The 72,089-nt window shown below is 38.8% G+C and overlaps 1 long non-coding RNA gene across 1 annotated transcript; it reads right to left on the bottom strand.

The window, feature by feature from the left end:
- Nucleotides 1–60,734: 60,734 nt before the first annotated feature.
- Nucleotides 60,735–64,999, bottom strand: LOC148053376 (uncharacterized). The gene is made up of 4 exons (XR_015708031.1): nucleotides 64,833–64,999; nucleotides 64,542–64,598; nucleotides 63,705–63,760; nucleotides 60,735–60,854 (listed from the first exon to the last, which is right to left on the bottom strand). It is a non-coding gene; the product is annotated as an uncharacterized LOC148053376 (long non-coding RNA).
- Nucleotides 65,000–72,089: the final 7,090 nt, after the last annotated feature.

Raw genomic sequence — 72,089 nt, 5'->3', positions numbered from 1 at the left:
TGATTTCTTCTGCCATCTGAAATAACCATTCCCACTAATTCTCGTCAAATTCCTTCCAGGAGTCATCTGCTCAGTGGGCAGAGCTTCTCCAACTGCCTAAAAAAGTGCATATCCCATTGCATGAACTTCCCAGTTTTCCAGTACTCAATCATTCTCCTGAAACTTGGCCATTGTTTCCATCTTCACCCCTGCCCTGCAACATCTACAGATGCTTCCTGTAAAGCTGAGCAGTTTAGTTGCACCATTCAGGAATGTGTAGATAAACTGGCTTTGAAGAATTTCATGATATGTTTGCATGAAAGATGATGTATAAAAATAAAGTGTTTCATTACATGAACAGCCCAATCTGATCTAGCCTCTTCACTTGTTATCGCTTGAGTAGACAAAAGTGTCGTATTAGTGATAGTTATTCAGAAATATGTATACACACACCTACATATATTTGTGTGTATGTATGTGTTTATGTGTGTGAGCTGAGAATTACTGTATCTGAATAACATACTGGCTACTTTTCTGACAAATCAGAGAGAACCCAGGACTTATGTTGCTTCAGTGATGTTCTTTTCTCTGGGGTAAAAAAAAAAAACCAAAACTAAACAACCAAAAAAAAGAGAATATTATAAAAAGAAGGGAAAAGTATGACTATACTATTAGCATTACCCCTTTTCGACAGCTATAGAGTTTCTCAGAATGTGTTGGAATTTCAAAATGGGAGGTAAACATGGATAATGTTCGGAAAATGTCATGATTCTCTTCAGCACTCCTTCATATTTTTCTGGGTTCCTCACTGATCTTAGACTTCTGTTCATATGAATTCACCAAAGAATGATGCAAGTATGTTGAATAGCAGAGAAGAGTTGATGACATTTTAGAAACATGCCGAGTAACCATTTATTTTCCCATGTACAATATTTAACAACTGCTTTTTAATACGAAGTATTGACTGTTCTGTCAGCTTCAGGAATGTCTCCAACAAACAGAAGAACCATTGTTAAGAAACAATTGAGTGAAAGAATGAAGAAATAGATCATCTGAACTCTTAGACTGCCTTCATTGCAATAGCAGGTCCCAGGCCTTGCAGCTTTCTTTCTAAACAAACACATTTCAGCAATGGTTTTTCACTTTTACAGCAGACCACAGTTTTCCTTGTCACATTTTACTGCAAAAGTAATATCAGGCAAGTCTACATTTCATCAAAACAATAATTTTAAGGAGGAGGAATATTCTTATCTATCTAACACAAACAAAATACTTACGAAGTAAGAACGATTTTGTACTGGAAAGAAAAAGAAAAACAGACTTCTGACAGTACATCAAAGTGACAGTGAGATGAGTTTTCTACTCAGTGAAGTAGCTACTGCACTGTAAAAGCACTTATACTGGGGTTAAATAAGTTTATGGAATGCAGACTTCTCTCCTGGTTGATACAGGGAAGGTTTGAATTTAATAATTCCCTGCCATCAGTGATATGATATTATTATGGATACACCCACAGCACCTGCATAAGATCTAGCACAGCAGGATACCCTCTCACAGTGACCTTTTCATAATACTACACTGTATTTGCAGCCATTAACCATGTTAGTGTTGTTATGCAGCTGCTACGCTGCTATCTTGCGTGGGTGGCTCTCAAATGCTGGCTTTTTTAAGGGTCCTTGAAATCACAACAGGATAAATCTTCTTCAGGGAGAAAGTTCAACCACATTCTTTCAGCAAAAGCAAAGCCTTTCCTATCATGCAGTCCTTGAACTCACAATTCCCTGTCCTTCTCCCTCTGCCCTAGCTGACCCACAATGAGTACAAAAAGTGAAATCTCAGGTTTTCAGAACATTTCCTATTGTAACAGGAAGGGTTTTAAACTCCCTTCCACATTACCTAGTTTCATCACTGCTGCAAGAAGAGGAGCCGGTCCAGTGCAGCATTGAGCAAACAGACATGCCGAGCCAAGCTGAAGATGCTGGTTTTATCTTGTGTGAACGGCCTGTGTGGCCAACAGGAATTTTACACCTGAAAAAACATCTGTGACACCACCGCTCCACAGATCTGGACTGGAGACAGGCCCGTGACTCCTTCACAATAACAGGAAACACTGTCGTCAACAGGGAGCAGGCTGTGCCGGAGCGATCTTTTCTATACATGCTTGACAGTGAATGTAAAGAACATTCCCTTGTAAAGTTTATTTGGACAGAAAAGGGTGTGGGAGGGCTGCACTAGACTCTCATGAGAAGCAAGGTGTTTTCAAAGATTGCTATTAAAGGCTGAAATTCTTTCTGTCTCTTTTAAAATGCTTGGGCAAAAAGAAGGAAAAAAAGAATGAAGTGCTTTGAGGTTTGTTTAGCATCACATCCCTGCTTGTTATGAAGCTGTGCTGGCTCATTAGAAAGACTGTGCCACCCCTCCCTTTCAATGGAGCTTTTATTTTCACTTCTCTTCTTCCCCCATCCAACTGCCATAGCATACTGGCTTTGCAGATCAGAGTAAAGTGGCTGTGCAACAACCCAGCCTTTCCCCAGACGATCTCTTCCAGCTTGTCCTTCAGGACAAGAGGTGGCACAAGCCGTCCCCCAGCATGCAGCGTGTAGGGACCCCCCAGCTCCCAGAGCAACTGCGCAAGTGCCAGGAGAACTGCCTGTCCTGGGACATCAGAGTCTGTGTGGCCACAAAAATCTCAATAGATGTCTTTTCACAGGTGACACAGCTCAAGGTATTCAAGGCAGTCTTCTCATAATGGAAAAATCAAATAAAGATATTGCTACAAAATATTGACAGCTTTATTGTCTCTCTTCAATCCCTGTCAGTGCATCCACATTCTTTAATCTTATCAAAGGACAAAAAATGTAAGGATCTCTCTTCATGGAGATTAAACACATTTTCGTTTGGGTAATCCTTTTTTTTTTTTTTTTTATTAAGGGACTTTCTTCAATTATCTACATTTATTCATGTCACTATGAAATATGAATTAAAATTTATTTCATGTCTTTTTATGAAAGAAGTAGTCTGTCTGTCTTTTGTACGTGTATTTGTGTTGGCAGCTAGAGGAAAATTATCAATGTGCTAAACAGCCTTGCTTAATATTTAGCATTGTTTAACAGAGCTGCTGTAGGGAGCTGTGGAAGAGCCTAACTATATACATAGTAGACATGTGATACTGAAGTCTGGACTAACCTTTTATACAGGAGTTTTGGACAGGCCAAATTATTTGGCCGTAGAAATTCTTACCATGAGATAACAGTGAAATGAAATAGGAAAAAAGAAAGTTTCTTCTTCCACAGTCCTTGAAGTTTTATGTCATTGTTTTGCTTACAGATCATTACAAAACATACTTTTGAAGTATTCCTGCATAAGTGGCATCCATAATTGCTATGCCCTCTACATTAGTCCTCAGTAGTGATAGCTTTTTCTATGAAGAGCTCTCTACTGTCCAAGCAAACTCAGATATCTTTTGAACCACAACACAGAAGTCTATGAGCAAAGAAGAGGTCAGGAATTGCTGGAGTGCAACTTCTGTCTCGTTATACCTATTTCCTACTGGGATCATGCTATTTGTCCCCTATGTGTGGGGGCAGCAAAGGGTGCCTGGACTTCCTCAGGCTGGCTGTGGATTTCTCCTTGCCGTAGGAGTAAACACATGAGCTAGTTATCTGGTTTTGTACTCTAGGTGTGCATACAAGTTTAAGTGCGCCTTCTCTAAAGGTAAGCACTTAAGTAAGCACTTAAACTTCTGGGTAAGCTTCTCTGTGGAAACTGAATGTCACCAACCAGACAAAACCAGTTACTTTCTCTGAATCTGAGGTACTCAAGTACCTGAAAAGTCACTGCCTGCAGGTAGCAGCGTGGCAGCGCTTTTTTGCATTCCTCTGAGCAGAGGATGACCAGGATGCAGACCTGCTCAGGCCTTGAGCCACAACTCCTTTCTTATGTCCACTCAGGAACAGAAGCACTGATGGAGCACCAAAATTCATTCTGTGAAGTCTGATTTTGAGAGATCTAGAAATATTCATATGCCAAAACAAGGCAGTTTAAGGTGCTTTTTAGAGTTGAAAACATCATGCTATGCTCTTTGGTAGGCTACATACTATTGAGAAGCAGACAATTGGAAGACACTGATCTCTTTTCTCTTTAAGTTCTCCCAGGCCCTCCTTGAGCTTCTAATGCTGGGCATGACAACACCATGATCACAAAAATTACTTTGGGATAATTCAGAGGCTCCTGTGTTAGATCGTCAGCCTGGGGACCAGAGGCAGTCTAGACACAGAAGCATGAAGCCCAGCACTGCCTGGTTTACCTTCAAGCACAGGCATACGCTTGCACACATAAAATGCATGCTGTTTTGAACTCACACACTAGGAAGCAATAAGAAAGTAATTTTTAAAAAAGTGTTTAAATTAACTTGTTGACAGTCAGTAGTCACTCCAGTCTGAGTGTTGACTCAACAAAATTGGGTAAGAAATGCTAGCTATAAGACAATGAAAAGGCCAAATGGGTTATTCTTTTTGTGTGCTAGCCAGAAGACATAAAGCTGAGTGCGTAATTTCTGTTGGCTACCCTTAGCCTTTCTGAAAACTGTGCACTTACAGTTCAGCTGTGGTTCTGAGCCCAAGCCTTTGAGATCAGTTTGAAATTGCACTGATCCAGTGAGTTCAGCTCCATGTCTGTAAAAATTTTTAGGGAGTTTTGACAAGTAGTAAAGCATACCATTAAATGGTGCCAAATGCCTCCTCTGCTATGCTGGGTGAACACCAAGAGCATTGTATGGAGGGGATAACCACTGGGACATAAAGGAAAAGAAAAATCTGTCTGTTCTAGTCCATCATAGTCTCCCGTGTTCAAGACTGGAACAGATGTACAGCTGGGATACCATCAGGTGAGGGAAGAGCTTATGTTATGAGAAATGGCAAAGGCAGCAAAGTTTAGCTAGTCTAATAAAATGGGAAGCCACACTCAGATAAGGGGAAATTGTTCTTGAGTTACATATAAGACTGGGCAAACAGCAGTCCTGGAAACAATTAAAACCAACAGATGATATTAAGCCAAGGCCAAATGGGTATAAATTAGCTATGAATGAAGTTAATCTGGAAATTAGGTTAAAAAATTAGTTGTTACAGTCACCAGAATTGCAGACCCAGATGGCCTTTTCCTACCTGGTGATCATCACATCCTCTCCGCTTTCCATTCTCCACCACAATCTCTCCTCTCCATTCACATTCACCAAAACTGAGCAGCAATTAACTGACTAACCTAAAGTCACGTTTCCATTTGGGAACAGTACAGTGCTTTGCTTAGCTCAAAATAGTTCATGTCAACATTTCCAAACATTTTCTTTTTTTTTTCTTTCTTTTTTCCTTACATTAAATATTTCAACATTTACTGCAATTTGGGGCAAAGCAAATGCCAAAATTACAACCTGTCCCTGTGGGCGGAGGCAGTGAGGGGTCTTGTTCTCCTTAGAACAGCTGTGATCCTGAGGAGATTTGTATGCTGTAATGCTTCAGGGATATAATTCTTTAAAATGTTGCAGGACATAATGAGAGATGTACACCTTATGGTTTTTGTGAACAAAAAGCCAAGGATGGTGTGGCTTAATGCTAGAGACTAAAGCTGAACTTCATCTTCATGACACACTAATGAATGCTTTTATAGCCTAGCTATCTTGGTTGCTTCGTTCAATATCAACTGTACAAAGTGCATTTCAAATTAAAAATACAAAGAGCTGTTAAAAAGTCAGGGGATTTCCACATATTAATTCTGTTTGGATTTTACCCTTCAATAATGAGGAATGGTTTGTAGTTTTATTGTCATTCCCAACTGACTGCATCTGAAATGCTTAGCACAGAAGTAAGTTCAGCTCTTCTGTAATAAGTTTCTAGAGCCAGCAAAATATGGGCGTTATTCCCATGCCTACTTCTGCATATTTCCTCTTTGGCAACAATGGCATATTTTAACCCATCTTGATTGCTAACATGTCTCAAATGAATTCATCTTAGTTAATGATGAATTAATTTCCTCTGTTTGACTCATCCCTGCAGTTAGCGCATATCCATCAGACTGTTGGAATACCTAGTCAGATAAACCACAAGACAGGAAAACCCTCTGGTGTGTAGAATTTTAGCCATACTTCTTGGATTTGGGAAATCATACTAGAAATTTCTTAAAAAGAGTTTGTAGTGAAATGTCCTGTGCTTCCAACTTCTGCATAATAAAGAAAAATATCTAAAAGACATTTTATGATTACTGTCCTGTCTTCTTTTGTTTTTTGTTGTTTTGTGTTTTGGTCTTCAGTTATTTAGCTCTGAGGAGTGTAGAGCCATGTAAAGGAAAAAAATAATCTCCATTTAATTTTTTTTTATGCCACTTTGTGTAATTTTCTAACACACATCCCCATTAGAATTAGGAGTACACGTAAAATTTGGACCTTTTTAAATCTAAATAGATAAATGCCCATGGAACTTATTTGTGCATGTAGAAAGTTTTTGTTAATTTTCAATTTTCCATGCTAAGAGTTGCGACTTATGCTGGCAGCTCACCACGGGCAAGGATACTTTCTGTTTCAGAAAGTGAACACCTCCTTCCATTTAAATTTTACTTCCCTGATAGTACTTACCCAAAGGAAAATGTGAGCATTTATATTGCTGTGTTAGGGCATCTACCAAGCAAAGAGATATTGATTCCAGGAAACAGGTATTTTTAACAGCATTCCTGATGTTCTCTGAAACTGTCTGAACAATGTTTTTCATTCCACTTTATCCACTTGTCCAGTTCTCCTCAAATGAGGTTAAAAAGTTGCTTGACTGTTCTCACACCAGCCTAAAGCAAAGCTTCTGGGACAGAGTGGCAGTAGCAAGCCCATAGAAGATTGGCAAGAAACTACGTTACCAATGCCAAAATTTCTCTATCCATTCAGTCTTTATCAGTTGCCTTTCAGTCAGACCACCAGCTTTTTCTATATCCTACACCAGTCCCGGGCTAATCAGTGAGTTTATGAGGTTAACACTGTGATGTACAAGGCCTGAGTGCATCATATCATTTCAACATCATCAGAGTGGAACTTCAGAGCTAGATAATGCAGCAGTTGCTCATGAAACTACCTGTTAGCTGGGGAAGGAGGCCAAATGATTTAAGCAGCTCACTCCTAGGAGTAAGTATCCCTTAGCATTAGCTGAATCTGACCCCCAGGCCAATCATAAGAAGGACTCTAATGCCTATCCACTTCTGACTGAGTTTTGTAGATTCTTAGATCTATACTTGAAATGAAATTCTAATAGAAGTCTTTCCTGGAGACATTTTATAAACAGAACAAATTTGTTCTTATGTTTTTGAAAGCAACACAAAATACAGCAACTAAGAAGCATAAAGGAAATAAAGCATAATGGACAGATGGATGGATGCATGAATAGACAGATAGATAAGGTATTTTTGTATTTAAATGGATTGGCAAATCAATTATTACAAAGAAGAACATATTAAATTTCCTGGGATTTTGAATACTCATGAAAAATGGGTGAATGATTCATCATTAGTAAGGGAGAGGAAAGTAATATTGCTGCTATTCAAGTATGACAAATATAAGATATTAAAATGCTGCCTTTTTCTATTGCTTACATTTTCACAGAGAGAAAGTATAGTATGCTCATAACCAGGGTGGAGAATGAGTTTTACTGTGTTTTTTTCTGTCACAATAAAGTTACATTTTAATTGTATATACCAGAAAATATACCAGTATATACTTAGCTGCTAAGATACACATATAGTAGGAGAAAACTATGCATACCACATAATCTTTACGTTTCATACAAGATTTCATAATCTACTTATAATAACACTAGATCAAGGAAATAACTTTTGGATCCAAGACCCGTGATATACCTCAGGAATGTAGACAAGAGCAAAACCATGGACATTATCAGAAAAAATTAAAGCTTTCTTGCCTTAAGACACCTACAATTCTTAATCTGATCTTTTATTATATACTTAATATGTGAGAGTTAACTGTGAAAAATATAAAGATCTTTGTTACTTAATTGAGTTAAAAACAAAATCTGGGTGCTTTTTATTTTGCTTTCTTTTTGAGAAAGTATCAATTTTGGACAACATGAAGTTTTCCTTTTCTCAGACTGAACTCTGAATGTTGTATAAACTCTTGTTTCTCAGAAACACAGAGGATATAAGGAATAGGGGAGGGAGCAGGACCCATATCCAGTGGAATAAATGGGCTTTCAAAGCTGGGAAAAGCTTTGTCTTTGCTTTCTGATTACTTTATCTCATTGTTTACAAACCCCAGATATCTTAGAAAGACCTCAACTGTTGCCACATACTTTCTTTCCTGATGCATCATTCCACTCATTTTTAAACCAAGACAAATGCCAGTTCTCTTTTATTCTGAGGTTACCTTTCAGTAAGCACAGTTTAATGTGCTGCTGTACTTCAGATGAAAGCTGTTGGGAACTTGGGAATCTACTAAATACATATTTTTAAAAAATGAAGGGCAAAAACGTTGCACTGACTTAATATTAACAACTTGAGAACTCAGTGTCTCTCACATCTCTTTCCCTTTCCACTGCACAAGCTGTTAACAGAGCCATTTTGGAGACACCGACAAAAACTCCAAGGTTTACAGCAGCTTGTATGTTTGGAGACAGTACCTTGGTACCATCTGTGACTCTCCAGTTCCAGCCAAATTAGTCTCCTGCCCAGTTGCAGAGTGGAAAAGAGGAGCTGAGAGTGACAGGGAGCCGGGGCAGGTGGGGAGCAGGGCTCCGAGGGTGGCAGTGGAGCCAGATCCATGCCAAGGGTTTCGGCTTCACTGTGCCCCAGCTGCTCTGACAGACAGGTAATCTCTTCAAATGACCTGATGGTTAGCTCACACAAAAACCTGCACTCTCAGACTATGCTTTGTCTGCAAATATACTAGCAATCAAAGAGATCAGGGGAATGGTCTGCTGGCCCATAGGGTTGGTGGCATGGCACTGTTGCCCGACCTCAGATTATGCTCTCTCCCCTGCATCCCACTGTCCATTGGGAACATCCCTAGATCTATCTCCTGATCATTCCTGAGCACTGCCTGTAGGAGTGCTGCTTGATACAGATCAAAACTGCTAAGGAGCGTGCTGACAATTAAACAGTACAGGCAATCAAGCCCATTGCTTAGCCCTGTATCTCTACATCTTTTATGCCCACACATGGCCCATAGCCAGTATTATTTGGAGGTAAAGACAAACAATCTAAGCAATACCTTGGTGAGGTGAAACATTTTATTGATGGGAAAATTTGTCAAAGAGGTTCTTGCTTTACCCAAAATCTTCCAGTGATACTTTGGTAGCAATGTGAGGAGAGCCTCTGCTTCTTGCCATTAGCACTCTGAGCCAACCAAGCACTTGAGTGTGTGTGTAACTGTAAGAATGTGGAGAGTCTTGAGATGCTCCATGGAGCTAGAAACATGCTTAAAGCTGAACACATGAATAAGTATTATCTGCAAGAGAGCCACCTTCTTTTACCCCTTTTCTGCTGTCTGCTTTTCCTTCCCACAACCTCTTCTCATAAATTGGGATGTCTTACTTTTTCTGTAAGCTGTCTGTCACAGTTGTGGGCTGTTTTAAGTGAAATCTTGTCTATTTACAAGTCGTATTGATTGCTACTGCTTATAAATCATATAAATCATAAAGCCTAACTTTGCTTTTCTTTATATGGAGCTGCTTTAATTCTCTTGGTTTGGCATATTTCTTATGTAACCTGTAATTTGTGTTGATAAATGCTAACAAGCAGGTGACAGTTTGATTTGAACGATAACTGTGATAAACATTTTGATTTGAATAGAAAAGTAGTTCACCTGCCATCCTGAGTTCCTATGAGCATGCAAAGATATAGTGAAAAGAGTGGACCTGCAATATAGGTTCCTAGCAGAGCTATCCCTGTGGTGACATCTTTATAGACGAGGAGGTCTACAAATGTCTGTATTGCCCATTGATTTCTGCTTGATCTTCCCTTTCTAATGAGAGCCCAAAGTGAATTGATGTAACAGGTGTGGGGACAGTAGCTCTGATTCTATAAAAGCATATTATTTCTGTTGTGGTAACACCAAATAGACTTATTAGAACTGAGATTACAGTCCTGTCTCAAAGAGCTTCAGTTTACAATATCAGGCAAGAATAAAGAGTGGAAAAAAAGGACGGGGAAGGGAGGACTCTGATAATGGTATAATCCGACTAGTTAGAAGGTTGATGAAACTGCAGGGGACATGTACAGGACTTTTACATTGCTTTGACTTGGCTTTACATGAAACCTCGTGTATGCATTTGGTTTCTCCCAAATTATTTCTTTTCTTTTTTAACAGTGATGTAATCTGTTTAGACCACTATCACATAAACTGGTGATTATAATTTAGTTCATTTCTGTTAGCATCATTGCTATTTGGGTGACTTCTAACTTGTGGTGAGTTTGGCAGCTACACTGTAGGTAGCTAATGAAGTCATGTTTGAGTGCAAATAATGATTTATGGTAGGTATGTAATGGCTTCCTTGCTCTCTGAGGAAAGCAGCTTAAGGCTTTGGAGATCCTAAGCTACTTCTCACCTGAGTTCTCATGCTTTTAGGGCTAGGATCATGGCTAATACTGAATGGGTCAACAGATCAACACCTTCTGTAGTGATGAGATGATTCTTTCACAAGGCTCAGTAAACTGGGCTAGGGAGTTCAAAGTAACGTGTATCTACTTTCATTGAAAAAGTACAAGCATGACCATTCGTGTAGTGTTTTCAATATAGTTTTCCAAGCTAAACCTATTTTTTCAAGATATAAGAGATTAAATTCTATAATGCACACAATATTTTAGAAGACTAATGAAAAGAGACACTAATAAAAAGTCCTACCAATATAGGTATCCTTTGAGACTGCTATATATGACTCTCAAGACACAAAAGATCTCTTATCTGTGATAAAAGAGACTGAAGGTTAGTAGAAGGGCAATTTAGGGCCATCGATACTAGAAATGTGATGGTAAAATAAAATATCATTGACATAAAAGGGTGTAGGTACAAATTATGAATGTGCCTACAGCCATTTGGACAGAGTCACTGAGGTTCCTGTAGCTTTTAATTACTTCTACGACTTGCAGTAGAGAAATTACCTACTGAAAGTGTATGTGTGCTTGTGTGCATGTGTGGTTTGTGGGAGCAGTTGAATAACGGACTGAGAGATGCAGTCATTAACAGAAAAATATTAGAGAACTGCTAGAAATCCTGTAGGAAGCAAGGAGAGTACCAGCTTTGTTTATATTCATGGGATGAGAAACTGTACAATATTCATGCTAACAGAGTGATTAAAGTAAAAAAAGACACAAACAAAAGGAGAGGAGGCAGTTTTGCTCCTCTTACTGTGTCGCTTTGTTTAAGGAAAACTCAAAAACAGTTCCTCTCTGCTGAAGTAAACTCTGAAGACTCCCCACTGAGCCAAAAGAGGGAGTTTTACAGTCCCATTCACTTTTCTTCTGCTTTCCCAGCATTGTGTCAACCTTTGCACTGTGTCACACATCCGCAGTGCAAGGCACAATACAGCTGCAGTGCTCAGATCGGAGACAGGAGAGAAGAATTGAGTAGTTTTTCTTAAAAAACTGTGGCCTGGATTTGTGCTGCTGCACATCTCTCATTTGGCTCTGCTATCCAGATGCTCTTTGCTGCTAATGCCTGAAGATGGAACTTATTTTGTTTAAAGGCTTCTACATTTTAAATGAGAATCTGGTATGGTAATTAACTGTTCCAAAAATGAATACATTCAGAGAAACACAGCAGGCTAAAGGAAAAGGGATCACAGACCAGGGACAGAATGAGGCAATTTATGTTTTAAGTCTAATAGGGGTTTTTTTCACATTTATATGCAATTTCAGTAGCTGTTCCTGAGCCAGTGTTGCTAACTCCTGTCAATAAAAAATAACAGGAGGAGGAAGAAATTAATAGATATAAAACAAACAATGGAAAAAGAAATGCTGGAGTTTAATATTTGTTTTTCACCAGTGAAATAAGTTTAGAGTAGTTCAAGAAAAAAACATGTGACTTTTCTGAATATTTTGTTATTTAAGAACACCCGACATAATTTCTTAGCATAAGTAAAAAAAAATGCTAATTGAATATGAGTCTAATCACAGATGATTTTCCAAATGATGTCAAAAAGACACCATCCTGTATTGCTCTCCAAAGAGAATATGTGGCACTCTATGAGTGGAAATCACTGTAAATGTTGAAAAAAAGGAGAAAAAAAAATCCACAAGCTTTTTCCCTTTGTGACTTGCAGGTCAGACAACATGGGACCTGCCTGAAATATATTTTTATTCAAAAGTAATTGTAATTAAAAATGTCATATACAAAAAGAAGATTATTTTTTAATAGAGAACCCAGGAGCAGAGAGTGTATTTAAATGAAAGCTCATATGTTTACTAAAATCTGGACATGTTTATATGTACTCTGCAATCTGAACATGTTTATTAAAAATATTTATTGAAAAAACAAATATCATAATTTAAAAAGTTAAAAATTTAAGCAATTGTTAGTAAATAAACATATCTGCAGTATAATTTAATTAAGAGAAAATATGACATCTTGAAATTTTTGGAATAAAAATAGCTTTTACTCTCTCAAGATACTAAGTCATCATCAAAATAGTCAGTAACCATAGTAGCTTGATAAAAAATATGCTATCTGAAGAAATTCTGTTATCTTATAGACAGTTTACTGATGAGAAAATCTCCAAAGAAAAGTAAATTGAATGAATTGAGCAAAGTTAAAATGAGTCAATTATCAAAATCAAAGCAATATAGCAAAATTGTTAATGCATGCTTTCAAATTTATCTTAATACCTTTTCCATCTTTTGTGATAGGAACATGAGGAACAAGTAATGACATCTACAATTAAGACAACGAAGTCTGCTGTAAGCCTTATGCAATCCATTGGGACTGAGAATTCTTATGCCGGGTACAGCCCTGTTCAGCCAGCTCTACCGCATACACCTGTATTCTCCTGTTTCCATTTTCCTTTCTTATTCTCTCCTCCCAACTTTGCAAAGTCCTCTGAATAGGAACATTCAAGAGGCAGTTCGAGTCCAGGCAGGTGTTATCCTTCAGCAGAAGGGAAGAAGGAACTCAGTGATGCCAGGGCTGGAGCAGCTTGTGCTGCTTGGGCACCTCATGGGCTGTGTGTGAGGGGCAGGGAGGTGCTCCCTGAGGTGCCCTCTCCTCCTGGCCTCAGACCTGGGTCCATGGCTCTCAGATATCCTTCTTGGGGAGGACATGGGTCCTGGCATGCAGTCAGGATGCAGTCAGGATGCAGTCAGGATGCAGTCAGCATGCTCCCAGGTCTCACAGTTCAACTGCGGCCAAAGAATTTCATATCTGCTGCCTCAAGTCATAAAATGGACTTGGGCTTGACTGTGGACAGTTCAGTGAAGATCTTTGCTCTATCAATAGTGACAGTCAGCTAAATATGCAGAGCATTAGGATTTACAAAGCACAGAAATGAGAAAAACGAGAAAAAAAACAAAGATGCTGCTGCATTAAAATGTGGTGCTACTTCACTTGGACTTAACTCTGCAAAGTTCTGGTCTCCTCACTCCAGAAATATTACTGCAGCTGTAGACAAGTCATGATCAGTGTTAGGGTATACAAAAAATTAACACTCAAAAGATGTGAAGGTCAGGACTCACTGAGAAGAAATAAAAAGACAAATCCTGATGAGAGCAGACAGAGGCTGAGGCAGTGGAGAGCAGAAAGGCGATCAGATTTTTCCTCTCCTTAACACATACAGTGCGTGTGCCCTTGCACTGAGCAGTGAAACATTTGTAACTAATAAATAGTGAGCCAAGCGTGGATGCTCTTGATAAATTTTTGTGTAATGTTGAGGCAAATAATTGTCAATAGGAAAGAATATTTATTGCATAGAAAACTAGAATATCTAGAATTACAGTAGTGAACAGTAATATATAAATAAAATTGCAGAAAAGATTTTTCCAAGTACAGTGAGTAAAGAGGAACTTTCTTCTGGAAACAGGTTACTCTCTGATTGTTCATGTAAATTGTCTTTTCTCTTTTTTGGCTGTGGCTAGTATTAGCCACTCACTGCTGGAGGAAGAATACTTGGAATACAGAAATGTGAGTGTCTCACTTTGGTGTAGTACAGCAATAACTAGCCCCCGCCCCCCGCTTACCAGGAAAAAAAAAAAAAAAAAAGGAGGAAAAAAACCAACCAACCAACCAAAAACCAAACTATTAACTCCTGAAAGATTCACTTCTCTTCTCTATTCTTGGACAAGAACTACAGGTTATACAGAAATGGATAGGTGTCCTCTAAGGGAGGAGGCAAGGAAGATCTGTTACATAGAGACTGATCACCTGCTCATGTTACTGAACTGACTCCTAGATACCCTTTCACATCCACAAGTCTCATCCACCAATGCACTAATTTGTTGTGTTGGAGCGGTCACTGCTGTAACAAAGGTGCCAAAACAATTTCTGTTACAGCTCTCCATTTTCAGTTCTTGAAAACTGGCAATTTCATGATTAAGTTCTAATACACTGCTTCATCTTGTCTTATTCAACTGCATCTCGGATGCCCTCTGAACTACGCTTTCTCAAATGACAAAGCCTGCTGCTTTCTGCTCTTCTCATCATACCTTTTAAAACAGCCTGTCCTTTCACACTGAAGTCACTGTCTAGCATGTTGATAAATATCTCTGTTTTCTGGAAACTACAGGCAGGAAAGAAGCTCCTCATGCCAAAAATCCCATGCACTTATATTTAGTAGAAACAAAAAAGTTAGGGGTTTAGGGGTTTTTTTTTGGGGGGGGGTTTAGGGGGTTCTTTTTAGGTCCATTGTTTCTTTCTTTGTTCAGTTTTTGCTTTATGGGAAACTGGATCAAAAACATTTTGTTGGGACTAATGTCTCATATTTTCATGTTGTGACCTGTGTGTTTTCCATATAGTTTTCCAAGCAAACTGGTGGATTAGTCTATGCTGAGTTTTTGGCGCATGATTAGAGCACTCCCAAGAACTGAGCTAGCTGGTCTGAAGCTATGTAGAAACACAAGATTGGCCATTCAAGCTCATACTAAAACTTTGTTAAACCTCTCTGTGTTCTGCCTTTAACTGTGATCAACAATGAATGCCCATGGAAGTGAATAACAATGGGGCAAGCATGTGGCTACAGCCCCCAGAAACTACCACAGCTTCCTAGCTCAAGGACTTCCTAGCTCATTCCCAGCTCAGGGATTTCCTCAGCTGGAAGCCATTTCGTAGACCTTGCTGGGCTTTTTTCCTCCATATATTAATTTGACTGATTCTTGAGCTCATGAAAACTGTTTTATTCACAACAGCCTATGGGAAGAAACTCCACAGAACCTGTAGATGTGTTGTGGAGAGAAACTCAGCTTGTTTGGTTTGAGCCAACCACCTGCTCATTTGGTGTGCGGCACTGTCAGGGTCAGTTCAGCTACTTCTCCACCACAATGCAAGGAATTCTTGCACATTTACACTTATTTGGTCTTGTGCCAGCACTGTCATTTACCTTAAATTGTTCTTTTTCCCTCATTGTGTTTTACCGACTTTGACCTACTGATGGGAAGATTTCATTTAGTGAAGCCATGTTATTTTAGACTTTGACTGTAACATGGGTATTCCACTTGCCTGATAAATTATCTCCTCTTTGCACCCATTCCCTTTTCAATTCATCGTGCTGGAACTTGGCTGAATAAAACTGTGTACAATATTTAGATGAAGACCTCCCCAGGATCCTGCACAGTGCAGTCGCATTTTCTTACCTCTGATGGAAAAGCTTTCTCAAGTTTTTGTTCTAGGATTGCCTTTGCTTCTTTCCCAGTGCTATTTTATAGCCATCCTGTAGCTGACTCATGCACCCAGTTTCTCCTCTTCCCTTATTTACCACTGATGATGTACCAGAGCCTTAGCAGTCCTTTAGTGCATGACCCCGTCTACCATAATGCTAATTTCCATCCCACTTTCTATCCAGGTCATCCAACTTTTCTTGCATGGTATTCCTACCTCCCCATTATTGAGAATGTTTCCAGGCTTTGAAGCAGCATCTGAAATGCCTAACTGCACATCCTTTGAAAAGTAGCTCTTTCACAAACCTACGCCTTTAACCTAACCCTCCCTGAAGCCTCTCTTCTGGAAGGCGTTTTGCCATAGCAGCTCAATTTGAAGCAAAGAGATAGAGGTAAGTTTCCTTGAGGGCAGCACATCGCACACTTAGAATTACAGAAACGAAAGTGTTTGAAGGAAATGCAGTCTATTTAGCACAGTAAGCCACATGACAGCTTCTTATGAGGCTGAGCTATATTAAGGAACAAATGTCAAGACATATTACGCTTCTGACAGGCACAGTGCCTCTCATGGGCACGGGGAGGAGTGGAATGCTGAAACAGGCTTGCTACACCTATGAGGGGAAGGGGCAAATGGAGTCAGGCTTCTTATAATCTGCCCACGAAGGTTAACAATGGGTCCAGGGAGTGCTGGAAACACAGCTACAAGGGCTTCTTCTCCAGACTTCTCTCTTTTGTGGGGACGTGAGCACATCTAGACTGCATGGGAACTTCACTTTATGTGCAAAGGTTACTTGAAATATGCATACATACTCAGACACCCACAATGAGACATTAACTAGGCTAATACTAGCTGACTGAATGCTGTCAATAAAAATTCCCTAATCTGACATCTTTCATTAAAAAAGATACTTCAGTAAAAATCCTTCTGGAAAATGGAAGTTGTTTTTCTGTATATCATCACTACCAATGTAAGATGACTGAATAGTACCTGGGAAGTGACTAATGGCAAATAACTTCAAAATACATAAAATTTAACTCAAAAGTCTATGTTGTGATTAGTGCACTACAGCTGTCCCTGGTGCCCAGGTAAACCAGTCACCAGAGAAAAAAAGTTACCATAAGATAAGACAAAATACTTTGGAAAAAGTTCAAAGGAAAATTTGCAAGGTGTTTCCTAAGACCTGCCTTCCCATTCATGGGAGCTACACAGGCCAAAGACACACCTTGTTAAAGTAGGGCTAGTGCTGTGTTTACATTCTCTGTTCAAGGTTACTTTGTGGTTTAGGGCAGACTCCAGGTAACATTAAGAGACACAGCAGTCAATTCTCTCTTACCAGAGAGAGAGAATAGCTTTCCTGAAAAGTGGAAAGGCCCAGTGAGGAGTCACTTTAACTTAAGCTAGGCAAATCACTTAAGGATGTATTCAGTATCAAATGCTATTCAAGGAGAGGTACAAACCCAGAATTTGCCCACTTTTAGTAATAGCTTTCTGTATTTGGTTGGCATACAAGTAAGTGAAAACTCCCAAGAACCTCCTGCTCCATCCCAGAAAGTTTTCAATAAACCCCTGCAAATACTTTGCAGTTGAAAGTTTGCTTGCAAGTCTGGCAGTCTGGTTACTGGTTCCTTTCTGCTTCCAGCCTCCCAGAGTCAACCACACTAATTGGTTATGGCACTTACATACAACTACCTATTAAATAACTCCTTATCATCTTAATTGAGTTCCATGTATTTAGCATCTGCCATCCAGTCCAAATCCCATTAAAATCAATTAAAAATAAAATAAACCTGCTGACTTCAGTAGAGGCTGAGTTAGCTGTGGCCATGTTCTCACAGTTCTCTTCATTTTTTTTTAGCGTTTGTTTCTTTCTTTTCATGTTCCGTTATTGTATTTTTATTTTTGTTTTATTTTATATGATCATCTCTAGCTTTGGTGCTACAAATTAGTTGCCATTCTCCACAGAGCTGCTCGCCTAGTCTCCCCACCTGCTTGCAATCAGAGTAATGGATCACCTCAAATCTGAAATTGCTCCTGTCTTGGCTGCATGACAGGTTCAGTGCCAGGGACTGTGAAAAGATGTCAATATATGTTAAAGCAGATGATCAGTAAAATCTGACAACAGGTTTCTTCCAACAGTGTCCCCCATTCCAATCTGTAGAACAAGCTGGGATTGTATTTTGTACTGTATTTAATAGTGGCCCTCTTCCAAAGCCTCTTTCTCCAAAGGACAGATCATTAAAAGGTAGTGACAAAATTCAAAGCTTCCATTCCTAAAAGAGATGTGTAATGGCTGTTTTTTTTAGGTTCCAGAAATAGATATAAGAGGTAGGAAATAATCCACAGGGAACTTTTCTGTTGCAACATGTGTACTGGAGAGATCAATTACAAAAATGTGAAACTTTGTCATTAGAATAGTGTTATTCAGAGCTGTGAAAATGCTGGGAGAAAAAGGGTCTGCAAATATTAATTTGAATTTTAAAAATTAATTGGCTTCTTTATGCCCATGCCTGTTTTCCCAGACACTCTGCTTTGTATGAACATTCACAGGAAACGTGTTTTATCTCACATGCTCTGTGAACAATGTCAATATTATAATATTGTTGTGAGGAATCAGAGCTAATTTCATAGATTCCCATTTTAGTCTTAGCAACAGCCATACCGCATTTGATGGCAAAGAATTTTTTATCCACCAGCACTGCAAACTCAAGCAGGGACCTGAGACTCAAGCTGGTTTCTTTCTGATACTTACTGTTATCGCCTCCAACAGCAACACACTTGCTGGTGATACCTCTGCAGTATGACAGTGTGCAAGGTCAGAAAAAGGTCTGCACACTTTTTCTTAAATGTTTCCTAATACTGATGTTAACGTAACTTGATTTTTGTCAAGAAGGTGCACAAAACGACTCGACAATTGTTTTTACTTACTGATGGCAAGCCTGTGAAAAACTATTGAAATGGTGAAATGTGCTCAGACCTTGCAAATATTTACCTTGCAAATTCTATTTCCTTCCATTAAAAAATTAACTTGACTTCAATGGCACAGAGAACTGGGCCAAAACAGAGCAGTGGGATTTCTATTTTCTCTACTTTGCCTTTTCACCCGTCCAGTCCTAGGAAGACAAAGTGAAAAACTGAAGCGTCTGAGTTTGTAGGATCAGCTACAGTTTTCAATAGTCACTGCCAATTGACTGCAGGAGCAAATTTCCACATTCCTGTCCTGGAATAAGGCCTTTAGAATTAAGTCTGTGCCAAAAGGTGCTTTCAAGAAAACATCATGATGGCCCTCATCCAGTAGAGCATTTAAACACATGCTTAACATTGAGTGGTTGAAAATTCCTACCTGAAGAGAAATATTTTCATTCCTAAAGCTAAACACATGCCCACGTTTTTATTATATGAAGTACCACATGAAGAGAACATCGAGTCCTGTGAAAACACAGATATGAGGCTGTATCTTTGGACACAGTTCTGTTGTTAGTTAGCCCTCCTTTCTGTTTTTTCTTTTTTTTTCCCGTTTATAATAGGCTACTGTTCCACAGAATATTATGCCAATGAAAGTTAGATACACACATGCAAAATGGACATCAGCACATAACTTGCAGCCTGTATCTCCATCTGAATGTTTGGAAAAGAACAAGCTAAATTCACCCGAGCAATAAATCCTCCCAAAACAGTTACTTTTACTGATGAGAATTTTAAATACCAGTCCAAGATGCCTACAGACATAGTACATTTGATACATAAAATAGAAATATACAGACCAAAGGGGAGAAAGTGAATATGGTTTTATTTCCATTAAGCCAGAAGATACAATTATCTAATCAGGACATTTTTAAGTCTTTCAAACTAACTTTTCTAGGTCAATAGACACATTTTGGCTAGAAAACTTTCATTAAAAAATGGAACAGAATAGTATTTCCAGCCACATTGCTTGTAAAAAAGGTTACAATGCATTTTTGTGACCTTCTGCCTCTTTGCCCTGGTATCCAAGGTACAGTGACACACAGGGTCTCAGATAACTCACAGAGAAGGGTGCAAAGCCAAAGTGCTTTCAACCTTTAGCAATCATGCCAGAGCACCCATGAGTACCTCTCTCACTCTTTACCTTTCACCTGGTCCAGGAGGTATAGCATTGCTATTTTTAAAGCAAAGCATAAAGCATGTTTTAATATGTCACATTCAGTTTCACGGGGGAGGGGGAGGAGGGGGGGGGATGGTGTCTGCTTTTTTTTCATTGTTTTTATGGTGGTTTGGTTTGTACAGTTTGCACTGTGTTACACAAGAAAACTGCTTTCTTGTGTCATGGTAATATTATTTTAATAATTCTTACCATTATGAACACCATCCCTTTGTATCAACAGTTGACCTCTCAACTTCTCATGTGAGCAGAGTGGATTTCCTCTTCTGGACAGGGATGCTGCTGTCTTAAAGAGGATCTGATCCTGTTTTTTTAATGTTAGTGTCTTATCTTCCCCCATATGACAGAATGCCTGATGGCAGTCTCTCTCACAAAGTAAACGGAGACCAACTAATATAAGTTAACATGCGAATAAGATAGTTTTACTTCTCCTTTTCTCTTCATTATTCTTTCATCACTTTTTGCTAAACAGAAATGCTTCTCATTTTTGTTATTTCCCTGCAGGATGGCTTTTCCCTTCCCTCTCCCCTTCACACATGTTGTCTCTTCCCCTTAGGCCAGCAAAATTCCTTTTAAAATTAAATTAAGCAGGGCATCTTCCATTTCCAGGAGAAAGCTGTTCTTTCTGTCAGCTATACTGTAACATGTTTTTTATGTACTGGTTTGGACTGAGTGCCAAGCACTTAAAGGAGGAACCTTACAGAGTTAAGAGACAACCATTGTGAGTAGGCTGGATCAGAAACAAAAACCTCAATTCTACCGGACTAGGAAAAGGACTTTGTAAGATCAAGATGGTGTGGTGCTTTATGGTTTTACTGAACAGAATCCACTGAAAAAAATATGTCTTATAAATGCAGTATTATTTTTCCGTTTTGCCATAATTTTTAACATAATTTAATATAATAACTTACCCTCTTAAAATTAAAATCCAGTTTTCTTCTGCTACTAATTATTTCTTTCTGGGAGTAGAAAGACCCTACTGGACTCAGTTCTGGTAGCATTCTCTTGCTGCAGGTTATTCTGGTCACTGACAGAGAAACTCTGCCCTTAACAGTAGGACAGAATGAGACAGTACTTACTATGAGTAAAAGAGGCAAAGTCAGATATATAGTTCATTACTACCATGAAGAAGCTACATTTTGTACTTTTACAGATCACATGAAAGAAAATAAGCAATGGATTGAACACCCCATTCCCCTTATTTATTTTCAAAAGGATCTTCTCACTTTCCTCCCTTTCTGACTCATGTTTCCAGCCCATTTCAGAAGACAAGCAAAAAGTCTCTTACACAGAACATCCTCCAAACTGAAGTTTGATTTCTCTTAATTCTTTTGGCATTATTTGAGCCTTGCATAGAGAATATAAAAGCATAAACGAACAGCTGCATTTTTGGTGCAGAGTCAGATTTCTTGTGCTGAGTCTAGATTCTGTGATTTAGAAGCATCTGAATGTTTTTCATTTTTAATGTTTCAGTGAGTAGGCAGAAGCTGGGTTGAGAGAAACATTCTGCCTTCTGTAGACCCTAACTGAAGTAGAAAACATCTATAGTATGAATTATATGTATATACCAACAACCTTTAATAAAGAACAAGGAAAACCACCAGTCACTTTGTCTAGTTTCAGTCCTTACTAAAGCTGTATAGACCAGTTATCATGACCAGTTGGCCTGATCTCCATTTAAAGAATTAAATTATCAGATACATGATATAAATATGTAACCAGTTTAATTAAGAAATCATTTAAAAGTAATTTAGCTGACTGAATGCAATAAGAAATTGATCTCCATTGACTGAAAATGGCACATTACAAGCAAAATAGAAGTGTGTGCATACTGCAGTGGTACTGATTCCACTAAATGTATACCTATGTCAGGTTAGCTGAATCAGCACAATTTTCTCACCTCAGACACAGTTGCTGTTTTGAAATGCTAAAAGCATTTCCACACTGGGTGGAAAACTATGCTCTTAACTCAGTCTGGATGTGGTTCAATCATAGACTCAGTCTGGCTTTAGGACTCCCCGTACCACATCAAAAACATCATAACCACATGATACAAATCACTGTCTAGTGTCAGCTTACTCTTCTGGGTCAAACTTGTCCAAAGTATTTGTGATTGGCTTTGCAGTACTAGGATCTGGAAATGTCCATACAAGTGAATTAAAAGAGCAAAAGACCATTTTCTCGCACTGAGGCCAAATAGCACAGAGCAGTGTGCATCCATAATGTGAAACCCTCTTTCTTACCCACCAAAATACAGTGGTAACATCCAAACACTTATAGGAATTGCTTTCGGCTACTACTAATTGCCAAGTTATGCCCAAGTTTTATTTAGGGAATGTTAGCAGGTGTGAGCCAAAACCATACCTTGGGTTGTGGCAAGATTTTAGCAATATAGAAGACTGAGTTTCAGTGCCCAGGAACATTCTCTGACAGTCTTTGATCTGTTTCACTAGAAGGTATCAAAGAGCAGTCATCTAGTTCTGTCTGAGACACGATATGGTATTTCAAAGATGGATTGACATAAGCGGCATGCATCCTGCAAGGAAACCATATGCTTTTGGGCCAAGAGATAGAAGCTAAGAAGAATATAATTGCCTGCAGCCTTGAGCATCTCCAGTGACAGTAGGTACCTTTCTTTGTCTGGGGACCTGAACTGAGACTTTTATGTTCATATCCAGTTACCATAAACCAGACTTGGCATGGCCTGTTTTACCATATCCATCACACTTACATGAAAATGATACCAAGTCCACATTGTTTCATAAGGTCTGTTTAACTCAGTAGAAATGTAATCTACTCCCATGGAATAAAGAACAAGTCTGTGATTAAAATGTTTGGTGATATGACAGTGTCCACATTTGCTGTTACTGATGGAGGAGCAATAACCTTCTATTAAATTGCAGTGAAATATTTTGGGCACTCTGTTTTAACTTTAATTATCAGTTTAAGTCCAAACCTGTGGGGGAACCACAGGCAGAGGAACAGACAATAACTCATCTCTCTTTGTAAATAAATAAGCAATTTTTTTTTTTTTTTCATATTTAGGTCAGAATCCTTCACAAATCCCCAATCATCACTTCTGCTTTTGTGTTTCAGAAATGTATTTGGGGAAATCACTAAGAGACATGAGAAAAGGAAGAGAGAAAAAGTGGAATTTCCACAAGCTGTGGTTCAAACCATGACTTTTTTGAAGGAAAAAACCTAAAATATTTTAAAGTTAATCATCAGTGTCAAAGCTTTTTGCACTTCCAGTTTTCTTCTGGTGTAATTCTTTTAAACTGAATTCTGTAATATCTTCAAAAATCTGACATCAAACTGACTGCCCAAGCTGACCCTGCTTGAGCAGGGGGTTGGACCAGATGACATCCAGAGGTCCCTCCCAATCTCAACCATTCTGGGGTTCTGTGACTGCAGAACTCAGAAGCCCCTTCACTCCTCATCAATCTCCCACCTACACTGGGAAAAGGACCAACTGAGTCTTTCAGCAACACCTGTCACCTTGGTATCCAAAATGGAAGAAAAGAGGGAATGGAACAACTGAAAAGAAGAGAAATTAAATGAGTAGAAAAGATAAATAGAATAAGGGGAAAAGCAGCTATCAGCATGTTAACTTAGCTATACTGCACAGGACACAGATTAACTCACCTTCTCTGCTGTTCCAGTTTTCCAACAGCTACTTGGCTGAATATCTTTCACCCTAAAAATGATAATACAGCATATGTTTTACCTTAAGTAGTGACTTCTGGCTATGTACAGCTTGAAAATTCAGTTTGACATGGAAATTCTTTAGGATCAAGAAACAGTGATACCTCCCAAAACCTGTTTTGTATGGGAAAGGTGGATTTTTTTATCCCCATTATTCCTCACCTCTATATTAAAATAACCTTCACTAGAACTGACAAAGGAAATACTTACACCTATGAGAGGATTAACAAGAGTGGGTTGCCAAAGTCTGATGAACATCCATTCAGTGGAGAATACCTGCAAATAGAATGCAGGCTACCACCTGGGATTTTTTAATTTAAGTCTGAAGTTAGGGAGATGGAATTAAGCAACAGGTCCTAGGTGAAGAAGCAAAGAGTGTGAATCTTATGATGAAGCTAGTCAGGAATAATTGATAAAGGGTGTGAATGGATGGGCTTGAAGGAAAAAGTTTATCCCCAGTCATTAATAAGAGGCTGCAGAGGGACTAGAAGAGAGGTGTCAGGAAGACGGAGAGCCCAATGCAGGAGGAGGAACATTGAACAGCTAAAGAGACTTTCCTTAAGTTCAAAGACAGCTTGAGAGTAATCAGAAAAATGACTGAGGGAAATGGGGGAAGTTTTTATGGGTTGACTACATCTACATAGTTTTTGTGTTAAAAAAATAAAATTAAACATTATCCTGTAAACTTTATAAAATGTACATGTTTGTTCACTTCCACTACTTTGCAGACCAAAAGACATCTTAAGTGGAAAGGAGACATTGGAGAGGGTGTCTCATTTGATTGAGGCATGTGAGGAACCCTGGATCATGGGAGCCCTGGGCCCTGTGCTTTTAGAGCACTGTGTGATCACCTTTCCATGGAAGACTAACAGACTGGAATGAACTTGTATCCAGAACAACAAAGACACAATCATACAAACGAGCAAAAAAGTGTATGTTGGTACCTATTCACAGGACTCATAAGAAAGCTTAAGAGCATATCAGTAAGAGAAGAATAAATATTTAAATAAACTGGTTAAATTTGAGAAAAAAATCTGCAGTGTGAATCATCCTTCCTTGATAATGGAACCTTGTTATTCACAGCACTGTTCTTTATAATTTCAGCCTTCCTTTTCAACTCTTTCTTTTCTCTTTTCACCTGGATTCTGCGTAAGTGGGCCTGAAGTTTTCAAAAGCATTTATCAATGAATCTGAACCTAATCCTACCCTGGCTTTGATTTAGGAGGCTAGAACTCATTCACTGAGAGTTTATTCATTTATTTATAAATACAATAGTTAACCTGAGCTTTGTAAAACAAGTGACTTACTTAGGAAAATTATCTAGACCAATACTTTTCAACAACTGGCATATCATTCTGAATCTCATAGATATTATTACTGTTAGTCATCTGAGAGAGAAACATGATGAAGTTGAGGTTTTTTTGTAGTACTGTTCTCGTAATATAGCATTCTGTTGGAAACCCATGATAATAAAGTCACAGTATTACTTCAAACAGAGACTATATCATCATGTTCATTAGCAAAATTTTTTCCCTGGTATGAAGATTTTTTAAAAGTTTGTCAGATATTTATTTATAAAATAATTTCTTGAAAATCTGTGATACCACCATGGAAAAAGCAAATCTTTAGAAACAAGAATAGCAAGACCACCTGCAATCACCAGTTCAATGTATTACATTGTGATGGTTTGTAAACTAAGTAGTACAGAAATAGTGACATTACAAAGCAAATAGAAAGGGTGATCTTTTAATTTCCTCTTAAACTTATTTTGTATTTTGTATCACTTCTCACTTTAGAGATTTCTGATTCGTTTTCTTCCAAAGCCAGACTTGACTTGAACTTATATTCTTCCTGCAGTCAATAATAGGAAAACTTACACTACCCCGTGCTGTAGGCTATTTCATGCCTGGCATCATCATTTTACATGACACTGCATAGTTTGCTGCTTCAGTCCATCTTTGTGGGAAAAGCACAATCTCCAAAATAGTAATTTGCTGTTCTGCAAACAACTGGGTTTGATATTTCATATCTCCATTTGCTCAGATGACAAACTCTTTTTTGGACCAACAGATAAGTAAGTACATGTAACCTGTAATTAAGCATTGATTTCACATGACATCAGCCCCTTGTAGGCCTAATCCTGCTTACACTATTTATATGCGAAGTCTCTTTTGAGACTGTAACCAGTCATGAGGAAGCTAGCAGCATTTGGCTGCTAAACCTGTTCGTTTCTGTCTCCCATTTATGTTGTTCACCCCACAGTATGATCATTACCTGCACATCTACTATAGATGTGGGTTTGTGTGGAAAAAAAATGTAGAGTGAAAATTGGAGTAATGAAATCCTGGCACTAACTATAGACTGAGTTAACTCTGCCTGAGTTAAAACAAACCCCTTCCTTTGACAAGCTGCCATCAGATACCTTTCTGAAGAGTGAGTCTCTGCCGTTATTTCTGCAGACATAGTGAATATGTACCGATCCTCTTCTGCTGCAGCTTTTGTTTCCAGGTCCTTCGTTTTCAATGGTTGCCATAGAATCTACCCATTATCATATGAAAAGCCTCACACAAAACCCCCCCCAAAGCCTGTTGCTAAAGCCATGAACACTTTTCAACTTTCATGTAAAAGGAAAAAAATCTCTGGAAGTGAAATGGTCGCTGAGGGAGAAGTTGTCTTTCTCCTTAGAGATGACTTGATTCTTCTTTCTCTTTTAACTACATAAACTCCTTACTGGATCTTCCTCCTGACTTCCATAACGATTACAGGCTATTTATCCACCAAAGTAGTTTTAATTTCCTCATAAGTCAAGGGATAGCCATGTATTTTTCTTGTCTAATTTGTTATGTAGGCTGTTCTGTTATAGCATGAGGTTGACTCTTTGATGAAGATTTCCATGCCCAATCCCCGGAGTCTGGCTTCAAAAAGAGATGAAGCACTACTAAAAACTGAAGAAGAAACACACACTCTTTGGTATATAAGCTTCTTATTCTTACAGGACTGCTAATTTGGTGTAAATACAGGAAGTGTTTGTTATTGGGGCTGAGACGCCCTGAAAAAGACAATTTTTTCCTTATAGCTATTTTAACAACGAAGCCCAGCCCCATTTGCACAGGCGTTATTTTATGCTGGAGAAATCACACTCCAATTAGTGGAGCTACAAGAGTTAACTCCTGCAGTTTCCCTGTTTACTTAAGCATAAAAGAGGTAAAGAAAAAAGGTTTTTGAATCTCAGGGCTTTGATATGAAACAGAAGCTTTGCTTTGAAAGACCAGCCGTGATGTATACAATGTTTATAAGAATACCTCCAAAACCTGATAAGGCAACATAATATAGATACCTCACTGAATCATGTAAATGAGTGAATTTCTAATTCCTTGAAGTCTACTAACTTCAGGAAGGTCAGGATTTTTCACAGGGAACTGGAATGGTTCCCCATGTCCCTGCAACTTGTTTGAGCATATACAATAGTCATGTGTATACAGCATGGATGTGACACACTCCCCTCCTCAGAGCTGTTGTAAGAAAATTTTTGCACCCCGTTCCCTACTTTCTTCCCAGGGAATGGTGACAAAAATTTAGCATAAGAAAAAACTGTTCAGAAAATTCTCACTTTCGTGACAGAAGTACTCTGATGAACAGCTATTTAATAACATAGAGGTGTCTCACATTCAATATATATTTAACCTTCCTGGAATCACCTTCAGAGAGACACCCAAAATACATAATCTTATTCCCTAAACTTTATTAAATCCCCATTTCTTCTAGTGCAGCCATATTTTATGCCTATATTGCATTCCTTTTGCACTACTTCAGATAATTCCACAGGTATAAAACAACAAACAAATAAACTTTATTTTCTAGCTAAAAATGGAAAGGAAAGTTACATTACATCCTAGTTGTGTACACATCAGGTTTTTGTAGCTTCTGATGATTATTGGTTGGTAGGATAATTGGGGTTTTTTTTCTTCTTCTCCACTGACAATTTTAATGTCTTACCTGTCTGTTGCTCTCTGAAAAAGACATGAAAAGAGAGTAATGTCTTGGCCTGTGTGCACCTCCAGCATCCAAAGTCAGAAGCTCTTTGCAACCTCCAACTACCATTGCCTGTGCCTGCAGTAATAAAGAGCTGGAGACAAAACGGTTCATAAGAAATATAAAGTGACACTGTGAAAACCAGGAACCACAAACAGAGAAATTATCTAAAAAGACAAAACTTTATACTGAAGCTGATTATCTTAGGGAGTGTTCCTGCACTTGGCTTTTTTCTTTAAAATCCATATTCAGATTACAGAAATCATTTCTACATCTGAGTTTGAACTGTCCAAGGGCTTGTATAAAATACAAAACAAGAAAAAAATTAATCCTCTCAGAGAGGTAATGATACCCTTAAATATCAAATTTTGTTTATAACTTGCATTTCCTTCAGCATCACTAGTTCTTTTGGCATATGGTTTTTATTAGGATGCTTTAGGCTGCTTTTACTGGCTGCCATAGATAGTCACTTCATTGGTGGGAGGTGTTTTGTGGTCAAATCATTGAGCTGCCTGGTAAAAGGTCTGAGAGTGGAAATTACCAGACTATGCAGCACAAGGAAGGATGAGCAGGAGATCAACAGGCTCTTTGCTGAAACCTTGCAAGGTCAAAATGCTAGGTCCTGCATTTTACAGAAGAAGAGACAGCCAGGCTAGAGGGGGGTGGAGATCTGGGACTCCATGATGGTGAATTTTGGAAGCTTATGCTTCTAACAAGAGGAAGGAGGCTCTTTCTCCACTTGCAGGTGCACAGTTGCAGAAGAGGTGCATGGCCCTGATGGCAGGTGAGAAGGAACAAGTTCTGTCGGTGAAGGTGTTTGTGCTGGATCAGCCTGATTCATTTATTAAAGGCAGTGTGCCATGAAGAGCCAGCAGTGAATAACAGTAGTAAGAGACTCCCTTCTGCAGGGTATGGAGGCACCCATGTTGGCTTATGCAGGCAAGGCTTTCACTTAAGCAACCACAGGATCCTCTCTGAGGAAACAAAGCTACTGCAGAAATACAGGATTCATCTGACAAAGTAAGGCAAGACCATCTTTGCTAACAGTCTTGCCAACTTAGTGAAACAGGCTTTAAACTAGTTTTGTTAGAAGATGAAAACCATAGTTTGAAGAGAAGTGGAGGAATAAGAGGCAGGAAGGAAGCACCTGGGGAAGAGCATCTCACTGTTCCTTGAGAAAACAGTGCAACTCGGAGCCCATGTCAAGTGCGTGTTCATGGAGCACAGGAAACAAAGCAAGAATGAGAAGTCGAGGCCCAGTCACAGATGTATGACCTCACTGGGATCGCAGAGACATGATGGAATAGTTCACATGATTGGAGTGCTGCAATGTCCTTAGGAAGGACAAGCAGGTGAAATAAGGATGGAAGGGATCACTACACAGAGGAACAGCTTGCCTGCATGGAGATTTGCTATGGAATGGCTGAGGGACAGCAGGTGAGCTTATGAGTTGGGATCAGAGGCGAGGTCAACAACTGGATGTGATGGTGGGCATCTGATGTAGACTGCTCAGTCAAGACAAGGAAATGGGAAAAGACTTCTTTAAGCTACTGGAGGAAGGCTTATGATTGCACGGGTTTGTTCTCATGGAAGACAGTTGAAGTTAGCTCTGCTTTGAACAGGGTCTAGTCCAGATGGCCTTCTGATATCCACTCAAACTTAATTTATTCTAGGATTTCTTTTCTATGAAGTGGAAAAATAAAAACATCCTTTTATATCCCTTTCTGTGCTAAGAACAATTTTAGATGACTCACTGGCAACCAAACCTCATTAAACTGCAGTCATCTCTAGAGACCAGACCTCTAACCTCAGAATAATTATAATGAAGAACATACCAGAATACTGTAAATAACACCAGATTATTCAGAGCATGGCACATCTTCACCTTTAGAAGGCATGCCTAGCTCGCTTCAAACTACAACCATCAATACTATTATTTGGAGCTTACATGCTCTGCATGCATGACAGCTTTCTTATGCCTACAATGGGATGGAAGTTTCTTACCTGAGCTTTAAGAATAATTGACAAAAACTGAACTTCTTGGCCTCTTGCATCACATGAAATAGATTTGCTGATGCTCAGTAAAACAGGATGCATCTACATTAGCACGTTACTGCATTTTTAAAAGGAATCTGCTTGTGCATCCTTAGTTACAATGAATGGTTTTGTTTGTATCACAGAGCAGTCTCAGAGCATCTGAACTAGATTTGGTTTTGGATGAAGGTAGGACAAAAGGTGTTCTTCAGGATTTCCTCTCCTGCTTTCTAAATCATAATTAAAATTGATTCACAGGACTAGACAAGAGCTAATTCCAAGTAACCCCCACTGCAAAAATGCATGGTTCAGACACCCGGTGCTCAGCTTTCTGTTTGTTCTACACACCCATTCTGACAGGGCTGCACACTTGTTAATGTGAACATAAGCCTTAGTAAAAACTGAATGTCTACTTATTAGTGAACAACTTCATGCATTTGCAAGCACCACAATTTTATATGCTTGAGCTTAGAAAGTCTAAAGATGGACTGATGGGGAAAAATGCTCATAGCTGTTAAGTAATATTATCATAAATGTTGGCATCTTTCACTGTAGGCATATGAAAACAATTTGTACAACTATATTTTTGTATTTCTGCCACATTTTAATATTTTACTTTTCCTGCAAATATTTCTGCTACTAGAAAGCACTGGACAGAACTATAACTATCAAACTGAAATTTTCTTGACTGTTCTGTTAACACAGCTCTGTCTGATTTACAGGGGTCCAATACCTCCAATATTGGTCTTTTTTGACCAGACCATTTATTATGCTACATGTACAGAATTATTAAAAGTGAAAGCTATCTATATCTTTGCTGTTTCTGTACAAAAATTTACATACAAGGGTCACATCATAAGCTCTGAAAAGCTTTAAATAGTATCATATCGTTCACCTGTAAAATCAGAAACATTAATTTGACCATAGATAATTTCCTGTAACACAAAAGGTGATGTGTAAAGCCCATTATGTTGGTAGCTTACAACCGTATGAATAATATGGTGTAACTCTGGGAAAATGGGAATCTTCTTTCTAATAGGATGTCAAGTCTCATTTTTCACAGGTATTCAGTCTTTAGCAGTACACTGAGTGGTGTTGTGTCTGGAAAAGTATGCATCCCACAAGGGGCTAATCAGTGAGTAGACATGCTTGAACTGTTAAATTCATTTGCATTTTATCCATCAACTCCACCTTGACCCCAGGAAAAAAATCTTTGCTTCCTTTCATTCCACTCCACAAAGCCTGGTTTGGTGCTTCCATTCTTCTTTTCACTTCAGTTGCCTTCTGTATCCCCCATCCTTGTCTTAAGAAGCCCAGTCCATCCTTCTCTTATTCAATGTGTTTCATCATGCAAGGTACCCTTGCTGTTGTTGCACCTATTACATGAAGAACAGAGAGACTTTAAAACAGCAAAGTGTTACTGAAATTTAGTCCAGTCATTGCTGGAGTGTCTGCACAGACCAAACCCTGCTCAAAGGAGATGTGCACTGCTGGTTTCTAAGCAAAAACAGAATCACTCTTATTGCCATCAGTAATTCAGAGGTGGGGAAGAGCAGAGATGCTGCACAGCACGTCACAATCTCCATCTCTCACATCCTTTTAGGAGCAGCAGCAAAAGCAAGCCAAGCACTTCAAGGCTCAGTGTTTCAGCCTCACTTCTTTTTCTACTGCTTTCTCTCCTTTTGGTAGGCCCATCCAAGTCCCAAACACTAATGCCTGGCACAAAAATGAAGTAATCTTATATCATCACCTGTCCAGAAGCACTGGTTTTGCAAATGACCTTGATTTTTTTTTTCCTTCTGCATTAATATTAGCCAAGAAAACTATTCTTTCTATGTGGTTTTAAATGTACCTGCTTACAGTCCTACCTACTGTGAAAGGACTTTTGGGAAAAGTGAGCAGATTCAGATGCAGCTGGAGACAGTGGGCATGAATAAAAATAAACAAAGAATCTTTAATTAATTAAACTGAAAATAAAAAATACTTATTTTAAAATATTATTCAAACAAGAAATGTTTCTTTTCATCTTGTGTGACAGAACAGTTTGGGATGGAAATAGAGGCTTGCCAGTGCTCTATCTCTTCCCAACACTGATGTGTATCATATGGTCCCAGAGGCAGAAGACATTCCTAAGCAAAGCCAGCAGCTGCATAAAAGATTCACCCAAAGCAGAAGCAGCTGCATGTCTTCATAAGCACTGGACACTGGTGGTGTTTTCCAACTCTGGCTTCACTTTTCCCAGCTGAGGATCTTCCTCCTCATGCTCTTGAGACCTGTATTTCCATCCCCTCCCGCCTCTCTCTTGCAAGTCCTCTTGTGCCAGCTTCATTACTTCTGCTTGCCCTATTCTCCTTTACTTGTTTCCATCTCTTTCCACAGCTCTCTAGTGCTTTCTACATTGTTCTAATTAACTAAACCATTGTCATTTTGTTTCTAGCTAATGTTTAATTCTCTGTAACTATGTGTTTAGAAAAAGCCAAAAGAACTGCCGATCCTTCACCAGTATATGACAGAGAAATGGAAAATTTCATTTGTATGTTCTTGACCTTACCTAGAGACTCTAGGTGCTTTGGTAATATGCAAAATAGTAAGTTAAACACACTGGATTCTAAAGATGAGTAGGAATAAGAAGGTTTTGTTAAAAGACTGTTCCAGATCAAAGGTGGTGCGTACTGGGGACTGTAGATTGTAGCCATTGTCTGTGGTGTGTGAGAACAGTAAAATTAGCATCCATAAATTATCATCTGCAGTTTATGATTTATCCCATCAATAGACACTCAGCAAAAAAGGTTCAGTTCATTTTTCAGAGGAAGTCAAAAAAGGACATTGTCTTTGATTTTAATTTTTTTTTTTATATTTCTGCTGTATCTCTGCAACCGATATCAACTTCAGTTTCCTACAGTGGCAGTATCATTTTCTTTAACATTAGGGGAGCTCTATGCCATAAGAGGATTCCCAGTCACAGACTGCATCTGATAGCTCTTTGGGTGGACATTTTTCTTATCAGTGGTATGAGAAAATTGTTTGAGAGACAGTTTCTACACCTACCTGTACAAAACCTATAACTCTTAGTCTCTGAAGTCTTTCCAATGAAGTGATCAAATATAACCTGTAAGAGTATGTTACATTGCTGTCCAGAGCATGAACCATGTGTACATGAGAAATGATAGAAAAGACAATACTTATGCCTGTAAAGATCTAATTTTTAGGTAGTTTTCAAGGTCCTGCAGAATGACAAAGCCTTCTGTGCCAAGGACCACTGAAATTCAACTCAGGCTACATACCCTTTTTTCCTTTAAAACCCACATTTGGCAAACTGCACCTTTGATGATTCTTCATCTTGGAAGCAATCTAATAGTCCTTATGATTAAGAACATTAGAGGCCCAGGAAGCAATAAAGACATTATCAATTCACAAAGGTGAGACCATGCACAAGACTGGTTAATGAATCCCATGCAGTCCATGAAATAACTGAAGGGCATATGGCAGAGGAAGTGTGAGAGAGAATATCTCTCCCTTTACACATAACAGTTTTTTAAATCCTTCAGGAAGCCCAGAAAATGACATTCAGGCACAATCTTTGGAAAACAGAATTCCTTGGGATAAATACAGGTTTTTTGGTCTCCGAAATCTTTGAGAAAGACATTCTGTCTTTGAGGTTTTCATGCCTTGTGCATTATACTTTACTTTCTTGTTAACTTCCATGTTCACCATGTAGGTTAGATCAGCCTAGAGGACAACGGAAAACTTAGAATTACAGTACCATGAACATTGTGATGACTGTCAACTCAGTGTCTCTTTTCCATTTCTGTTGAAGCCCTGCTGCAATTTGACTTCATTAATTTGACTTGGTTAAGGCTCGGTCTGGATAGGGAATTTCAAGTTTTTTCCACTAATGAAGGAAGAAAGAGATTTACTTTCCTCAAAGCTGAGTACAACACTATCCTGAAGGGCTAGTTACAGTTAGGTCTGGCAAAGGGCACGGGAGAGAAGGGAAGTGTAGAGCCAGTCCAGGCATAGATGATAGGACTGCTGCCCATCAACAGCAGTCTGCTGGCTACGGCAGCTGTCAGACCTGTCTGCATCAAAAGTCAGTTCTACATCCTCTAGATAAGGACTAGTAGATGCCTTTCAGTCCAGGTGAGTGGAAATTATGGCAAATACCCAGATGCTGAGGAAGTAGTAGTTGTTATGGCTTTTTTCAACTTATTTTTTTATTTTCTTTGGGGAGAGGTTGTCAATAAAGTATGAGACCTGAGGTGCTTGGGTCTTTTTACAGGGTTAAATGACAGCAGTGGTGTTATTTTTTAAAAATCTATCATTTTGACAAGGAGTCTGCAATGTTCTGAATGTAATAGACCTTGGTGCATTCATCTTTGCCTCTCTCCCCTCTCCAGAGTGGTTTGCTCATGTATGATCTGCTTGCAATCACAGTTTGAAACCTCTTAGGAAATGCATTTACACAGAATCCAACTTCCCATTCCGTTCTGAGGATATGGGACAACATGCTATGCTGAGGTAAGCCCAGATATGGCCTTACAACGTGTTGGCAAGGAGAGCTGCATTTGCAGGACTGCTGGATGGCTTCCCATTCACTGTGGAGCAGGGGCATGCACACAAGCAGTGTTCATGGTGTATCTAAGATCTCACAAATGCACACTGTTCCTTAGACTGTTCTGATTTGTTCTCTGCCCATGTCCTTGGCAGGACATGGTGTTTTTCACAAGGGGGGTCAGACAGCTCACTCTGGCTGTTGTCACTGCTTCTTGTCAGATGCAGTTCAAGGCATTGGCTGCCAGCTGTATAAGAAACCTTTCCCTTGTATGAGAGTTGAAATGCTTGAAAGGGTGCTCAGCTCAAACAGCTCAAACATCTACGTTCCTGGAGATAAGGACAGTCCTTCTGAAGGAGGAATGTCGAGAGATGTACTTTTCAATTACATCAGAACCATTTCGGCACCTTGCACTATTTTTTGAGAGTCTTACGTCCTGCTACTTTCGTACCTTGTTTTACTAGCCTGCCAGGAGAGATGTGGAACTTGAGCCTTATACAATACCAGCACTGATTAGCCAAACATGAACCCGCTTACCAGTTTCTAGAAGCTAAAAATAAATGAACCAACACAACCAGGAGCTATCTATAGCAGAAATGAGCCTAAACCAAACCACTCACCCAGAGCAGTATTGCCACCACCAAACTCAAAAATTTCATGACTTGTGAATATCTGGGACACTCTGTGTGGGTTGCAAAATAGATTCCCAAAACATTTTGCAAAATGAAATGTACCTCTGATGCCTGTCAGCCTGGAAGCCTGACTGTGCCTTTCCCAGCACCCATGAAGGCAGGAACAGTCACAGCTGGGCTTGGGAGGTGCTGAGGAAAGTTCCTTTGGCTGGCTAGCAAAAATGCTCAGGTGCTTTAAGACTGTCTCAGAAATATGTGAAACATGGAGGGAAAAGCCAATTTCTTCAATAACACTTGTTTCCTTTTGACTTTCTCATGATTTTGTGTATTTTTGCATATGCTTACGTCTACATGGACATCTCCAAGCTTAGCAAACATGAAGTGTTTCCTCAGCAACATTAAAAAAAAAAAGGACAAAGTCTTGAAAAATCATCATCATCTGATTTTCTCAAATCTCACCACCATTATCCATCATATATTGGGTTATCTTTTGGTTTTTTTCCCAGTCAGAATCATGTCTACGAAAGACTAAATTAACGTTTGAAGAGAGCTGCCTCTAAACTGCTTCCTCTTGTTTCTAACACATACACCCATGTAAACACAAAAATGTACAGACAACAACTAACATACTATAGTGAAAGCAGTTTTATTCCTGAACATCTGTTTGCACTTATTCATGCATTATCAGAAAATCAAAAACATAGGACATAATGAAATATACTTATGAAAGTAAAATGGGTAGGATATTGGGGGAAGGGGGTGGGGATGGATGAGGGAAAATCAGGAATGAGACATTTGGGGCAAGAGAATCATCTGGCTAATTTTGCTAGGAAAAGAAAAATAAGTCAAAAACATTCATCAGGATGAACAATGTATTAGAAGTACATAAGTAATACCTTGCCTAAATTTTTTCCTGGCTTCCAATGCTGTTGGAAAGTATCAGTTCTTCTTCGTCATGTCTGCTAAGCACATTCGGGGGGAGAGGGGGGAGAAGAAAAAAAAGAGCAGAGAGTAAACTTAATCTTGGAATCCTGAAAAAGTCGCCTGTGTGCTTTTTCTAGCCTCTGGTACAGCAAACGAGGTTGCTATGGTAAAATGGGTCAGAGCAGTAAGCAAGTTAGCTTGTGCAACAAAATCAGACTCCTGGTGCAGCAACGGGAGGCACAGGCCAAAGCAGACAGTAATCTACAGCTGAATCTAGGTCACTGGGGTGCTTTGTAGCTGCAGCTGTCCGTGTGGGACTGTGATCTCCGGCAGGGCTCACAAAACCATCCTGACGGCTGGGCTCCTGCTCAACGGTTACAAGTGTACTGGGGGAGCTGTTGCTTTGTCTCCTTCAAAAACAAATTATAATTTTAGATTTTTAATTATGGATGCATATGCAGGCAGCATGTGTCTGTGTGTGTATTATGTATGCACATTTATTTTAAAATAAAACATACTCAGCAGGCACATGGCCCATATTTTGGGAACCCACTACACAAATTAACATTCACACTCCAAATGATCATTATCACATATTTATGGGAACTGTGCATCCCACTCCATGAAGGCTATAAAGATCTGCAAGCAAACATAAGAAATCTCTTCCCCAGCATACCTAATGAATTCCCCTCCTCAGACAAACGCCCTCCCAAAAAGCCTGGGAAAAGAAACAAGGCTTTGGAGAATGTCAGGGAGGTCGTCCCACAGTTCAGTCTCTCACATCCCCCCACAAACATATGCTGATACATCCATCCATGCAGTAATCTATTATTATCATTTACTATTCTGTGACTGTTTAAAACAAAAAAAAAAAAAAGGAAAAACAATCAGTTAATAAAAAGCCAGGGAATAGGGCCAAATCAGGAGCAGAAGTAAACCAGCATACCCCCTGCTGATGCTCGTGGAACTAAAAGAGGTTATGCAGGCTCAGGATTTAGTCTCACATACGGGCATGGTCTTCATCCAAGGTGGGATGCAAAATGACCCATAACAGAGATTTATATGGAATACAGGAAAAGCGTGCTCCTACGTGATGAGGTGAGTAGGTCTTTTGAGTATGAGGGCTACTATGTCACTGGGTTTTCCTGCCTTTTTCTTTCTTACGTTTAGAAATTCCGCCAGGCAGAATTTGCTGTATTTGTCTGGGATTCCTGGCTATGCAGCCGAGTTTCTGGATACATCCCCTGCACACTGATACATCAGCTTTCAGTGCATACAGAGTGAGCCTGGAGCTCACAGGGTACACAGGATTTACTGTGCGTGCAGTGATCGACCCCACAAGTACACAGTGGGTCTGAAGCTCCCCAGAAGCCTCCTGGCACATGTGCTGAATAGTTCTTATCCCATATACACTGGGGATCTGACACACCGAATGCCAAACATGTCACTCATATCTCATTTTTTTTCTGTCATGTGTAAAACTCTGGCATAAGCATATAGTAACACTAGGTAGAGATGTCAATGAAATGATGAAATATTCAGCTTTTGGATGTAGTTTTGGGACAGTATTGGACAGATGCGAATTTTCCCTCTGAAAACCATAATATACTAGACATTTCCACTTGAGACAACTACACTGGACCAAACGCATCTGTCAATACCATTCTTTTTTCATTGTCACTTCTCTCATACTGTGTCAAGACTTTTTGCCCATTTCCAGCAAGTGTGAGGGTGATGGAAGGACAAGGGACAACAATAACTCAGAGCCTCAGAATCAGTGGCCTTCTACAAAAATCAGGTATGACAATGAAGTTCCTGCCCTCCAAATCCCACATTTTAACATGGACAGCTGAGATTAGAAATGTGTTAGGAATAACTTAAAAACTACGCCAGGAGTAATCCATGACAAGGTCAGCACCCAAAGACAGATGAGGCACTAGAGCTTATTCAATGAATTAAAAAGTTAAAATGAATTATGCTTTCCTAGAAAAAAAATAACAATGCATATTTTTGTTTGGGAAGGCATTTCAGCTCTCATGCAAGGGGAAGGTTTGTTATGTAGCTGATGGTTAATGCCTTGAACTGCATCTGACAAGAAGCAGGTAGCCAGAGTGTGCTACCTGACACCTCTTGTGAGAAACACCGCCAAGGACATGGGCAGAAGAACTATCAGAACAGACTAAGGAATAGTGTGCATTTGTGAGGTCTTAGACATGCCATGAGTACTGCTTGTGTGCATGCCTTTACAGATGCCTAAAAAACCAAGATGAAATATGGAAGGACCATATTTCATATGTCAGTTTGTAAGCAAAGCAAAATCTCACATTTCTTCATACAGAACTGCTAGCATTATGCAAGCACACTGGACAACTGCCCATTCTATTGAACAGCAGCACACATAAATAACTTTCAAATGCTGGAGGTAGATGTGCACATCATACACAAGCAATGCAATGTATTCCTTCAAGAAGAAAGTAGCAGAAAGCAAAAGGGAAAGAGAAAAATATGTCAGGACAGGTTCAAGGATGGCTTTCTCTCTTGATAGTCACTCACAACTTCACTTCTCTTCGCAATAATAAAAATTATATACATTTAAAAAGGCCTTGACTTATTCCATCTATCACATATAGTTCATCTCTTTTCTAGTTTCCACAGCAACTTGTCTTAAATCCTTCAACATTCTTCTCCTTGATTATTCAATGATACGTGAATAGTTCTGATAACCCATCTGATATAGCCAAGTGATGGAAATATTTGTCTATGGGGCATTGTCTCTGTAAAGCAAACAAATACCACTTCATTCAAAGGGGACAGTCAAATTCATCATTGGTGAAGCATTCTGCATATGAGGTTTACACCTAATGATCACCAGAACAGACTCATTTAGAGATATCCCTAGAGATATAAAGACCCGCTATTGTGTTGATAAAATTCTTTTCATGCCACTGATACCTTAATAGCCAAGCCTACAAAATGACAGGCATGGAGACCAGGCAGGCTTGAAGATTTACCTGGACAGAAAAGGAGCAAGAGGGTTGTGATTTTCATTTGATACCAGAATTACATACCCCAGCATAGAATTTGTCATTTGATTTTGATCATATATGTTCTGAAGGCATTTTACCTATAACAGCGTGTCTATGAAAATCTTCACATAAAACAGAGGAAAACAAAAAAAAGCTGGGGAAAAAAAAGTTCATTTCCTAACTCTGACATGAATAGAATTTTATACTTGCAAATAGCTTTAGCCTTCCTGTTTCCAAAAAAGGCAGTAAATCACAGACTTGGGGGACTATGCAGACATGTACCGAGTGGAGGGATGGCAGGGTGTGGGGAGGGAGGAACAGCTTTATAGGCAGAAAAGAAGCATTCCATGGAAGTAACACCGCCAGATAAATCCCCTGTTGCAGTCTGTCTGTGCATTCCACTGCTAAAGGGCCACGAGTTCCTGATAAGGGGTCATTTTCTTACCCCTGGACAAACAGGCAATTCACAGAAAAGAGCTAATTAACTCTGCCACGTATCGGAGGATCTGACACGCTTCTGTCACACTCCCTTCTCTGAGCAGGGTGGAGTGGATGTTGACTGGAGGAGGGCTGCAGAAAAGGCTCTATCTGATAAAAATTCCTCTTGTAAACTAATTTTTTTCTTACTTTATATGTTGGAAAATATTTTCAAATGAGGAAGAGAGGGAAAGGAAGGGAAGGGAAGGGAAGGGAAGGGAAGGGAAGGGAAGGGAAGGGAAGGGAAGGGAAGGGAAGGGAAGGGAAGGGAAGGGAAGGGAAGGGAAGGGAAGGGAAGGGAAGGGAAGGGAAGGGAAGGGAAGGGAAGGGAAGGGAAGGGAAGGAAGGGAAGGGAAGGGAAGGGAAGGGAAGGGAAGGGAAGGGAAGGGAAGGGAAGGGAAGGGAAGGGAAGGGAAGGGAAGGGAAGGGAAGGAAGGAAGGGAAGGGAAGGGAAGGGAAGGGAAGGGAAGGGAAGGGAAGGGAAGGGAAGGGAAGGGAAGGGAAGGGAAGGGAAGGGAAGGGAAGGGAAGGGAAGGGAAGGGAAGGGAAGGGAAGGGAAGGGAAGGGAAGGGAAAGAAGGAAGGAAAGTGATCTAGCTGGCTAAATAACTACCTGTGCAAAGCTTTTATTCAGGCTTTATTTAAAATACAGGTTGGACTTGCATAAATGTGTCTACTGATAACACATTTAGTGGTGCTCAGGTGCAGATGAAAAGACACGTCTTGTATGTTGAAAGATCATCATAAACACAGCAATATCATACATGTGGTCTTCTTAAATGGAAGAAAAGTAGAAACTCCAAATATTTGTAATGCACAGGGAAACTTTAGAGTTCATCTCCTGGTCATTTAGTAAATATAGCACTCCTCCACTTTTTGTTGCCCAGAATGAATTAACAAGGAGGTTAATCTAACTACATTTTTAACTAGCCTCTCTGTGAAGGATGCAAGTACACGTCATCTACTTTCCAGATTGAAGCTCATGACTGTTCATCTGTGTAATATACACTGCCTCAACAATAACTTTATGGATTTCATCAAACAAGTGTTGGCAGTTTCCCACTCAATCACTTAGTGTAACTGTGGACTCTTCTCTTGTTTTCTGACATCAGGGAATGCCTTAACAGAGAAATTATTGCCTCATACCTCTTCAAATACTGATGGGGTTGCAAAAAGACAAACATCGGATGCATGCTTCTCTCTCTGGAATGTGTAAGGAAAAGACCAGTCCCTCAGTCAGTAGAAAGGATTAAATCCCTTCTCTACAAAACAACCCCCTTGGAGGAACTTTACAGTTCTTCATAGCTCAGGCAAATGCCATTTCAAGAGATTCTTCAGCAAATAGACTAGAGGGTTCTCTATGAGTATATTAAAAACTAACTACATGGCTAAGATTCAGCCATTGGGTAGATGTGTAAATTAAGGGTATGACAGCTGCTATAGTAACAGTTTTGCCTTAGTAAATGAACACAAGGTCTGATCGAGGCAGATACCTGCTATTTGATTATGATCTCCAGTCTCCCCAAACCTCTTGCTTTGGACGCCTTCACAGTGGGCTATGAACTAAAGCAGTAGCCTGTTGTTAAAAAATTTGAAATAAAAAGAGAAATCACTAGAGCACACTGGCCCTGGTACACAGAATTTTAGTTCCAACTGTGCAAGCTAAAATAATGAGCATTTTAAATAGAAATACTTGAGGCAAAACATAATGTCTGGCAAGGTAACTGGGGAGGAAGTATCTCATGTCATCCATGTGGAAGTCTCCAGCCGTAACAAAAGCTTCCTTAGCTACTCAGTAAGTGACTAAAATTATAAACATTTATATCACAGTTAATTTACTTTCAACTGTAGTTTGGAAAGCTCCTCTTGCTCTCTTAAATGATGCTGCTAAATGTCAAATTCACAATTTTGGAAAGTTATTGTCAACACTTTGCTATAAGTGGATATTAATTAATACTAAATTGCAATGGCTTCCATAAAACTTCAATGGATGCCAAAAGAAAAAAAAATGTTCATCTTCTATGTTACTACAATGAATAACAAAAGAAAAAAGAATGATTTTCCACTTACAAAATAAAATGTTGCCAAGAGCTACATTGAGCTAGTAGCCATTTGTTTCAAGCAGATACTGACTCCTGTCAGATGATGAGGGAATATGAGATTTGGTAATCTTACTGGCACATGTCAGGTGAGCATGGCCAAGAAACACAGAACTGTCTCCTAGCAATAGCCCTTTTCATCATAGTTGTGTTGCATGGTGCCTAAGAAAACTGAACGTCTAAAGAGAACAATCGTGGGGAAAAATCTTTCTGAGAGTCTTATGATGGAGGAATGTGGTGCAGAATGGTAGAGATGACTGTAACAATTCCAGATTTTCCTGGAAGCACATTTTATTGATCAGAAGCTGGAGTCAATAAACTCACTGGAGATCTGAAAATGCTAAACAAAGTCACTGAAAAAAAAAATTAAGTACCACGATCAGCCCTGTATATTTATTGATTCAAGAGACAGGAGTAATATCTGACTGTTGAAAGCCAACTGTGATTTTGACAACACTTTCATAAGAGCAAATAAGAACGCGTGAGAAAACAAAACTTGCAATATGAAAGAACCACACAAAAGAGGCGTGAGTCAGTTATAACATAAGGTATCAAAGATAGCCAGAATAAAGGCTGGTGTAACAGATTAACAAGCCTGAAACTTTAAAAGATTGTGTTAAAACCGCAGAGGATGTTAACAGAGAGAAGACTATCAGAGATGAGATAAGGAGAGCTGACAAAGAGACTATAAATATCACTCACAATGTGATGCGATCAATACAGTAGGAAAATGACCCAGAGTGAACATGCATCAGACCAGTTGCCTTCAGAATTTAAGTCCATCTTCTGTTGAGAGACATAATTCTTTTTTTTTTTAAAAAGAGCCAAAAGACTTTTAAAACAAAAATAAATTATTTGTATGTCATGGTGGAGGAGATATAAGGTATAATAATTGAAAAAGGTTTTTGAAAGACAACTATGTGGGGAAAAAAGGTATCTGATTGAGAGCAAGAAAGGATGAAAATAAAGCTTTTTGTTTCTTAGATGATAATGATGGAGTGATATAATGAGTTAGAAAGGGGGAAAAAACCAAAGAAATGAAAGCACAGTCAATCTTCAGAGAGAGGATATATTTGTGGAAGACTCAGACAATGAAGATAGGTGGAAAATAGTCAAAATGGTCAAGAACATACCAAGAACTGTTAATGCTCCCCTTGAATATTTATGAAGAGGAAGGAATGACCTAAACCAAACTTGAGAAACTAAATCACAGGAGGAAAAGGAGATCTGGAAAAGCTTGAAAGAGAAGAGAGTAGTCAAATAACAAATACCTGTAACCTACAAAATCTGATCTTTGATAATCTGCTGTAGATTTAATAAATCTCATTAACACTGTGTTAACAAGTATCAAGAAAAATAGATTTCAGTCACTGTGTATAAAATCAAATGCACAGCATTAAATGAAATTTGAAGATCTATGAAATGGTCATCATAGATATCAACACATTATGACCATGGATATCAAGAAATCTTAAATAATAGGTAATAAATTTTATGAAGCAAGAAATTAAGGCACAAGAAAGAGCAGAAAAGCATGTTACATTTTGCTAGGCAGAGTGCCTAGCTTAAAAAAGCTATGAAAGTTGCAGTTCCATGAGCATATTTGATCTGTCCCAATAATTCCCCACCATCACAGAGGCAGACTCTTGCATTTGCCACCATCTTCCACCTCCTACCTCTTTCTTTTCCCCGGATCCAGTATTCATCTGGTACTTCAGCAAGTCAGTTGCAATCACTAAGGTGAAAGAAAACTAACCTGGGAAAAGAATAATTTTTCAGCTTCTTTAATCAGCTGAATCCATTAATCAAGTAGTTAAACAAGAAACAGAGCTGGCACAGACAGTCCAGAGAAGGTAAAGAGAAATTTTGTTTTTTGTCGACAGTGAGCTGCTAGGTCTGCTCTACCATCAAAATGGAGCCATACTCTGAGAAAGACCAAGCTATAGATAATTTGACACCAATAAAAGTATATTATTCTATGTAGACTTGAGAAATGGACACAGTAGAAGAAAAATACACAGAATAAGAAGGAATAAATCAAATACATTTAAAATTAAAGTATTATAGGAAGGCAAAGAACTTAAGTAGTATGTGAGATAACCTAAAAAGAATTTACATGAAATCTATGAGGAATCAAATATAGGAGGTAGCTGAAATTTTCAGTATCTTTAGGGTGGGGCTCAGAGTTAGGATGACAGACACCAACTAAGAATCTCTAGAAAAATTATTCCTCCAGTTTAGGCCTCTTGACTGATTCAAGAGGCAATGGAGAAATCACATGGAGCATAACCCAATTGCTCAAAACAGGAAGTGCAATAAGATTGAATAAATATTCCTTTGGCCAGAAAAGATAACAGCAAATTTTGAGAGAGACTTCACATCTAGGGTGCATGATACCAGGAAAGAGGAGAAACAGCAGATCAGAAAGGAAAGACACATGTTCTTTAAAAGCAAAAAGCAGGCAGCTGATACTGTTGACTATTACATTACAAATCTAACCAATTGAACTAAGTAGTGTGAATGCAATGGTTAATGAAGACCTTAATTAGAAACAAAATTATTTTAGGAGCAGCAGTGTCAACAGGAATGTCACTGAGTGAAACTGACCCGACTTTTCAAAAAAATGAGTGAATGTTTTCAGTGAAATGGAACTGGAAACCAAAGTGCTTGCAAATAATTGAAGGACTGAGATATATCTGATACAAAGTGGATGCAAAGTCAGAAAGATTGAATGCAAGGGTAAATAAACTGTAGAGACAGCAACAGCAAACACAATAAATGTGGAGGCAGTCACAACACAAGGGCATCAGGCTGTGGGGTATCATGTCTTGTAAAGAAAGCAAACATCTTGCAGAGTCCATATGATTTTCTGCAGAAATAACAGAGATCAAAATCAGAACCTGTTCAAGAACAGAAACTGAAGAATAAAGCTCTGATTGTGAGGCAGAGACAAACTGCTATCTTACTTAATTCTCTTGGTAAATGTTCACAGAAGCCTATAAAAGTTTGTTGGTTTTTTTTCTTGGTGACAGAAACAAATGAACGAAGAATGAATTTCAAAATAAATAGTGGTACTGATTACAATGTAATTTCTGGAAGCACATACAAATATACGGTGACACACAAATAAATGGTGACTTTCCTGGCTAAAATCAAAACAAGTCTTAATTTATACAGTAAGCATAAAATGAACCCATGTGGTGAAGTCATACAAGCACTCCTGTATAAGGATAAATACAATCAAAACACCTCAAAATAATGAAACAGGAAGTTTCCTGAAAGCTTGTTTTGAAGAATAGTCTGCAAATATGGAAGATCAAAGGGTAACTCAAACCTAGGAAAGTTAGTTAGGCTAACAGAGGGAGACTCCTTCAGAGGATGTCCCAGAACAGCTAGTGTAGGTTGCTATCCTGAAACACCAGGCAGAGGAGTCATCTGGTTTCTTCATTGTATAGAGACCCAAGCCTTTTCAAGCTAAAATTGTCCTTGATGGCTAGCATTTAAGTCAGACTGACTTATCACTACAGCTTTTTATCATATACCAGCCCAAAATATTTGAATAAAGAAATCAGGAGCTAATAGTCTTTTCTAGGAACAATTAAGGCAAAATCCTCTTCTGGGAGATTTTAAAAACTTGACTAGATAAGGCCCTGATATAAGGCCCCAGCACCCTGATATAACTTTGAAGTTAGTCCTGCTTCAAGAAGGAGATTAGTCTAGATGGCCCCCAGAGGTCACTTATGACCTAAATTATTCTGTAATCGAATGATTTTGACTGGAATGGGAACTTGTGAAGAACAGATTTTAAACTCATTGATCTTAGGAAAATTAAATCAGAAAATAATGCAGTTTGAAAAGAATCCAAACAAAAAAAATATGTTTGTTTCTGTAAGAAATATTTTATTCAAGCTTTCCAACTAAGCTAATGCACTGCATTTTAGACAAAAAAAATGAAAGCCTCCACTCAGAAAAACACTGTAGAAGATAGTTATGATATCTGGGGTTTATTCATTAATTTTTCTTCTCAGGAAAGTGCCTTAGCCATCAGGTTGTAGAATATTTTGCTCTTATATCTTCTGTTGGTTTTCCATTTTCAATAACTGCATTTTGGACCAAAGACAGAAACCAAGGTGTTGCATCTCCCCAGGAAATACACTAGCCATTGGACTAGAGAGCTATTACCATTAGGTTTGCTATACTTTGCATGGATTTTGAAGAGTTTTACAAGGTGGAACAATGCTACCACAGGAGCAGCGTAATTTTAAGATGAGTTTATCACAGTATCTAAGACCTGTATTGTAATAGTTCAATAGGAGAGATAGCAGCTTAACAGCTCTGTGCCTTATTTCCTTGATTTGAAAGTGTTGAGAACAGAGCTGTAATTCATGGCTCATTCAGTAAATAGAAGCACTCACTAAAGCATTTTAATTCTGAACTGAATCTAGTCAGTAGGAATGTCATTGTATGTCCTGGTTTCAGCACAGAATTTCCTGGCATGGTAAGAAAACCACATAAGGAATCAGTATGAAGTGAGGTTATTCATGTCTTTTTAATAAACTGTTGATTTGGTTACTCCCCTCACAAATAGCAATGATAACTCCCTGTCAAAGATGTATTTGTACATCTCTGTGGTCAGAGCATATATCAGGTTGGTCAGTCACTGGAACAGGCTCCCCAGGAAAGTGATCAGGGCACCAACCCTGTCAGAGTTCAAGGAGCATCTGGATGACACACTTGGTCATATGGTTTAGTTTTAGGTAGTCCTGCAAGGAGTAGGGCGTTGGACTTGAAGATCCTTATGGGTCCCTTCCAACTTGAGATATTCTATGATTCTAGGATTTGTACATGTGAAAATGCCCTGGATGCTATTCTGAAGAATATTTCTTTGATGTCTTTATTTGAACATGACCAGTGTCCCCTTATTTTCAGATGAAGGAGAGCCACAGGTTCATCAGTTTGTCACATTCCCTCTTTGATCCCCCATCGACTAGTGTAATTGATTGCTTTTTTTCAAACAGTCTTATTTTCCCTTCATTCACTTGGAACCTAATTCAATTATAGACAACAGTAAAACATTTAGACATTTTAACGTGCATACATTTGCTCAGGGTTGCTCGTCTCAGAGGAATGATTTCTGCCATTTTCCTCAGATGAATTCCTTTTAATACCACAGGAATGCTGACTTTTTAAACTATAGCTTTATGTTGGTGCCTTTGATGCTATGTCTACATAACATTTTTCATTCTCAGCATGACCCACAAAGATTCTTTCGAGGATGTTAAGCCTCAGAAATGATTGTTGCCATTCTTGTGAAATTAAACACATGCAAAGTAAAAGACTATGCTTCTTATGGACAATTTATCACTTCAAAATAGAAACACACTGGGCCAAACCAATGCTAAAGTTAATTTCATTAGATTTAATGGAGTTTCTCCAGGACTAACTTCAGCTAACTGTGTAAAACTATGAAGAAAAAAAAGCTTAGTGAAGTCGCATTCTCCACCATGTGAGGCTAAGTAATAACAGAACTTATCCAAAAAACATACTGCTTTGCTTAGGTTAAGATTATAAGTGCATCATGATCATATTTTTCCATACACAACTGTAGCACAGAAGTAAATGCATACAAAGAACAACTAGACAACTAATCACATTTAAGGCTCCTAAACATAATCTAACTTCCAAAACATGGATGATATAGATAGATATCTCATTTAGAGTTTTAAGTGGTGCTGCCTTATAAGGAAATTAGATTGGTAATAATCAGACTAGTAAAAAAAATCAAACTTTGATTCAAGAGGCAAGTTGAGATAGGTATACTCTGTGTCTGCATCTAGCTGTTCTTGATGTTTGAATGAAACAGCCATTGGAGAAGGTCCTTGGTGTGAGGAATAGAGCTCGAGATTCCAGCTTTCCCCAGCCAAATACATCAACTGGAATAAAATTAGTTTCTCTCCCATTCTGCCTTCAGGAGGGAAACAGACTGTTTCCCTTCTCTCTCCTTCCTTGAATGAAGCAATAAAACATCTTCATCTTTCTGATTACAAGGGAATGCTTATGCAGGAAGGTGATGTCAGCTTGAATATCTTCAACACTGGGCCCTTTAGATGCACTGAGGTCTCCTAGTCCAGAAGTCTCAAGACGATTGGTCATGAAGACTATGGAAGGCAGAGACAAACACTAGTACCCAACTGAAGAAGGTATCCTATCTTATCATTGGAATTTACACCAATATCACTCTGCCACTGACCATCAGAAAGAGAAGGAAGTTTACCTCAGTTTCCCATTTCCTTGTTGGGTGCTCTAACTGCAATACTACAGTATTAAGAAAAGGAGAACAAATGCACAAATATCATTTGAGGCTTGTGATCATCTCTTCCCTGTTAGAGGATGGTTTCTGTGCATGTCTGCCAGATAAAGCTCCACAGCAAAGCACAGCAGAAGACCCTGGTAGGATACAAAGAGGAGATGGGTATCACCGACCGGGCACCCTGGGAGAGAGGCAGTTCTCTGCACGTGCAGCAAATCACTTGCAGAACACAACTATAGAGATATCTAAACTTTGAGGCATTCTCATTCACAACTGGATCCAACCTTAACTATTTAACCCCATCTCCCTGCCAGTGAAGAAGCTTAGTGAATATTTCACAGGAGAAAGGAAAGGAGATGAGGATGCTTGGAAGCCTCTGACTCTTGGGCTCTGTCATAGCCCTGACTTAGTCTAGGTTGTGTCTTCACTGCAGTGAAATTCTGTATCAACAGACTGACATTAAGCAATCTAAGTATGCCAAGTGAAACTATCAATCTCTAAGCAATACCCCCTGAGGAACCTGAAGGTGAGTGTGAGCTACAATCCCAGCCTCAGATTTTCAGGTGGATTTTCTACTCTCTCACAGTGTCCTGTGAAGTTCAGGTTATGTCATTAGTAGTAATGAATTAGCTTTAGCTAGCTTTCAGCTCTGATGATGGCATCAGTGAACTTTTGAGCTGTCAGTCAACTGAAAACGGCTGTATAAAATTCTGTAATATTCAGTTAATTATTCCTGTAAACATAATTTCAGTTGATTTATATATTTCTAAGAACAGAACAAAAATGCTACTTCTATTTGAATGAATTGTCCCAAAATAGTTGGAGTCTTGAGCCTTGCTTACATGACTGTTTAGTGAAAGGATCAATCTCATAAGTGTGAAGGAGGAAAACAAAATGCTTGGCAAATTTCAGAAAGTATGTGGGTCAAAGAGAAACAGTGCAGGTAGGAGAAGAACTGGCAGCAATGCAGGCAAAGGCGAGTGGGGCAGAAATGGCAGAGGCAGAGACAGCAGCAGCATCTCTGACGTGAGACACTCAGCTTGTACATCACGGGCAGGGGCTTTGCTGCTAGCTCCTGCCTCTGACATGCCTCCCTCTCTCATCTGTTGCAAGCTATCCCCATGCTGTGTACAGTCCCTGTTGCAGCCTGGGTGAGGAAAAAGGCAAAACCCAAAAGGAAGAAAAAAGGGCTCTTTTGTGACTTTCCCTTTTTCAGCTTTGTGGGAGGTTGAGACTGAGCTTTGTCACAGACTAGTGGCCTGTGACAGTGGTCCGGGTAGAGGAGCACTCTCCAGGCAACAAAGCACAAAGAAAGAGTCGCTGCAATCAAATGAGGAACGGGATGAAATATCTGCCTTGACTGTATTGTAAAATAACAGGGAAATATGCTTTTTAATCAGGATGACCATCTGTGATGGGTGACAGTCCTATTTTAAAGTTTCCTGTAAAAAAGGCCTTGCAGGATTTTGAAGTTAATTTGACTCCTCACCTGGAAGCTACCTTACCTCTGACGCTGCAAAGCCTTCCAGCATGCTCTGCTTAAACTGTCTCTACACATCACCCACCGCAGAAGTTTCTCAGGTGGAAACCATTCTACTGTTTACAGTTCACAGAAACACTGTCTAATAGTTTAGGACAGGAAGTGAAAAATGCCACTAAGCCAAATGAAACTAGAAGGGGGTTTATGTGGGCAGAACGTAATGAGTCAGACTGATATTTTGGAAGAGTTACTCATCTGTCTAAGAACTGTTTGATCAGTCCCTTAAGAAAGCAAGCTTAATACTGCTGTGTTTTGACTTAAAATATGTTGATGACAGTGGGTAAACCTGTCATCCTTTTGAGGAGTAAATGTGAGAACCTATTGAAATTCATTTGGGGAAAAAGATGGCTGAAAAAAACACACGCATTTCCCAAGAAACAGGAATGGACCACTGCCCAAAAGGAAGACAACATGAGACCAGATCTTTTGCTGCAACTACTTTTATGTATGTTCAGCTGTCTGTGAAATAAAGGGAAAAAGAGTATAAAAGCCAACCCAGAAGACAGAGAGGGACTGGGTTGTGGGAATGTCCTGAAGGCACCACCTGAATGTGGTCTTACAAGACTGTGAGAGTTTGTGCCAAGAAGCGCCATGCTGCGATGTCCTGCAGTTGGAGAAGCAGAAACATGTGCTTTCACTGTGAATATAACTCCACCACTGGGGTCTGGTTCCACCATCAATTTTACCTTTTAAGAGAAATAACCTGAAGAAGTGCAACATTTGTTTAACTACTAGAGTCAAAACAGGATAACAATTCTGCCATGATAAAAAAAATGCCCTCAGGTATTTTCATTATCTCTAGTATTCAGTGTTTCTATTACATTTACATAATAGTGTTTATATTACATTTGATCCAAAATATGACAACATGCAGCTGGTATTGCATCATATTAAGGTGTTGCATTAGGTATGTGACAATGTACCAGAACAATGTTTTTTAGAGAAGAGGCTTGAGCGTGCTCACATTAAATCCACAAATGAAACTTATGTGACTTCAGGTTTAGTTCTAAACTCCAAAATCACACTGAGGCTCCTTAGCAAAAATATGAACAGTTACAATTAGTGTATTTTATGCAAATGGAATTAAACAAAAATGTCATTTGGCCTGGAGCTTCTGACCTTAGTTTTGCCTGCAGCTCAAAGTACAATTAAGAAAGGATAAGAACTCATACAATTACATTCAAATAAAATGTTCTCTGAAAATATTGATAGACAAAATCAACCATTCTTCATAAAACTCTCTGTCTCTCTCCAAGTGTAATTATTTTCTTCCAAATGTCCAGTAATGACATGTGACGATCTATTCAGGCATCTCTGCAGCTCACAGGCCTGTAATACTCTAGCAAAATGGAAGTGGCTGTGAACTGTCTTAACACGTTAGTTGTATAACCCTTGTCACTCTTATATTTGAAAATTCTACATTTATTAGCATATTAACAAACACCACATCTCTGATAAGAAAGTTTTGCTTTCATGTTAAGCATAAACCTCAGAGCAATCAAATGATTCTGCTCACAGCAGATATCCTAAATCCTATGCCAAGTGGTTATTATACACAGTGTTATAATACCAAGGCTATAATCCATCATGGTCATGCTAGTGGATCCCACTAAGGAATCCCAGCACAGCTGATGCTATTATTCTCTTGAGTCTATTTATATGGTGAGACATGTCTATTGAAACTAGTCCTCATTTTGCATTCTTCCAAAGCTTTTTAAGATGTCTTAGTGGTATCAGTGTAGTTTCGTGATAACACTATCAAAGAACACAAAATCCAAAGTTGTGTGAAGTGCCACAACATGCTAAAAAGCTCATGGAAATTAATATCTGGGCAGTTTTTCAGGAAGAGTGATATGTGTACGTTTTGCTATCTATTTTGCACTCCCATCTTCTCCGTTCCAGAACGGGCTTTCTGTAGTTGATACTACTGTACTATGGACATGCGTGTTTAGAGAAGTCTTGATCATTTGAAATAAGCCAGATCTGCTAGTATTGAAATTCAACCAAGACAAGGAAGAAATAATATGGTAAGGAATCAGCTGATCTGGGTAGGAAAAAAAGGATGAAGTAAAAGTTTGGGCACCGTAATAGAAAAGTAAAAGAAAACTAGAAAACTAGTTTTATAGCTAAGGGCAACCAGACGTGTCCTGTGATCATATGAGCCCAAATGGTTGCTCGTTATCTAAGAGAGGTTGTTTGGGTGCAAGTCAGGAAGAAACTTCAAACTCATGCTTCACAGCAAGCGCTCCTTGCACAACAGCCCACAGACACAAAGAGCAGAGGGCCTCAAAGCTCTCAGCATCATCGCTAAGGGAAAGAAAAGCCAGGCAAGGAGGGCTAAGAAGGACTATACTGTATTGCTGATGTTGTTTGTGTACAGAAAAATTGTAAACAGAAGTATGACCAAGGCCATATTAAGTAGACAGACTAACAGCATGAGACACTTCCAGAACTTCCAGAACTTTTTTATTAGTCCCTCTGGCACTACTTCAAAACAATAAGCAAAAACTCTATTAGCCTCAAGAAATTTTCAGTTGCCTTAGTATTGGTGTTATGAAGACAACATCATATTAAGTGATATTGTAGAGTGGAGTGACAGCATGCCATTGAGTTCAATAATTATCATCAACTGAGTCTGCATCTAAGAACCCTTCCATCAGAGCTAGTGGGATCACGGGAGCAGAAAGGCAATGTGAGGCTTTTTACATACTCAGGGAGGTCTTGTCTAGCCCATGCACTGATCTCCAGAGAGCTGGAATCAAAGGCACAAACAGGAACAAATCACTTTCAGTGAGAAAACTCTTAAAAATACTAATCTCTTGCAAGATGCTTGAATGACAAGATATTCCCTGAAACACTTCAGGAATGATAAACGACAAGTGAATAAATATTGTGTCAAGTGTTAGTCATTTAATACTCTGGAGCACTGTGTCCTCAACAGCATACTGTTGTCACTCTACTTCAGAGGTACCATTCAAGTATATCTATCGCTGCAGTGTCTATTAATCACCCAGGAAGACTTGGCCTAAGCTGAAGTTTGACCTAGCAGTGCAATAGTAGAGACCAGGTATATTCCTCTTCACATCTATAACAAAAATTGCCAACTGATGTTGTCCTAACATGAAAAAAGATTATTTCAGAAGAAGGTGTCTGGGGAGTTATTCCTCCTGCAATGCAATACAAAGCTGATTTATAATCATTTAAACTCAAGGTGGTCTAAGGAGTCTTGCAAAATAGGAATTCTCTGGGCCACTCATTTCTGTTAATGTGATCTCCCTGTTAGATGCAGGGTCTACATGGGAGCAACTGCTTTACTGTCAATTTATATTGTGCAATTCAGCATATTACACAAACTACATTCCAATAGCAAGCTCTGAGGCAGCGGTATCACTGCCTATAAACAGCTGTAAGCCATGGTGTAGGACTAAATAACTTTTGGGAATAGCTCTGAATGATGAATGTAGAGAGAAAGGCATCAGTTTTCAAAGGCTGGCTTAAAAAACATAGGTGCCACTATCACCTTGAAAGCCTACTATGGCTGTTTCTCAAAAAAAAAAAAAGACCTTGTTTTGCCACATATTTACTAACAAGGGATTTATTATATCTTCCTATAACTAGTGCTTATAAGACCATCATGGCCCCAGAAAAATACATTTTAAAGTAAAAGTTGTCAGGTAAGCTAATCCCAGTCTTCCACGCTGCTCTCCAGAGGCCTTGTCCCCTGAATTCAGCCAAAGGCTGTGAGGATCCAGTTGCACAGGACTTGCTCATGGATCGTTCAGTCTCTCAGTGCATCTGTAATTCGCATTTCACACCTCAAAATACAGAACACGATTTATATGCAAAATCAAGTGTGGAAATGTAACAAACTGCTGCTGAAAATGACTCTGAGACAGCACTTTCACATTTTGCCATGTATGCATGCAGCTAGTTTTTCTTCTCTGTTACTAAGGATGTGTTAGGCCTTGAGCACACCACATTGTTAAAATTACCATTAATAAAATCTATGGCTATTATGTGGCCTTCTCAAACCACTAGACTTATTATTTTAGCTGATTATTTTTTCTGATCTATGTGTTTCTATTGTTCTTAATTTAAACAAACCTACATTTTGGGACGATACTGAGCCTTAAAATGAGTAGTATCTGATAGGAATGAGAAAAGATAAAAAGACAAATATAAAGTAGACACATTGGCAGACAAATAACCGTATTGTCACGAACACATAATCTTATTAAATTTACATATATGGAAAAAATCTGTCCTTAATATAAACAATGAGAATTTTGTCATTGACACCTACAAACCCACAGTTCCACTTCCTATCATTGTGCTTGCTTCTGCAATGTTATTCACCAAAAACAGAAAATAAAAATAAGCAAAGGAATAGTATATCTAATTTTTTAGCAAGTACTGTGTATACATATCATTTACTTCTAACTTTGGGTCAATTTATAAGACCACAAAGTGACAAATTATACAGATGCACCCATAAATTACTGATTAGCAGCAAATTACACTGACGCAGTAGCACAGTCTTCAGCCACACCTGAGTTTGAGTATTGTGAGCTTACATATTTGAGCCTGATGAATTAAGATGGAATAAAATCATACTGTATGAAACTGTGATCCACTCAAGCAAATGAAGGGAGCAGAATAAGAAAATTCCAAAGAAAATCTAAAGTTACAATGTGGACACCTATTTGCTCATACAAAATCTACACCAGCCTTATTATTATTTTTTTGTTCCTAAAGGTGTGTAAGCCATTTGGATAGCACTGGCTCACATGGAGACAAGACTGAACCTCAAAAAGGATACACAGACTGCATAGTCTCCCTACTGCTTAGAGAAAGACATGAATAGTTTTGACCATTATAATGTGGCCCTAAGTTAAATAAAAACCAGTGAGAATCCTCCTTGTCCTTTTGTCCTTGAGACAAAACAAGAGCTGGTTCTTAATGTTAGACTCAAGCAAAATTCCAGTGCTTTCAATGGGAGTTTTGTCTGACTAGCGTGCATGGCATTGTTCCAAGAAGGATGGGGAGCACAAAGGTGAAGACTATGAAGTGATATCACCCTCCTGCAGAATGGTGTATGCTGTAGAAGACAAAGGGATATGTATTTGGATCTTACGGTAACCAAGTTGTTCCATCAACAGAAGTTTTTATGTTCTGGAGAAGCTGACCCCATCCTCTACATACATAAAAATTAGTAATACATTTGAGGGTGCAAATGACATGGGCTCGGTCAGGTCAACCCATTTATTACTGCTGATGTAATAGGGCATCCCAGTCTGCCAGCCAAGGGGATTTTGGCATGTTGTCCTCAGAGCATTCTCATAATATGCCTTTGCTTCCCAGTCTGAAATCTGGATAGCCTGCCAGCTTTTTTACATGCACGTCTCTCTGCATCCCCACCTTCCCTTTGCCTTAGGACATTTCTGTTTAGGTTTAAGATGAACAGAGAGAAATGGAATACATGTCTTTTCTACAGTCTTTGATTGTATTTTTTTTTAATTATTATAAAAATATCTCAAAGCTCTGTTTTTCATTTATTATTGCTCATTTGATAAGATGAAGCACTGTATGCTATGAGCTCTTGACTTTATGTCACCTGAGATTGAAAACACAATGCTAAATACATTAAATATTCACAAAGGGAGTCAAATAGGGTCATGGAAAGTGCCATACATTAATCATACATGTGTGGTATTCCCTTGTTGAATGATACAGTTCAGCTCTGCATTTTCTGACAAATGAGGTCAAGATGTTGTTTGCCATTAGAAACTAATTAGAGGAAATTCTTCATGCTTTTTAATGAAGAAAGGCAAACTTTTGGAAATGATAATGTGAAGGAAAGTCAGACTGTGGAGAACGAAACCAAATTTCTTTTTTTCAAAAAAAATATTTCTAAAGAAAAAGTGTGATTAGTTACAAAGTTCACTTGGCTCACATCCTCATAATGTCAACCAGTCAATAACGTTACACCATGGATAAGAATCAATGTCTTATAGCAATGAGAGATAAGAGGAAAACAATGAGCAAGTGATTACTATTGTCAAATTCTGCTATTATTTGAGCTATTTCTCTTTAGTATTAAGTATTAGCGGGAACAAATGAATGAAAAACCTTTCAACACTTAGCTGTACTGGACATTTATGAAAATCAGGTGGTTTTGACATGTCAGCCTGAGCAGAAAAAGATTTTATATACCTCAGCAGAGTTTAAACATGTCTGTGACTAGAGAAGATAATATAAAGGCATAGCTCTGCATCTTTAAAGTCCAAAGTACAACAAGGTAAGATCCAAGACAGAGTCAGGAGTGATCCTAGTTTTATGTTGGCCGTGTCCATGTGGAGTTGGGCAGTAGCAGCTGAGGAGCACCAGCAGCTGGTACACCCCTTGTGAAGCCCAGGCCCGGCCCAGAAGCCGGAGACTGCCTCTTCCCATCACCTGGGAGAGGCTGACAGGTTGCAGGTGTGTTGAGGGAAAGAGCTATGCCCCACACTCGTCCCTACACCTCAGCCCACTGAGGCAGCCAGCCCTTCTGGCAAGTATTTCAATCTACTCCCACTTACAGTCAAATTCCACAAAACTCCCATTACTCCTTTCACACACGTTTATTTTTTCAGTAATTTCATTCTATGGACAATCAAAATGCTTCACAGCGCAACTCACTTTAGTAAGCCAAGAGAAGCTAACTTAGTCATGCTATCCCAACAACAATCTTCATCCAAAAATGCAAGCAGGGGAGCGCCTTCACAGAAGCGTTACTTTTTTGTTTTTTCTAAATGAAAATAATTCTGAATATTAGCACTTTCTTGGACAAGTTAAATTTTTTTATTTCCTTCAAAATAAATATTTAATATGGATGCTTAGTGCAGTAATAAAAATGACCTAAATTTTTATATCCTTTTGAAAAAGATTTTGAACACTTTATAAGAGCGTAGGATGGTCCTTAATTATATTTACCATGAAAAAAGAGTGTTGTTCAGGCAGACTCTGTGTGTGCATAAGTGTGTCTTTCGTAGATGCCCTGGCTGATAAGAAGCATGAACATACGTTTCATCCATCATCAGAAAATTCCACAGGAGCTCTTGTAAATGGCCCCACCATGGGAGAACCTTCAGCTAGAGGCTACTCCTCTTTAGACAGCAAAAAACCAAGAGACAGAAATCCATAGAGAATCAGGCTCTTTAGCTTTCATGCTCATAGAACTACATCTTTCTTGTCTTGCCTTTTCATTTTCCTTATAAAAACAAATGGCAAATTTTTTCTCCCATATTTCTCATTACTGCTTGGCCAATCTGGCAAACTTGCCCCAGACCTCTGGTATGCCCCACACTCAGCATTTCTTAGAGTATTTCTTCAGAAGGTATGTCATTGCCCTTGATATCCATTATTTGGAAAAAAATCTCCCAGGAGACAAAGAGAAGATCATGAGGTTTTCCTGTTGCAGCAGAACAGTGAACTGCAGTCTTTTCTACACATATCCATAGGACAGTAGTTCTTCCAGCTCTCCTAAACAAGGTTTCTCCCAAACAAGGTTTCTCTTTGGCTCACCAACCAGGAACCAGTAGTACACTTTTGACATTCATTTGCAGCAGTTACCCCACTTGCTGTCCTTCAGTTTTTACCATGGAGCAGTCTCAGAGAACAACAAATGGATTCCTCTCAAACATAACTAAACTAAAAGTTGTGCTTCAGGAGATCAAATAAGACACCCCAATTAAAATGAGTTTTCAGTCCACAGGAGCAGATAAGAGCTAGTCCAAATCAAACTCCTCCAAAACACGCATAGTATGGACACAGGATCCTTATTACAAACTGTTTTACCCTACATATAAGGTCTGTTAGATGTACTATTTGCTAAACTGAATATAGACATAATAGAGACAAGAAAAAAACTGCTAGGCGTTACAAAGGATGAGGCCTTCTGATGGGGTAAAACAGTGGGCTTCAGCACAGGATGCCTGCACTGGTTTGAAGTGAAAGAACCTCCACAAATACAGACAGTTCTCTCAGGAAGAAAAATATGCCTATATGTCTAATGGCTTTGAGATCATCATATAAGAGATATTCCATCAGAACAAATTTTTGCTGTTTGAGTTTTCAGATTGCTTAGAGACTATATTTGTGTCTCTTTCATGTATTATAGGAGAGTGCAACAGGAACACCAAACTGCTATTTTTTTTTTTTCCTTTTTGCATCATTAGCTCTCTAATTTTACTCTCAGAATACAACACTATCATCCTTCATAAAAACACATACTACTTTCATTAGTCTTTCCTCAGGGCCTGATGAAATGTTCCATTATCTTTCTACACGGAACTGGATCAGGCCTTCATAGACCAAGCAAAAAGCCTACCAAAGTCTGAGGGACACATCCATGAAGAAGTATTGCAGGATTTCAGCCATGTACAATCACAGTATTGCTTATCTTTTAAAGCTTGCCATACATACTGGTTTTAATTCTTCTACTTTTTTTTTCCAGTTTTATTTGTTTGTATTTTATTATTTTTGAATAGAACTTTAAATGCTTTGAAAGGACACTCATAAAATACATAGAAGTTATTATCATCTGTGCTACTTATTATTATGATATAGCCTCATGACTGTTCTCCCACTCAGACATCATCCTTTACACTATGTCTTTGCAATAACACTTGGAATAACCCTGTGCTTTTGAGTTAGTCTTTTCCATAACAGATTAAATTTTAAGATTACACTGCCTGTCTTTGCACTTCAAAATCTAAGTACATTTGAAAATTCCCTATTCTAAAGCCAACAGTGGTTGTGACAACCTCAGTGACTGATATGTTTATCTCTAATATACTTTTGTTGAGATTACTACATTACTCCTTTGCCAGAAAGTCAAATTAGCCTCACTGAAACCATTAGTTTCATGGAAGTACTCTGGATTCCCTACATTGCCTGCAGAATCTTCTTTTCTGCAGATTTTTGAGAGAGACAGTATGTAATTCTTCTGTCTTCAATGGACTCTGCAGAATATGCAGGTCACCTGATCAAAGAGAAATAAATAAAAAGTACATACACAGTGACAGATTCAAGTCAATCAGTAATTTTATATTGATGTTTGCAAAACCTTCCATCTACACTATCTACTATGATGTGATGTTTACCTAAAGCAGGAAGTTACAAAAAATTTTGCATTTACAGCCTCATCTTTATTTCAGCAAAAATAAGGTGAAGTATGTTACATGGTGTGACTTATGTTTTGTATCAGTACTACTTACAAAAGCCTTTTTCTTTTAAAGGTTCTGATAACTACCCTGTTCTCCCTCCCTGACTCTGAAGAGATGGATTCCTCTGTCACCCTTCATAGCCACCAAGTGTGACAGATAAAATTGTTTAAATATCTCAGACAAAATGCCCAGTAGTTACTCACAATTTAGATCAATTATTCGTACATTTGAAGCTATGGACTGATAACAGGGAAATTGTCCAGGTTCAATGTCGTTGCACATGAGCTTCCTTTCCTGTTTCACTTTCATCAAGCTATTAAACAAACTCTGTAAGAAAATGGCTACTAAAACAACATTTTTCTGATGGCTTGCAGTTTCCTGTAAGGTCGGGGTAATTCTGACTGTGTATCTGTGACTACATTTGACCATATATGACTGAGGACCCGAAAACCCTAGGCTACATCTCTACTAGCTAACCAAGCATGGCCAGGGCACAGCCCAACCCCTATGACATAAGCTTTTAAATCACTAGCACAATTCCTGGGCACAGTTTTGATCTGAGCCAACCACAGCAATCCCAGATCATTTTTTTGCAGAGAAGTGGGAGATGACACAGGCCAGGACCATTGCCGATAGGCAGTTTCAATGCAATCACCCTGTTTTGGAGAGCTGAGAGAGATTAGCTATGGCAATGTGAAACGTGTCAAGCCAATTGACTTCAGAACTGAAGGACAGTGCCTGACCTGTTTTAGTTACTAGCGTAGGGGTAGTTAACCTCTCTTTTTTACAGGAAAAACTACAAAGTTATGTTTTACATTTTAGTTTCTTTCATCAGAGAATTGTTCTGACCTGTTTTTGACAATAAAGTAGTAGAAAATGCTGGTTGACAATTTACCATCAGTATGAGCACAGAATCCTGTCAATAATAGCAGAGATACCTAAAATTATTAGCAAACTCAACTCAAATGTAGCTTTCTTTAACTTCCATATTACAGATAGGCAGGCAATATCATGTAGCCAAAGTCTGTTTCCTTTGCTTTTAAATACAGCTCCTCTTGGCCAAGTATATTTTTCTCCCAAAGCCTGACCATATGTATGCAACAGTTAATTAAAACTTTGTCCAGTGAAAAATCTTCCCATGTCCTCGGATACTTATTTCTACTAGTTTGAATGGAAACAAACTGTTCATTGTAGGGTGGACAGAGAATTCTTAGAACCAGCTTCAGTTGATCTAATAGCCCGAGCATGAAAGCATTTGTGAGGGGACCGAATACTAAATAGTAAGGGTGACAAAGACCATCAGCTTTCAGACCTAACTATCCAGAAGAACGCACAGAATGCGAGAGGTGGAAAATACAAAAAAGAGAAATTCACAGGACATTTTTGTGAAAGTGCCAAGGAGCATTTTGACCTTTCCCTGCATTATTTCCCTGGTAGAATAAGTAGCACTGGACAAAATATCTGGTGCTGTCATACACTACTAATGGCATTTCTGCAATTTCTAATGAAGCCCCCTATACTTTTTTACAGTGTACATTTCAATATTTCATCTGCATAAGATAAGGTTAGCTCTATTCTACCCACAATAACTACTTGTGAGGAGAACAACATGAATAAAAGGAAAATGCAGATAATGAAAAGCATGCATTAATCCATTTGTAAGAAGATATTTAATACCTTCAACTTTGGCAGACAGGTGAGTAGGTTTCTGCAAAAAGCTGGCATAGCTTTAAAATAGCAGCGGGTAAAATGGTATGTGCTGTGCATCACACAGTCTGCGGTGAGACAAGCAGAGCATATCCATGGGTAAATCTGCTTCATGAATCAGGGAGTCAGTGTGTCATTCTCTTCCAGCAAGCTTAGTATGATCATCACATAAAAGACAAAAAATGGGTCCAGGGGTCTCCTTTTCCCTTTTTTCTTTCCATCTTCAGTGGGGCTGAGGCTTCTTCCAGGAGAACAAAGGTGTCAGCAGCCAACTCAGCCAAAGCATCACCTGCAGAGATCCTTGTGCCAGCCAGGGTAGAAGAAGAAGAAGAAGAAGACATGCCTGCCCAAAACCAATGCTGACACTATGGCTCCAGACAGAAGCTGCATGGGATTACCCATTTCCTTGTTACGGGGACATGAGTTTCTGTGGTGGGTATGACTTTCGACCAGCCTGGTGAGGCTGGCAAAAATTTCCTCAGGAAGAAAAAAAAAAAAAAAAAAAAAAAAAAAAAGGATCTTTGGTGTTGAAAGATCTTCCCTCATCACAGCTGCATGGGCTGGTGATACAGCCAGGAGTTTTATGCACTCTATCTTGTGGCTAGTCCAGGCCTACTGTCAAGAGCGGGCTTCATTTTACAACAGAGTTTCCAGAGCTGGCAAAGCGAAAGGTAAGAATAGGAAGTAAACAAAGGCAGAATTCTCTCCTGGAAAGGAGTGGAAACAAGTTTCTAGTCATTATACATAATGCCTTTTAATTTCCTGAAAAAAAAATGCCTTTTCAATCTCTCTTGAGTTTGAATTTGAGCCCATGCCTACTATGTAGAGTGAAAAACACTGAGGAGGATGGATATGAAGTTATGGCTTCAAAGATAACAAACCCTGTATTTTTTTGCATGTTATATGGTTTTCTAGCCTTCCTCCAAATTGAAAGGCATTTCACAAGGTCTGCCAGGACATTGGTCCATGATAGGACTAAGCAGCATTTCAGGACACGTGTTCTGGGAGAAGTGTCCTCAGATGTTTGTTCAAAGCAGCAGGTTTATGGTTAAGCAGCAGTTGGAACAGGCTTCAAAAACACAGACAAAATGAAATTTGAATCTTAGGAAGAAACAGTCTTGTTCACTTATGACGAAAACAGATCTCTTGGAGTTTTTCATAACAGATGTAGTATCAACCATGGTGTCCTGGCCAGTTTCCAATTCAGGTAATTACAAAATACCTAACTAAATGTTCCCTCAGCTTCAAAAGTATTATTTACTACTAAATTTAAATTGGTTAGTAGTATTTTTGTGTCCTTTCATGCAGCTGCTGCAGTCTGTTTTAGGAATCAACAATGCTTTTAGCTAATTCTGTTGTGTATGATATTTACAAAGTATTTTCTTATTTCTTACAAAAGTCACTATAAAAACCCATACCTTTTTTTCAATTAGTAAATTAAAAAAAAAAGTGGGAAAATAAAATATAGCAAGGAAAGCAGAGAGAATAATAATTTAATTCCCTCACATGCTGTCTGGTGAAAGACCATCATAAAAAATATCTGAAATTTACAGAAACGGTCTGGTCAATACTAGGTGCTTGGTTGAAACAAGGTGCATATTAAGAACCACTACACTTTGTGCATGCACTTAAGTCTGTAGACTTTATGTTAACAGGATTGAGCTCAAAAGCACTCTTAAAGTATGCACTATAGCAATAAACTGTACATAGAACATAATTTTGAAATCTTCAGAGCCAAACCCAGTCTTTCCATTTCAAGCCTATTTCTGTCCTCAAATGTTGGGATAGTAAATGTAGTCTTGATGGCTTCAATTCATCTCAGACTGAAAGGCGTCAAAGAGAGTAGCTTGAAATCAGAGATCTTACTTCCTCAATGCTCCCTCTTCAAATACAACACAAACTATTTTTGAAACGCCTTTACAGACCCACTGACATTTAACAGGGAACTGGGTTCCACGCTCAGGACAAAATTTTCCTCTAATGACACTAAAGAGCTCAAGCAGGATACTCTGCTCTCCCTACATGTGAAGATGCACCTACAAGGATACAAAACTGAATCAAAATAAGGCAGAAGACTTTAACAGGAGACTTACTGAAAACAAGATGGTGTGCAAAAAAGAACATAAAAAACATTTTGGATAACACATAGGATGGTTCATTATTTAATGTAGAAGAATATTGAATGAATAATATACACTGGTTCTTATTTTTCTCACATCATCCACAACTACTATGTTCCCTCAGTCTATCTTCATCTAGCCCTACTCTGTGTAACTCTTTCTGAACACTTTACTATTCTGAGTAAGCAAAGAAGTATAACATAATCAAGGATAAATAAGATTGTATATTGAATGACCATGGCACAGGCATATAGTTATAATTACATCTCAACACAGGACAATGTGCCACATTAGTAAGTGCTCATGCTGAAGCTCCCTTGCCCTCTCCTTCAGCAGTAAGCCAACAGCTGAATATGGTCCAAAAGCATCAACCAAATGATCACACACTTCAAGAAAAGTCTCAAAACTTCAAGAAAAGACAAGCAAATGCTATCATAAACAGGAACATGCCTTTGCACAGTGACAAAGGGTGAAATCAGACTTTAGCACTGCAGATATATAACTTCCATGCATCATCAAGGACGCCACAGTTTCTATATTACAACCTTGCTGCACCTATTAGAGAGTGCAACAAATAGTTTAGAAAATGCATGAGCAAAACCATTCATGGTTTTCATATATTTCACATCAGTCTCATTCATTAATAAATGTAAGGTGATGACAACAAGACCCTTTTTTTAATTACAAGTTTAATTACAAATGGGAAGTAGAACTTCAGCTCCAGTTAGCCAAAGCAAACAGAACAGAGCTGAAAGTTGAATTTTACTTTATGTCCAGCTCCACTGGTGAAAAACATATAGAAGAACCAGTTGGATATACTCATAGATGGTGAACATCTTTGAGATGTTCATTGAGGTGTTTATCTGTTCCACTGCTGATGGATTAGTTATTTGTATGTTGTACTTTTGACATGTGGGGGTTTTTTTCCAAACTTAAAAAAAAAAAAAACCCTGACAATAATATTTGCTCATATATTTATTATTTTTAGTCCTCTTCTGAAATTACTTATGCCTTCAAGTACGACCTAACACTCTCAAAATGAGTCCACTATCTTAAACAGAAAAAGAGTTGGTATATTTGGTCTGATTTTCCACTGCTTGTACAGGGAGACAGAGGGAATCCAAATGAAAGACAGTAAAACATTGCTGCACTAACTTCTTGGCACTTTTCCATGTGTTTTTTGTACAATCAGTTACATACATTTTATTGGCAGCAAACAATAGAATCAGACAACAAGAGAATCAGACCCAACATCATCCACAGTCCACTTCTACAAGACGTGGTGGATGGATCTGACATCTCATTGCTGACAGAAAGAGTAGATCCCACCTCCCCCCGACACATGTTTTCCATGTATGATCCTGGCTACGCAGTACTGCCACTCACCTTTTGCTGACCCCAGTGCTCTTCAGATGCCACCATCAGTCAATTCATTTACCTGACTTGGAAGAAAATAACCAGAAAGTTGGATAATTCTTTTTTGAGTTAACTGGTTGAATTGGCCCAAGAAAAGAGGTAAAGGGTGAGACAAAGCAGTGGGGACAGGACTGTGAGAAGGAAGAACAAGAAAGGAAGGCACAGAGCGGGAAGGAGGAGGGAGCAAGACCTTCTGTAGCAGCAGCAAGCTGTTAAATTAGCAGTGCTGCTTGTTGGCTTGCAGCCACGAACTTTACCTTCACAGCACCAAATAACCAGTTATGCCAAATTGTTAGATGCAAAAGGAAGACAGAGCCAAAATTATTCTTCCCAGACACTTAGAAAAGTGAGTGCTCCCTGGAAAAGCAAAGGCACATACCTAGTTAATACTTTGAAGAATTGGGACCTAACTCATTTTAGCTAATGGCGGTGGAGGGGGGAGATTGTTTCTCCTCTTAAGTTAAGTAACTGTTAACAACATTCCTTCTGCTGAGAGGTTAAAATTTAGATGATTTATCACCAGCACATGATGTTACTATTTGCAAGCATAATCATTTCTAAACTAGAGATTAGCCTGATCCAGTATAAGACCATAACTCTTTTGGAGCTGCACATTCCTAAATATTAGACTTTTCTTTGCATTTTTATTTTCTTTTCACTTATCCTCAGCATTGAGCAAAGGAATTAATTTACTCAAATAAGGGCAGTAGGAGGTTTTGGTAGAATATAACTTTATTACTCATTGTAGCAATCACTTGATTAAATCATTTGCAAGACAAACCTCTTGATAAAATACTGTTTACTTACCCCTGCTCTGAAAACAGCTAGGTCCCAGTCACTGAAGAGTTGATTCAGCCATTCAGCCTCCAAGAAAAAATAAATTAGCTTTGAGGTAATTTGGAAAAGACAGGCCAAAACTAAAGTCCTTTAGAATTTAGAAGTCATCTTTCATGGAAAAGGAGACATTTACTCTAGTACTCTGACTCATCTGCAATTTGAAGTAACTACTGAAATACTGCAGAGATAACTTTCACATGGAGGCACTAGGACAGTCCTGGCACTGCCCACCTGTTACTTGTAGACAAGATCAACACTTACTCATTGGTGAGGTTCACATACATTAAGGATTAAGGCAGCCTGAATTTCTGCAGATGTTGTAGATCTGGCTACCTCTTACAACTCAGTCATATCTTCCCTCTGCACAAGAAATAAGCTTGCCTAAAGGATCACATGGGTGTTTTGTTTCCTTAGGCCCCTGGAGACAGGCTCCCCAGAGCCTCGCTGAACTTCTGTGGGCAGTGCAGGTCCTGCAGGCACAGGCTGCTCAGATACGGGCAGGTTACTGGTGGCTTGTGCAATGCAGTGTTGGGCTGAGCAGCCAGCCTGAGGCAGCTGGGCTGGGGCATTAAGGAGCGCAGGAAGAGGTGGGAGAGAATGCAGCAGATGCTGGAGGATGGCTTAGAGAAAGTGGGTGTTGGGAGTGGGGCAGCAGAAGAAAAGGGAAGTATACGGGGAGTTACTGTATATTTGGCTAACATAGTAGAGATGATTCACTTTCTGCTGGTTTAAATATAGTAAATTCATTCACCGTGTGACTCTGACACACTACTATTACTATCATTATTATTGTTATTGCCACTGTTACTGTTATTACTCTTTCAATTTTGTTATAGCCATAATTTCCATATTCATTCTCATTTATGTCCCTATGTTTTGAGGTGAAATCACATTAACAGTGTGCCAGTGAGGTGTGGGTCGTGACAACCAACTCGAGTCTGGAGAGCTAGAGACAGAATGGGTATCACTGTTTGGATCACAGCACCTAAGAGCAGTGTCCTGGAATATTGCTTTATAAAACAGATCCAAGACTTTCAGCAAGGCTGTAAGGGCCAGGGGAGGGCAGAGGGCACCCCTTCATTCCCCTGACCCACCCACAGAAAGCAGGAGAGGCTTTGCCTTGCACAGAGAGGAGCAGCGCCTGTCAAATCTTTATTAGCAGATGTTGTTAAGATTCCCTCCCCATCCCTGAGAGCAGGTGCCTTCAGCATAAGGTCAGAGGGGTCTGCAATGGCTAAGGCAGCACCAGACCTACATGACACTTTGAAATTTTAGCTCTGTGCTTTGCCCAAAGCTACAGTGAGTCAGCAGACTAACAATCCTGATTCCCTGGCCAGTTTGCAGTATTCAAGGTTAAAGACAGTGATGCATGAAAACTCACTGCCAACCAGAGTATGATACACAGTAGGAGAAAAAAAATTGTCAGATGGGGTTAGCTTTTAGCATTAATCCTATGTGGCCCTTGGCTTGCTTTGGCTCCTCATTTTTGTTCTTTCTATAAAGAGAGCAAAAAACAAGCTATCACAGAAATTTTACTGATATTATCACTCTCTTTTTTGAGAGCGAGAGTGTTAGTGAGGTGACATCTTTCAGTCCCTCCAGACATGTTTCAAATGATACAAATCAGCATCATTGTGTTACACTGATAAAGCCAGGAGGATCACATAGAACAACAAGCTTCAGTCTTCTGTTGAAAGTGCTGAAATACTTTCATTATGCCTTCTAAAAATACTTTCTTGCTGCTCAATTTAGTATTTTCTAGGTGACCAGATCAGGAAAAGTAGAAGTCTGTGATGTGTTCTAAGACTGCTTACAGATGGATATAGCTGATTTTTCCACATCATGTCAGCTGTTAGACATTTAATTTGGTAATTCAGAGGAATTTAGTGCTAAAACTGCCTAGTTGTACCACTTCAGGTCCCAGATCACAGCTTAAAGAAGAGAAAGCTTAAAGAAATGTGATGTGGACATTGCAGACTTTCAGTATCAGCCTGTATGGTAAAAGGCTTGACTCATTTCTTCTGGGTTAGACTTGTCTATTCCTGTTCTTTGGAGATACTCAGGGACATGTCTGTGTGAGTGTCTATGTATTAAAATCTTCACTGCAGTCTTTTATCCTAATTCCCACTATTCCCACTAGGCTCCAGGCAGTAAGTACACCTTAAATAAAATCAGAAACAGGAATTACTCATTAATCAGAAAGGTTATTTCAGGAGCAAAGGAATATTCAAGTTTGTGTACTGCAACTAACGAGCAATTTGTTTAATTTGTCTTTGGCTTCAGACTTGCCAAGCACCCTCACCATGACCAGCAAAGGACACTTAGAGGTGCTGATTGACACTGTTAAAATAAATACAAATTGACCATTATTCTGCATGGAGATGATCTAACTCCCAAAAGAACCTGATCTTTCATACCTCAATTGACAGTAGTTAAATCAGTCCCAGGAATTAAATTTTTGAAAGGAACTTTTTCTTTTCCTTTTCCTTACTTGAATTCCTATCCAAATATAAACCTGGCCTCTTTTGGTTGATTGACAGTAGAAAAAAACAAGTCCTCGCATTCAGAAGCAGAATGCATACTAAAAGCAATTTTGGAGTGACAGAAAAGTGGATCAACAAAAAAAAAAAAGTACTTTCATCTTAACTCAGCTGTCCTGCTCATATACTGTACTGTGTTAGATTAGTCCACATTATCTGTGATTTAGTTGCTCCTGCAAGAGGGTTGACACTTATTTCCACTGTTAAAGTCTCTACTGAATGGTTTCTCTAAACTAGGTTTGTCTGAACAAAATCAACCTATGCTAAGCCTTTCAAGTGGTTTGTGTATAAATTATGATAATAACATAGTTTATTCTAGTTAATGAGAATTTCCCAAAGCATTTTAAAAAAATAAAGTCATTTTCAGAGAGCTTTGTGTCTTTAGAAAATCCACAAATAGGGTCAAAAGCAGAGCTGTAAACTAAGATGTTTTGTCCAAGATAACTCAGCTACTCATAAAACCTTGACGTTTTTACTCTGGGCTAATGGGATTATACAAGTAGAACTACTTGATATCACTTTAGAACAAAGCATATACAGATACATAATATTTTCTCATTGATGATAACATTTTCTTGTTTTCAGCCATCTAATTTTTAAATGCTAGTATTCCCAAGTAGAAGACTGATGTGTCCAAATGCAGGTGCTTCTGTTTTGTTGTTTATCAAGACAAGGAAATTTCCTTTGAAGGCAGCTGCTCAGTGAACCTGCAAGGCTTACTCTAAAAACTGCTCTAATTTTATCTCGTTTCAGAGATATAAAGACTGGGCAATAGCCCCTTCATTTTCAAAGCATTGCCCAAGGACCAGGAACACAGGGTCCCACAATAATCACTGCAAGTTTTGCAGCTGAAACTCCACATGGCATTTTGAGCCTTCCTTCAGCTAAGTGACCCATCTTAAAAGAATATATAACACTGGGACTTTCTTAGCTAGGAGAATGTTGTGAAAGCCAATGACAACAGATAAAAATATCTGGTACCTAGAGTCCTTCTGAGAAATGCTGTGGGAACAATGTGGTTGAATTACCTTTGACATTTTTGTCTTAATAAGTATCTGCAACCAATAAGAGCAAATGGTCCAGGATGCTATCACTTCTTTTAACACGGTGAGGATATAATTTACCCTAAGAAGTAAGATGCTTAGATCAAAGCCCATTAAAATTTCAGTTTCCTGAGTATAACAGTAGCTTTGGGTGGTTGTTCTTCATTAGAAAAGAGAGGGAGAATTAGATTAAAAGAATATGTTAATAGATTTCCTAGATTCAAAGATAAATAAAGCCAAAAAGGACTCATGTGCTGTGACTTCCTAAGAAACATAGGCCAAATTATTTCTCTGAATTAATGTTTTTCAACTAGAGCATATACTTAAAAAAAACAACCAGCCTTGATGCAACCCTTAGACCTTGTGAATTATATCAATGCTGTTGAAAAGGGGGGCTTTATCAAGTCTGAATATGTTTAACTTGTAACCTTGTTTTACAGACTGGAAAAACCCTTTACTACCACCAGCTTTTTGACCCTTCATACTTACACAGTGTAAGGAAGATACTCATAGCCTCTCTCAGACATTCTAACTGGGTTGAACACCATGAGTATTTCATATAAGGCAGGTTTTCCAGTCCTTTAATTATGTCTATGGCTCCAATGCATCTCCATATGCCTGTCTGTCACCGTAGCACCCAGTTTGGGTGCTTCCTCACTCCAATTCAAAACCATCCTGTTTATGCATCTGAAAATGACACAAGCCTTTTAGATGTAAAATTGCACTGGCAGCTTCTGGAAGACAGAAGTTGCATTTTTATTATGTGTCTCCGCAGCATCACACAGTCCTTGCTGAAGGCAGGTGTTCCTAGGCATTACATTAAATAGTAGTCATAATCATAATACTAGCAAAACCAAAAATAATATTCTCCTGATCATAACCTTCTTGTCCTATTCAGGTTTTTCTTATAGATAGGATATATCTGCTTTCTTGCTATCATTTTTCCTATTTGACTTAACTAAATCCCATAGTGGCTCATGTTTCTCTGCAACAGTGACTCGTTCTTTTTTTAATTTATCATTCTTCCCTTAATCTTTGTACCTTTTGTAAGCTCAGTCAGTAATTGTTTTTTCCTTCCAGGTTCTTTATAAAAACATTAAATATTGTAGGAAAAACAGTGATCTCTTCAGAACCCTGCTAGAAACGCATCTGTTCGTCGATGGTTTCCTGTTTACAGTTATATTTTGAGATTTGATATGTTTTCAAATTTTAGTTCCTTTAATACATGCCATGTTGATTTTATTTTATCTAGGTTTTAAAGCAAAAAGCAGCACAACACCACTCAAATATTTTACAGAAATCAATTACATTGATGCTATTATCTACATCAAGCAAACTAGCCTAAGCAGTAACAACAAGCTTTATTTTCTATATACCATGTGTTGATTGGCACTAGTTTAATTATTCTCCATTACCTCCTTCTTAATGGAGACTCAGACTGTCCGTTTGATTATTTTGTCCTGGACTGATGTCTAGAGCACCAGGATTAAGGTTATCCAGGTGCTCCCTTTACTTTTTTGAAGAATTTCACACTTCTTCCCCAAAAGGTTTCTAGGCCTTTTCCAAAGTTAATCCAAATACGAACAACTATTCCAAGCGCTCCTCTAACATCTCCTTAGAAACAAGTTATCTGGACGTGGATTTAAAATCTCCTGGGTTTCTAAAAGCTACTGTTTTAACACCTTCTGTTTACTCAAATGGAAACCATTTTATTTGTTTGCCTGGAAGCCACCCAATGGATATAGCATTTGCTCATACACAGAGACATCTGTGCTATAGTTTAGTCTTGGGTTTGGGTACCACCATCTCTGGGCTTGTCCTGGTCCAATGCATGCAATAGGATGCAATATCATTGACCTTCAACTGTGCACTTCAGTAATACAACTGAAAAAAAGGTCTAAATTCATGAACACTTGTACTGACTGGGCAATTCTGACAGGTCAGAAACCATAAGCTACAAGTAATAGTACCTGGGCTTAATCGGGAATGTCTTATGGCAGTGAATGGGGAAAGACTAGTGAGGCAAAATTCCCTTCTACCAAAGATATGGTCTACCACCCATACTGGAAAGGATAAATGCCAGGAAACTGTTGAAATAATAAAGAAAATGGGGAAATTCAGGTCTTTCACTAGTTACAAAATCACAAAGGTTTAAAAGTAGTAGTATATGAAAATCTGTCATTATGAAGAACAACATTGTGATGAAAATGCTCAAGGTTACTCCAGTCACTATTTGTGTCTGCCATGGAGCTCTGGTCTGGGTGTGATACATGCAAACTATCCACAGGGACTGGATACTGCAAAATGCACCACATTTTTTTAATTGCTGTGAAGCCATTGTATAAGCTCCAGGTCAGCAATTAGCATCTCTACCTCCCCAAAAGCACAGGCTGCCAAAAGCATCTTACAGCTTGCTGTATGTGTCTTGTGCATAGGACGGATCTTCATTACACAGAGCAGCATGAAGATACGATGGAGGAATTCACATTTCTCACATTTGCAAGCATTTACAAGGGGAAATCACATAAATTAGTCTCGTTTCTCTCAGTGGAGTGGTCTGGCCTGCTTGTTCCTATGGACTGTTTATTTTGCAAAACCTACAAAGGCTTGTTTCCCTTCTACCCTGTGCAGTGTAATCAAAATCATGCTCTTTCTTCATTCCTTCATTCTTTCATTTCATTTTTCCTTATTTCTGTCCTCTTTCTCCTTTCCTTTCTTTCTTTCTTTCTTTCCTATTTTTTTGCTTGTGTTCTTCCCAGTAATGACCCACTGCTTTGTTGGGGGAAAGCAGGAGGTGTGGGGGCAGGACTGTGTTAATGCCCTAATTAAGTCTGTAGTTAGCTGATGGGAAAATCGTTGTCAGGAGAGTTGATAACAAGCATAAACATGACAAGCTTGTTTTGAAAAATCATCCTGTCACTCTGTTTACTTATGCTACTGCATGCAGCTCCAAGCTACTGTCATATATGTTTATATTGATCCATCTGCATCACTTTTTTTTTTTTTTTCCCCTTTAAGGAGTATAGATAAAAGCTTCACACGTCTTACATTTCAAGGGATCAAGGAGTCCCCACAGTAGAAGCACATATTCACTGATTTAAGGAATAATAGAGAATGTGGAAGAGAAGGCTCTGAAAAGGTGAGGAACCTCATACACCAATTTTAATTTTCTGAATGATTTACAGATGTCCTTGTCCATGCTTAATTTTATTGTGATATTTAAGTAAATCATTAGATTAATATTAAATATGTGATATATCTATTCCGCATATATTTTCAATAGACATCTGAAAGGGTTGCAAAATACATAAGGAGTGTATAAAATATGTCACAGTCTTTCTGCCACAGCATACACTGCGAGTGTAGTGTTTCTCTCACAACTGGAATTGCAGTATTATATATGCTTCATTCCAGCGGTGGCCAATAAGCCTTCATGAACCGTTCAAATTATTGGCTGTGTGAAAGAGTCCTTCAGACCATTCAAGCTGTGGCATCCAGTTTAGGATTTCTGCTTTGGCGAAACCTCTCTTGGTTTCCCAGAGTTGAAGACTTGTTGCAGCATGAAAATTGAGACAAATGATCAAGCCTTATATGCCTGAGCCAATTCAGCATCAACACACTCCTTTCCTGGCTCCAGATAATAGCAGAAGTGACAACGTAAGGCTGTATGCATGGCTCTGGAACTGGAGAGGGGTTTGGATTACAGTGGCTTCATTTGATTTTCCTTTAGCTCAGGCAAAAGGAGTCACATTTCCAGTTAAAACATGCATTGCCTCCTTGTTGCTGTTGTTTTCTCTCCTAACCACAGATGACTCATTAGAGGTAAGTAACATTTCATGAATCAAGCTTTAATTATTTACTTGACACAAGAGGAGTACAATTTGTTGTTGTTGTCCAGCTGACATCAAGAAAGTTCAACTACATTAGCCTTTCCA

Source organism: Nipponia nippon, unplaced genomic scaffold (genome assembly GCF_047370975.1).
Source record: "Nipponia nippon isolate SJK-2023a ecotype South Korea unplaced genomic scaffold, ASM4737097v1 scaffold_4, whole genome shotgun sequence".
In the NCBI taxonomy this organism is placed as follows: Eukaryota; Metazoa; Chordata; class Aves; order Pelecaniformes; family Threskiornithidae; genus Nipponia; species Nipponia nippon.
The sequence above is the reverse complement of the archived record's forward strand: the minus strand, read 5'-3'. Positions and strand labels throughout refer to the sequence as shown.